This window comes from Enhydra lutris, unplaced genomic scaffold (genome assembly GCF_002288905.1).
Source record: "Enhydra lutris kenyoni isolate GAN:26980312 unplaced genomic scaffold, ASM228890v2 scaffoldscaffold167, whole genome shotgun sequence".
Lineage (NCBI taxonomy): Eukaryota > Metazoa > Chordata > Mammalia > Carnivora > Mustelidae > Enhydra > Enhydra lutris.
Window position 1 is genome coordinate 37,628 of NW_019154251.1, and position 72,089 is coordinate 109,716.

The window sequence follows — 72,089 nt, forward strand, 5'->3', positions numbered from 1 at the left end:
GGAAGGTGTGTGGAAGAGGTGCAGTGCTTCCATGCCCTCTCCAGGCACCCACTCTCCCCAGACCTCCATGTGCTCGCCAAACCAGAAGCTCTCCAAACCCCACCTTTTTGGCTTTTTCTGGCCAGGACACCACAGTGACACAGATTCTTTGGTAAAGGGAAGGCACAGATGAATGGGCTTTGATGTAGGGATCTGTATTTCACTGAGTTCAAATATTCCCTGGTATATATTTTTGTTACTATCAATTTTTAAATATCCCACCAGCCCCTGTCTCCCAAGCTGAATAGGCTTCCCTCTCCCCACCATCCCTGGGTCCTCTCAGCATTTGGTACCAATGACTCTTGAGGATGGGTCAGCATTCCCTGGAGGGACCTTGAAGTTCCTGTAATGGGACAGGAAATCTTCTTGACTGTGTAGCTTCGGTGCTCCGCAAGAACAATATGACAGTACTTAGCATGTTTCTGCTGCAGGAGTGCTCGGTATTTCCTTGTGGAGAACTGAAGAAGGGGAAGGCTCAGGACGCAGGTGGGTACTGGTGCTGGGTGGGATCTGGTGGCCTACTGTTCTCTGGAGAGATGAGTATGCAAACAGATTTTCAGCGTGAAGTTGAATGAGCAGGTCTTGAGGTTTTCTTAGAAATCATGGGAAAGATGTTGATGTAAACTGTCACTTACTTCTCGAATTAGTCCCTTGGACAGTGGTGAGGTAGGTGGGTGTCCCAGCTGGGCAGAGAGCCATTTTACTGAAGGACTGGAGTTCTGGTCTCATTTCATTCAGGAGCTTTTGCTGTTCTGTTGGTCCCTCTGATGGACTGTAAACTGCACTGGGCAGAGCACAGGCATGCTCTGGGGCATCATTTCCTCCCTAGATCTCCCTTACACTCTGCTTCAGGTGGCACTGAGGATGGAAGGTAACTTTCCCCAATTTACATGAGAATTCCAGAAACCCCCACAGTAGCCCACAGTATGCAAGTTGTTTCTGAACACCCTTCTCACTTAGAGCAGTGCTTGGTACATGAATAAACAGATACAAAGTCAAACTTACAGACTGAAAAAGATTGGGCCTAAGACCCCAGCTCACTGAGTTTTGAGACTACACGAAGACCCCCAAATGGAATCTTCAACAATATATGGGGTTTGGTTTGAAAACATCTGATTCTAGTTGATTGTATTTCTCTTCTCTAATTTTTGATGTCATTAATTATGTCACTAAAAGTGTTATTTTTATTTTATTTTATTTTATTTTATTTTATTCTTTTTTTTACTTTGCATGGGGTTAATTCACAGATTGAACCAGATACCCAATTAGGATCTAGTGCTGTTTTTGACTTCTCACTATTCAGAGAACTGTGAAGAATGTCTATGTAGAAATCTTTGCAAACTTGTACAATAATTCCGTAGTATAAATTAAAAACCCTCCAATGCTATGCATTTGTCTGGGTTTTTCAGCTTTTAGATATATTCACCCCCATTTTAAGAATCTAATATTTCTTTGCATAATTTCATTACACTTCATATACATGTTTAATGTAAAAAAAAATACAACAAAAGGAGTGCAAACTCAAATTAAAATTATCTGTAGGGACGCCTGCGTGGCTGATTTGGTGAAGTGACTGCCATTGGCTTGGGTCATGATCCCAGAGGTCCTGGATTGAGCCCCACATCAGACTCCCTGCTCAGCAGGGACTCTGCTTCTTCCGCTGACCCTCCCCCACCTTGTGTGCTCTCTCTCTCTCTCAAATAAATAAATAAATAATATTTTAAAAAAATAAGAAAATTATCTTCAAGTCCTCTCATCTCTCATTCCAGGTTCCAAATGATGATAATTGGCAACCAGTAACTTTTGTAAAGTTCCTGATTTTTTTCGATTTATGTATGTATTTTAAATGATTTATATTTAAGGGGCACCTTGGTGGCTCAGTCCATTAAGTGTCTGCCTTTGGCTCAGGATGGGATCGTAGTATCCTGGGATCAAGCCAGGTGTTGGGCTCCCTGCTGCGGGGGAACCTGTTTCTCCCTCTGCTCTTCATCCTGCTCGTGCTTTCCCTCTCTCACTCTCTCTCACTCTCAAATGAATAAATAAAATCTATAAAAGGGATTTTTATTTAATACAAACGTGTTCACGGAACTGATGTAAAAGCCACACAAATATTCAGCCTTTCTAATGAAGTGCTTGCCTCTCTTTAGTTTTGTATTATGTGTACGTAACACGGGCTATATTCAATAATCCATCATAGCAAGAATATTTGTAGAAATACAAAGACCTGACTACGTGATTCTTCAGCTCCATGTTTTAAAAGACTGTCCAGAGCACCCATCCGCTCCACTGGTGCATTCCCCAGGGCCACACCTGCCTATAGTCTGTAGCCCACTGCCCCCCGCTCTCATCTCTCATGTTTCTCCCAGGTTTCATGGAGGGGCCATATGGAGTTGAGATGGGGAGCACATGCTGGCACTGTGTCTCTCTCAGTTAAGTAAATATAATCTAAAAAGGAAAAAAGAAAAGAAAAGAAAAGAAAAGGTGTGGCAGACCAGAACACATGGAAGTTGCGTGACAAAGCTTCATTCCTTCTGTACTTAATGACAGAAAAATGATGTCGCTCTAATAACTGCCTGTTTCTGTTATACTTTTTTTTTGTTATAAAGATTTTCGGAGCTATGTGAATTAAGCACCTGTTATTTCATCAAGGTTAGCATTTTCTAGTCTGCTCCGTCCACCTGTGAATTATAAGACATTACCTCCTGATCGTACTGGATAATTATACTGTCATCTAGAAAATATTCCATCATCAGTTAGGTCTGGCAAACACTGCCCCAGGCAAAAGGGATGTTCCCCAGACCAAAGTCCAAATCAAACTGATTCTGGTGGCAGATGCTCCCTTTTGAGACATGGAACTGTCTTTTGGTTTTTGTGGTGGGTCTTCAGTCACGTGGGGGTTATATCTCAGTTACACTGATTTGTGAGTGTTTCCTAGATGAGAGAAGGCCGCAAGTGGCTTCCCCTCCCAGGGTAGGAGTAATTGTACATTTGGTGGCTCGATATTTATTCGATTCAAGATTACTGAAGAGCAACGTAACTATTACTTTTACAAAAGCAGGTTTATTTCAAGTGACAAGCTTACCAAATGTTTGAGTGCTTTGTAGGTATAACTCTCAGCATACAGTGTTTCAAAAATACTACTCATCTAGAGCAGGGGTTGACAAACTTTTAAAAATGGCAAACAGGAAATGATTAGGCTTTGCCATAGGACCTGGGCTACATTGTCTCAACTCTGCCACTATAGCCAGAAAGCAGCCCCAGAGAAAAGGGAACGAATGGCAGGAGCACTGTTGTGTTCCAATGAAGCTTTATTTGTGGACACTGAGCTTTGAATGTCATACACTGTTCATGGGTCATAATACCATTTTTTGTCATGAATGTTCTCAGCCCCTTAAAAATATCAGAACCCTTCCTCACATGCAGATGCTAGCGGCACAGGCTGGGGCAGAATTTGGACCATGGGTCACAAGGTGCCGAGCCCCATTCTCTAGAGCAGCACTGAGCCATCCTTCCTTAGAGACTGCCATTCACCAACAGACTGACTGCACTCGCCCTGTGCCAGGAAATAGGACAACTGGCAAAAAGACCAAGGGCCAAGGGAGGCCCAAGGTGTGAGGGAATCAAGTTGTCCCCCAGAACACCCTAAGCTCTGGGCATGCAGGCCCACGCACTCCAGGTTGGGCAATATGGGCCCCTCTGCGCCAGAGAGGAAGGATCCCTGACAAGAATCGGGAAAGTCCGTTGTGACAGCGTGCTGTCGCTGGCTGGCGATGATGGCCTAACTGCCAAGGCCTCCCAAACTCCAACTCCAGAGCTGCTCTGTACATCTACTAACGAAATATAAACATACAGCTAGATGTGAGAGACCTGGGAGAGAGGTGCACATGTGACCTGTAAATTGTGGAAAGAACATTTGTACACAAACCCACAACGACATGACATGCAGACACCACTGAGAGAAAAGGACAGCTGAGCCCAGCCTCCTCGATGCTCCCTGTTCCCAGAGGCATGGGACAGACCATGGGTGGTGGGGTGTGGGGAGGTGCAGTGGGTGGCCTTCCTTTTTTAATAGTTTCAAAGGACTGAGTCCATAAAACAAAAAAATTTCCTGGGGCTGCTTAGAGCAGCAATTGTAGGAATTATAGCCATTACTGTTACGGCTACCACTGCTGGAATGTCCTTGCTTCAGACCGTAAAAACCACACAATTTGTGCAAAAATGGCACAAGAATGCTAGCAACGCTTGGAATCAACAAACAGTCCTAGATCAAAGATTTCATGAAAGAGTCTCTGATTTAGAAGAAGCCATAATATATATAGGAGAGAGGATCTTCCAAACATAAGGCTTCACCTTCTGTGTGATTAGAATGTTTCTTCCTTTTCTGTTACTCCCTACACCTATAATTAATCAGAAATACCATGGAACAAGATTTCACCATATTACTAGTCATTATGGCAGTAATTTAAATGTGGATATTAAACAGCTTCAAGATACTATTCAGGGCATTCCTTGCTATCCTCACAATCAGTTCCAAGGGTGAGTTTCACACAAAGGATTAATGATATTGTGTCTGATGTAAACCCCTTTGCTTGGATCCAAGAAACTGGTCTTGGCATTATAGGTGGAATGATGACACTTTTTATTACTATAATCTTTTTACACTCAGTCCTCAGATGCTCACGAAAATCTTTCCGATGACTAATGATTCAAAAACTTGCAAAAAGGATTTTGCAACTTCTGCATTAACAAAAGTGGGGAAATGTAACCGTCCCTCAGAATGATAGGCTGCTTAAAATATCACTGATGAGAAATTGTACTGGTCATGAAAGCATGCTTGAAGATGACCTTGAGAAAACCTGTACTAGCTGCAGGGCTCCTGTGGAGAGGAGGATACACGTCCTTGAAGCCCAGCAGCTGGGGCTGCCCTGGTCACTCAGGGTGGAACATCGCCTGCTTCCCTTTTCCATTGTTTCTCCTGCCTCATGAAAGCCTGCTGTTAGAATAGTCCCTTTATGTGCACTTGCTCAACTATAAATTCCATGCTTCTGGGCCAGGTACACCCGACTCTGTTTACCTGCAAGACTATGTTCGATGTAGGACTCCCATTCCTTCTGGTTGCCCTACAAGACCCATGACTAACTTATAACCCCTCGTTTGTTGGTTGTTATCTTGTATCTAATAAATACAGGACTGAGGTGTTTTTCGGGGTGATAGTCCTTTCAGCTGTTGTCCTTGCTCACTCCCTCTCACAGGTGAGTTGTTTGAACTTCATTCTTCTCCCCAGTGCCATCAGGAAGCAGCACCCAAATGCCTGGCAGAGGGAAGAGATGTACGGAGGGAGGCCTGGTGCTTGTATGAAATGGGATGTCACTCATCGCTCAGGGAGCTGTCACACCCTCAAGGTAAAGCTGTCCTCCTGTGCCCTGAGCCACAATCTTTGATGCCAGACCCATACTCTAGGCCAGGAGTGTCTGTAGATTGCCCTAGGGCTGTTAAGCAAAAAGATTCTGCGGGGTCCCCAGTGGGAGAGAAGCAGCACTTCCAATAGGGAAGAGAGTGGAGAGAACAGAGTGGATACAGAGCTGCTGAGAGACTTCCAGGCCTATGACCCAAGCCCTGATCTGTTGCTTAAATGCACATTCTTACTTCCCATCTGTAAGAGTGCGCCCAGCTCTTTTCTGGTCCATCTCCCCAAAGCCCACAAGTACAGACATAGAGATTATCACCCTTGAGCCATTTCAGCCAAGAGCCAATCAACAGCTTCTAGAACTTGTTGAGAGGACAAGGAGGGGAGTCATTACTATGACAAGGTCACTTTCTCTAACTCAAGGATAAAGTTTAAGAAGCAGAAATCAAAATGTCCTTTAAGTCAGAAGTCCTGCCAGTTAAATTTTTCAATAATTATGCATTTTAATGGAAATACAGTCAATAGAAACCTTAATTCATAATCCACACACATTTTCTTCCTTCTATGAGGCTTGAAGTGTGTGCTTTTCCTGTCATCACCCGCTCTGCTCCGACTTGTACCCCCCGCCCCCCGCACTCCAGATGGTGATGCCAGATGGGATTTCCAGAGTCCCTCCTGGTTTGTTTTGTTCATATCCACACCCACCTGGAAGGCCCCTTCTCCAGCTCAGGAAAAGGGGCTCAGGGTTCTTTGCCCTTGGGCGGTAGGGTCCTGCACGGGGCATGGGGCTCACTGGCCTACCCTGCTGCCTGGACCCAGTCCAGGAAAGAGTTCAGCTGAAAGGCGATCAGAAGCTGTGGGAGCAAGTACAGGTGAGTTCGGAGCAGGCCGTGAATGGGAGGGATCCTCTGCGGTGTCCGCTCGGCCTCTATAGAGCAGACAAGCCAATCCCGGGAGGGGCTGGGACAGATCCCGGATCCTGAGGAGGCTGGAGAGCAAGTCCTGAGGTGTTTCTTTGCATCCTGCCTGCCTCTATATCGACCTGACGACCTGCCTGTCTTGCTCTCTGTTTACCTGCCTTTCGATCTTTAGGTCTTTCTGTCCATCTACCGCTGCTCAGTTTCTGTTTGTCTCTCTGTCTGCCTTTTTGTCTGCATATTTGTCAATAGGTCATTCTCTCTCTCAGAATTTCTCTGTCTGCCTGCCTGTCTGCCTGCCTTTCTGTCCTTCTGATCATTTCTCTGCCGATCTTTCTATATTGCTGGTTGTCTCTTTGCCAATCTTTCTGTCCGCTTGTCTATTTGTCCATCTCTCTGCCTGTCTGTCTGCCTGTACAATATCCATTTGTCTGTCTTCCCATTGATTTATCTCTGTTGTATATCTACTTGTTTCTCTACCAACCTTCCATCTGTCTGTCTCTCTGTGTTTTTCTGTATCTATATATACATGTGCCTGTCTGTCCTTCTACCTGTCTGTGTGTCCGTCTGTTTAACCACTTACCTTTATAGATATTTTATGTCTATTTGCATGTCTGCCCTCATGTCTGTCTTCCTTCCCATCTCTTCATCAGTACATCTATTTATCTGTATGTCTGTGGATCTGTCTGTTCCTCTGTCTGTATGCCTGCCTACTTATTTCTGTATAGGACTGTCCATTTTCTGTCAGTCTATTTCTTTCTGTCTGTCTACTCACCTGTCTGTAGATGCGTCTTTCTGTCTGTCTCACTCTCTCTCTGCTGATCTTTCTATATGGATTTGTCTGTATGTCCACCTTTCAATCTCTCTCTTTTTGTCTATTTGTCTACATGTTGTCCATCTGTCCCACTCTCAGCCCATCTCTCTACCTGTCTGTTTGTCTCTCTGTCCATCTGTCCATCCATCCATCCTTCTGTCTGCTTATCTATTTTTCACCCTGTCTGTTTTTCAGTCTGTCTCTCTGTCTTTCCATCTGTATTTCTGACTTCATCCTCCTCTGCCCTCCTACCCATCTTCCAGTCTGTGCATCTGACTCTTCCCGTAACTCTAGCCACCGCCGCCTACCTGCCTAGCTCTATGACTCCCAGGCTGTCTTTCCATCTGTCCATCTGTCTCTTTGTCCGCACGTCTACTTGTCTTTCCATCCGTATATCTGTATGTCTGGCTATCTTCCTCCCTCAGTCCACAGAGAGATGACAGACAGAGGATGGATAGACAAACATCTATCTCTTCGAATGGGCCTCTGTCTATTTTCTCTGTCTGTCTGACCCTACGTACATGTCCGTATTTGCATGTCTGCCCACCTATTGTGTGTGTCTGTCTCTACAGTTGTCAGTCCACATGTGCCTCCCTACTCACGTTCCTGACTAGGTACGGTCCATCTGTCTGTCTGCTAACATGTCTGTCTTTCTGATTATATCTCTCCGTCCACCTACCAGGCTATGTCTTAGGTCCATCTGTCACTTTATCTTATTTCATTGTCTGTTTTTCTGTCTCTCTGTCTATATTTTTTTCCTCCATATATCTCTGTGTATACATAAGCCTAAAGTCTGTTTGTCTTTTTGTCTCTAACTGAATATCTCTCTGTCTATCTTACGAATATGTGTGTATCTGTCTCTCTGCCAGTTTCTCTGTGTACTGCTTTAATGCTGTGTCTGTGAGGAGCTGTGTTTTGTGATGTGTTTGCCTGAGACACAATGTTTGCTGGAGTCAGTGTGTGTGTGAGGCACAGCGAGGCAGAGCTGAGCCGCTGCTGTGAGTGTGGCGAGCTGTGCTCAGGGACATGCACGTGGCAATGTGTTCGGCGGTGCAGGGGGAAGACCCTGACAGAGCGAGTTTCTGAGATGCCGTGTGTGAGCACCTCGCCCGGATGCATGGCCTCTGGGGGACGGCACCATGAGAAAACCTTCCTGTAGAAACCTCAAGCCTGTGGAGGTCTCCGAGCTCTTTGATCCAGTGCCCCCCTCTCTAGATGGACCACCGAGGCTGGATGGACCCCTGAGCTGGGGTGATAGAAATCTCTTCTCCCTTCATGCTTACATCCAGGTCCCTTGAGGGTGGGAGGGTGGGGGGACCGTGCGCCCCACGGGATGGCGTGGCAGGAGGAGGGGTGAGACTGAGGACGCCCCAGCCTGCCTCGACAACCTCTGTGTGCAACCCACTGCTCTGCCCAAAACCACCCATTTTACTCCTATGTGCTCCGTGTAGTTATTAGTAATCATGCCTCCTTCCCTTTGTCAAAGGGTTTGGACTTGGACAATAAATTATAGGTCACCCTTGACTTTCAGTCGCTTTCTAAATGTCCTGGGGGACCTTAGGCTGGAGGGGAGCCCCTGATCCTTGACCTCTCTTCCCAGAAGCCCAGGCATCCTGGAGGGTCCTGGTGCTAGCAGAGGTGACTGGGACCCAGTTTGCTCTTGAAGACTCACCTCGGAGGCCCCGCTGTGCACTGGAGGCCCCGGTCATGCTCAGCGCCTCCCTCCCTCCCGGCACATCCTGTGCATCGTCCGTGTCTCTGCCATCTCGTGGTCACTCGGTCCCATCCACACACCAGCAAGTCCCCAGGCTCAACCTCCTGAACTGATCTCTTTCCCAAAATCTGACACGTTGATGTCTCTGTGCGCAAGTGGGGTTGGCAACTGCTTTTTCTTCCCCTTTATTATTTTTTTTAATAAGGTAAAACTGACCTATATTTACTCCTCATTGTGTGGAGTCCTGCGGGTCTTGAGAAATTGCACACATCTGTGGCCATCGTGAAAATCGCAACATACAGCCTTTTGTCACCCCTCAAAATCATCTCCCATCCCACTGGAGCCCTGCCTTCTGGACTCGGTCCCCCACCCCCACGGCCTGGCAAGCACTGATGTTTCTTCCATGCCTGTAGTTGGGGCTCTTCCAGAATGCCAGACACACAGGATCCTTCTGAGTCTGGCTTCTGTCTCTCAGCAGCACGTGCTTGGGAAGCCTCAGGTCACACCAGGGAGCAACAGCTGTTCCTTCTCGTTGTTCGGGATGGTTCCACCACGGGGACAGGCCACGGTGTGGTCACTCACGTGCAAGTGAGAGAGGCATCCGGGTGTCTTCCTGGGCTGGGCAATCACAAATAAAGCTCTTATAATCGTCCACTTACAGGTTTTTATGTGAAAATGAGTCTTCATGTCTCTCGGGCTGCATGTACAAGAGGAATGGCTCGATCTTATACTAAATATAGGTTTAGCTTTATAAGAAAGTGCCAATCTGCCTCCCAAAGTCCCCGTGCCCTTTGTTGGCATCTCAAAATGTCCAGAGATGCCATCCCTCCAGCCCAAGCCTGCCCCTCCCCACCCAGCTGGAGGGTCTCACCAAAATCCACAGGGTCAGCCAATGCCTCAGTGTCCCCACAGGCCCCCTCAGCCCGACTGCCACGCAGCCTCCTAAGCCTGGCCCAAGTCCCCTCCTTGCTCCTCCCAGAGGCCATCACCCTGGCCTCTGTGCCACTTCCTCCTCAGCAGGTGGAGTGACCTTCTGGAGAAGAAGTCATTTCACAGGCCTTCTTGCTCCCACCCTACCTGGACCCCATCAGTGGACCCCACCGCAGCCCATCCTTCCTCCTGGTCAAACTCTGTCCCTGGGGCTAACTGTTCCAGCCACCTTTGCCTTCCTTCTGCTCCTCCAGCCCAAAAGCACAAGCCCCAGGCTTTTGTTCATTCAGCGGATGGGGCTCCTTCCGCGCCTGGCCCAGGCGGTGATAAACACCAAAAGGAGGCTGCAAACCAAGTGTGTGGCAGAGGTGAAGTGCAGCTGACAGCACCCTTTGCCCTTGGAGAGTTGACCTTCACACCAGCCCTGAAAGCGCCCAGAGAGTGTGAACAGGCTCTGAAGTCCAACTCCCGGGGTGTGAACCTGGCTTTACCCCTCCCTCACTCGGTGTCCCCAGACCAGGGAGCACATTTCTCTGTGCCTCAGTTTTCTCCTCTGTAAAATGGGGCTGATAATGACAAAGTTGTATGAGGATGAAATAAGTAAGAACGAGCAGCGCGCAGAGGGGCCGCGTAAGTCTGGGCGCGCTCTGTCACTCTCATCCCCTTTATCTGGCAACGAGCACTCACGGTGGACCATCTGGGAGTTCCAACTCAATCTCGGTGTCAAGCCTCAGCCGGGAGTGAGAATGGCCCAAGGCCTTAGCAGTGATCTCAGCGTTGATCCCGGAAGGCAAAGAAAGAGCTCTCCAGCCCCTGGGCCAGCCCAACTCTCCACGCCATAAGAAAGCATCACTGCTTGAAGTCAGACTGCAGATGGGGCCCAAGGAGCGGCTGCAGCTGGCAGCATCGGGGAGGATAGAACCAGGCGCCAGGTCACCGATCTGCTCCTTTTTGTCCAGCCAAACTCTCCACCTGCTAGAACCCCCTCCCCATGTGCCTCAGGGGACCCATTGGGGTCAGGGAGCCCGGTGGCCCCAACCCAGTGCCAGGTGACTCAAACACCTTGCCCAGGCAAAGAAGAGCAGGAGGGGCCTGGGGGCCAGAGAGAGACCAGCAGTCATCCAAGAAGCAACGATGGAGGCCTGGAGCAGACAGCAGCAGCAGGACGGAGAAACAGATTTGGACTAAACAAGTTGCAGAGATTAAAAAGGTCAGCATGTGATGCTAGAGCAGGGAGTGAGGAGAGAGAAAGGGGCATCAAAAATTTGGCTTGAGCCACAAGACAGGCCGCTGGCCCACTCGTCTGCTCCTTGAACTTCAGTTCCTTATCTGTACCACATTTCTGGGGTACTGTCTCAGTGTTCTTTTGAGCTCCTCATCCTTGACTTCCCCATGTGTGTCTGACATGCGGGTTAATAAACTCCTGTCTGCTTTGCTCTCTGTACTCGTCTCTTGTCCATCTCATCTGCAGAGCAGCAAGTAGAGAACCTATAAACAAAGTGCACATAAAGGGATTATTCTAACAGCAGGCTTTAATGAGGCAGGGGAGACAACGGAAAAGGGAAACAGGCGATGTTCCACCCTGAGCGACCAGGGCATCCCTAGATGCCCAGCTTCAAGGATGAGTATCCTCCTCTCCACCGGAGGCCTGCTGCTAGTACAGGCTTTCTCAAGGTCATATTCAAGCATGCTTGCATGACCAGTACAATTTCTCATTAGTTATATTTTAAGCAGCCTATCATTCTGAGAGATGGTTCCATTTCCACCATTTTGTTTATGCAGAAGCAGCAAAATCCATTTTGCAAGTTCACGATCCATTAGTCATCAGAAAGATTTTTGCATCTGAAGACTAAGCATAAAAAAATTATAGCAATAAAAAGTGTAATCATTCCACCTATAATGCCAAGACCAGTTTCTTGGATCCAAACAAAGGGGTTTACATCAGACACAGTATCATTAATCCTTTGTGTGAAACTCACCCTTGGAACTGATTGTGAGGATAGCAAGGAATGCCCTGAATAGTATCGTGAAGCTGTTTAATATCCACAGTTAAATTACTGCCATAATGACTAGTAATATGGTGAAATCTTGTTCCGCGGTATTTCTGATTCATTATAGGTGTAGGGAGTAACACAGAAGAAAGAAACATTCTAATTACACAGAAGGTGAAGCTTAAGCTTTTTATCTGGAAGATCCTCTCTCCTGTATATATACGGTTTCTTCTAAATCAGAGACTCTTTCATGAAATCTTTGATCTAGGACTGTTTGTCGATTCCAAGCGTTGCTAGCATTCTTGTGCCATTTTTGCACAAATTGTGTGCTTTGTAAGGTCTGGTGCAAGACCATTCCAGCAATGGTAGCTATAGCAGTAATGGCTATAATTCCTAAATAGCTGCTATAAGCAGCCCAAGGAAAATTTTTTTTAATGCACTTAGTCCTTTGAACTCTTAAAAACTCCACACATAGCTGGAGAGTTTTCCCAAATGCGGTGATGTTTCATTGGTAACCAAATGCCTATTCTTCTTCAGGCCATGAGAATAATACAACTGTCTGTGTCAATGTTCTCATTCATGCAGGTGAACATTTTACATTTGGGACAGTTTATTGCTCAAGTGTTATGATCAAAAGTCATTTCTCCAGTAACAAAAACATAGGGATCTTTAACACATGCTCCCACCCGATTTTATCAGGAAAAAGGTGAATGCACAATGATCGGACTGATAATAAGATCCTTTCCAAACTCTAAAGTGATTTAAAGCGGTGGTGACCTTCCATAAATTCTTGTCCCTTTTATGATATTCAACAAAAGGGTATGGTGCCAAAAGTCCTTGCCCATGCCAGATCAGAGGCATATTTCCCCAAGTAGGGGTTTATGGTAGGGTAATATGATTAGAAACTCACCATTTTAAGTTCTGATGAGAGGAGCAGGGTCTCCCAGTGCAATTGGTGACTGCCATCCCCTTAGGGGACAGTCCCATATAATTCCGTAAGAATCATTAATAACTGGGGTGAGAAGCTTGACAATACTCCCACAAGGGGCAGATTCCCTTCTCAGACCACATCTGGTCTGCATTTGGGAATAGAGGATGCTGCTATGCTACAGCTAGGACCCTGATACTCACTGGCTTGGAATTCTTTAGCGGAGAGTAGATGTAATTGATGTTTAGTCAGACTATTATTAATAGGAGAGGCCACCAGCCATCTTTGATCATCAGGGATAAGACAACTGGAATGATTGGTGATATATACTGGTCTATTTTGCTATCCCAAGGTAAGGTTAATGTTTGTGCCCTCCTCTTGGGGCAATAATGGCAATCTAGCATCAAATATTCCAAGTACCCATTTCAAGACATTCAAATAAATTGGTGTATCTTCTCCCCACTCTACTGGGCGGAGCAGGGGAGGATTAGGTACATATGCCCAATAAGTTATCTATTTGTACATAACATCCATGAAAACCTAACAGCTACTGTGATAAGGGCCATCATAGTTACCACCATGTTGTTAGGGCTGAATGGGTGCCAGAACTTCCTTTGCTTTTGTTGCCAACTTCTTTATCTGACCCCATGTTGGAATCTTTGCTCTGTTCCTCCCTGGTGTCTTGATTTTGGTGTTCTGTAGTCTGAGTCCCTCGAAGCAGATGATTGGTGGGGCTGATTCGAATTTGAAGTTTTTCCTCTTGCTCATGACAAACCTTGATGAAACGAGAGGGCACCCATACGGGCTCGATGGCCTTGTCGGACAATACACATGCAAATCCTTTTCCCCAGGTGACTATGTTACCAGACTGGAGGATATATCGGCATTTTTGTTTACCAAAATGTCTTTCTCCTGCTGCAGGGTTTGTCTCATCACAATTCAAAAAGTAAGAGAGAATAAAAGTTGTGCTAGTATTTCTTGAGGAGAACCTCGTATTCCCCCTTTTTGTGTGTAAAGCTATAATTTTAGTTTTTCATTAGCCCACGCTACAAGTCCTTGTCCTGGAAGATTATGTGGGATGCCTGGGGAATAATTAATATTCCAAAAATTAAAGGATTGTAACTTACTTGAAATGTCAGCGAGTGCATTATTGGTTTTTGTAACTTTGGGCATTCCCGTGACTCGAAGGCAGAATGAGATGTCTAAGAACATGTGCAGCCGCTTCTCCCATTTGAGTGTAGCCCATACAAAGTGAGAATGTGTATCTACAGTGACATGAGCAGATGACTGTTTCCCACATGAAGGGATGTGAGTGACATCCATCTGCCATATTTCATTGGCAGTTATGACTAATGGTTTGATGCCTGCTGGCTGTGTGGTCAGATTGGTGGCAGCACAAGAAAGGCAGAAGTGGACAATAGAATTTGCTTGTTCTTTAGTAATAGAGAATTTGTGTCGAAGTCCTTTTTGGTTTGCATGTGTAAGAGAGTGAAAATTGGATGCTTCCTGAAAAGCTGAGAAGATAAGAGAGGCAGCTCGCTATTCCATGACCTTTCGTTAATGGCCCAGGAAGACCAGGGTGACTTCGGACCTGTAGCATAGAAAGGGGCAGAATGTTGATGAATGAGGGATCATAAATGGAAAAATAACTAGTGGAGAGAGACATCCGATGCAGAAATAGCAGTTTCGATATGCTGTAAAACATACACGATTTATAAAGAATCAGATAACAAATTAAATGTGAAGAAACATCTTGAAACAATGTAATAACTCATTAACTGTGATTTTTGTGCTGAGAGACCGGTAGTAGATAGGACTATTGAGGTCGACCATGTAACACGCTTTGCCTTATGCAGAGCCATCAGAAAAGTGAGTAGGGGCGCCTGCGATTGGATTTTTAGAGGTAATTTTAGGAAGCACCAAAGCATTGTGCTTTAGAAATGAAGTAATAGATAAAGAGGGGTCATGAGATAATGTGTTTCCAGGAAGGCCACTGAAGGCAATTCGCCAATTTAAATTATTCTGGAATGCTGTTTTAATTTGTATTTTATTTAAAGGCAGAACAATAATCTTCAGATTCATATCCCTGTATTTGACAAGTTCTTTTTCTCCCCAATTGAAAAATGATACTAATATGTTCTATACGGGTTTGAGTGTTTTAACAGTATTACTTGGAAGAAAAATCCATTCTATGATCAGTTCTTCCTGGATAATTAGTCCAGTGGGTGTATGTGGGGACATGAAAAACACGAAGATCAAAGGGTATTTTAGGTTGGACTCTACCCATCTGCATTGACTGAATCTGGTTTTCAAAAAATTGTAATTCTTCTAAGTCCTCTTTGGAGAGGGTCCTAGGGCTCTTTAAGTTAGGATCTTCCTTCAGAGAGGCAAATAGATGCTGTACAGCTAAGTGAGAATTCCAATTCTAGGTCTTATCCAATTAATGTCTCAATTAAGTACACAATTAATGTCTCCGAATAATTTTTGCAAATCATTGTAATCTTGTATTTATAGATTTGAACTTTTTGGGGTTTGAGGTCATGCCCACAATGAACTTGAAAATGAGAAAGGTGTGGTAGTTTGTATCTTTTCCAGAGCTATAATTACTTTCTATTTTTCAAATTGCAATCGAAGCTTCTTAAAAATGTCCTGCAATTGTACATTATCAGAGGCTGCACATAATATATCATCCATACAATGGGTAAGATAAATTTGTGGAAATTGATCTCTGACCAGCTGTGTAACTTTTGCCACATATTCCTGACAGATAGTAGGGCTACTGAACATTCCCTGTGTTAAAACTTTCCACTGATATCGTTTGGCCTTGTTCTTTTAAATTTACACTGGGGATAGTAAAAGGAAAACAGGGACAATCTTCCTAAGCAAGTGGTATAAAGTATAAAATGTATACTCCTGTAAATCTGTGATAATTACTGGCCATTCAAGTGGAACTGAATTAAGTGAAGGCAATCCAGGTTGGAGAGACCCCATGGATTGGATAACAGAATTAACTGTGGGCAGGTCTGTTAAAATCTCCACTTTCCTGATTTTTCCTTACAAAGACAGGTGAATGCCAAGGACTGGGACAGTCTTCAATATGCCCTTTTCTTACCTGTTCTCAACAAGGGCTCAAAAAGCAAGTGCTTTCTCTTGGGTTAAGGGCCACTGCTCCCCCCAAATACATTTGTCACTGTTCTAATTTAACATGATGGGTTCAGGAGCAGTGGCCCTCAGTGGAATATCTGGGAATCCTGTTTAAGGGAAGGTATAACCAGAGACGCTCCCCACTGACTTAGTAAATCTTGCCTCCAAAGGTAATAGGCAAGTCTACAATATGTGGCTGCAGATAGCCCTTCGACCTTCAGGACCTTCACAGAAAAGATTAGAGCTCTGACACGCATTGCTGGCTGTCCCAATCCTGTGATAATACTGGAAGAAGGAGCATATGGCCATTTTTTTAGGCCAACGTAATGAGCTTATGACTAAGACATCTCCAGTATCAGTTAGACCTGGAAATTCTTTTCTCTTGTATTTTAACAGCAAATCGGTTTATCTAGGTAAACTTTCTCAGTCAAATATATGCCCTGGTTTTCCCAGTTCTTCCAAACCCATTAAAGTTTCTTTTGATGTTTCTAAATTGACCCCAGAAAGAGGATAAAAGTGGCAACTGGGCAATGCAGTCTCCTTTTTGAAAATGTATGGAGCCACAGTAGTTATCATCACTGAAATCTCACTGCTAGAATCCGAATCAATAATACCAGTGTGGACTAATAATCATTTGAGGTGAGGCCAGATTGGTTCCAAAATAATCAAGTGGTTCCCTTTGGTAAAGGGCCAAAAATACTAGTTGGAATTTCAATGGGAAGGTTGGCAGGCATTGAGATGATCTTTGGAAATGGGGAGATCTAATCCAGCACTACCAGGCAAAGCATGTAGTAAATTTAAAATGGTACATTTGTCTGAAAGCTGGGTGCTAAGGGAGAATTGGCCCCCTTATTTTTCAGGGTTGAGGGCTTGCCTCAAAATATGTTTCCCGGAAGGGGGAATCCATCCTTGTGGAATTTGGAATGACACTGATTTGCCAGTGATTTCCTTTTTTTGCATTTAGGACAGAGACTTGGTAGCTTATGTCTTGCATTTTGCAGAGAGAATTTCCCTTCTTGCCTACATTGAGCTTTAGCATGTCCTGTCTGCCCACTGTTGAAACATTGTCCTTGAAATTTTCCTGTGGTCAGAGCAGCCACAAATTTGTTTGCTTGAGTTTACAAATCAGCTTTACAGGTCTCTGCCCCCACTCCTCAGCATAGCTTAATATAGTCTGTTAATGTTCCCTTGCCTTTAAAGTGTGCAATCAATTTTTTTACAATCAGCACCGACATTTTCATATACCCATAGCAGAAGAATAGTATCAGCAGCTTCAAGACTATTTATCTGCCCTTTAATAGCTTCTTGTAATCTCGTGGTAAAATCAGTATAGGGTTCGCTAGGACCCTGTACTGCCTTCAGAAAAGAAGAGCAGTTCCCTCCTTGGGGTTATGTTCTCTCCCAGGCTCTCAGACAACAACGTCGGAGCTGCTCAATAGCTCAGTCACTCATTAGTACCTAATCTGGCACCTGGTCCCATGGCCCAACACCCATGAGCCGCTCCAGGGAAACAGGAGCATTATTAGCTCTCTTATGGGCAGCTGCTGTTTCTGCATGGTCTTGCCACTGTGTTTTAAGTGTAAAAGCTCACTTGAGTATCCTGTTTTTGCTAGCAATAACCCATCAATCGGAATAAGTCAGCTGTCTTCTGTGATGCCTTGAATGACTCCTGTTGTATTTGGGAATTAACTGTGTAGTTCTCTACTGCCTGTTTTAATTCCTTCCATAATTTGAAGGGAAATGTCTCCTGCATGGCCTCATAGATACCACCAGGATGGCTGGGATCTTGTCCTGGAGTGACATGTTCCCGAGGAGTAAATGGGAAATTAAAATGTAAGGCATGAAGTCTCCTGCTCACTATGCTTCAGTGAGGCCTTTCCAAATGGTTGAGAGCACAGATTTTCATCCTTTTCACTAAATGGTGCCTTCTCATAAGATGGAGGAGCCAATGGCAACGGTGCCTCTTGCACCTTTTGTTCTGTTATTGGCACAGGAGGGGGATGAAATGCCTTGTTTACATGTTCCTTTACGGTGAAGTTAGTCACTTCTTTCCCCTCCTGGATGGCATCCTCAGGTTCCTTTTTAGTTTCTCCAGAACACTCATGATCGCTTTCCAAATCAGGGCTTTGTAAAGGCTCTGTTCTGTTCAAGTCGAGCATACAGTAATTGGAATGGGCTTTTCTTTAGCATGCAGAAGTTTTAACTCATGACCTACTTTCTCCTATGTCTGTAGGTCTAAAGCCCCTAATGTAGGGAACCAGGAGCAATGTTCTTTAATTACTTTTAAAAATTCCAAAAGTTGGCCTTTGCTGACTTCTTTTCCTCCCGCCTTTAGGTGCCATCTCAATAAACCTATGTAGGGCGGTATTCGTTTGTGCTCTGGAGATCACTCATACCCTGGGGTAAGCACCCACAATTCACCAGTGGGAAAAGGGCATGGCCGTGCAAAAACTCACAGTGGGGATTCTTCTCCTGTTATGTCTCTTGTCCCTGTTCAGGTACCACTTGTCTCTTCCTGTAGGTGCACAGGAGAGGAAGAAGGAACAAACAAGTCAGCTGTAAGAGAGTGGGAGCAGGAGACAACAGCTCAAAGGACAACAACTGGAAGGACTGTCAAGGACACATACCCTCTTCTCCACCAGCGGCCTGCTGCTAGTACACGTTTTCTCAAGGTCATCTTCAGGCATGCTTGCGTTACCAGTACAATTTTTCATTAGTTATATTTTAAGCAGTTTATTATTCTGAGGAACGGTTACATGGGAAGAAATGGAACCATCTGCAGAGGGAACAAGCTACCGTCCATGAATTGTTACCATCAAAGATGAGATGCTTCCAGGAGGTCGTCTGAAATGGGTGGAGTTTAGAGGTCCCCTCTCCTGTCATCACAGGAGAAAAGCTGAACAGAGGGAAACCAATAGTTCTTCAGTCCATCAGAGAACTGAGGTCATAGGGCAAATGTCCCCACACGAATTGGGGAGATAGCGGGACACAGAGACTCACAGCTTCTGGGAGCCAATGCTTCCACTGGAGCTGGGATCGGGGCAGCCACCCTGGTCAATCTTTGTGGCCCCCATGTACATGGGCTGGAAGGGGTCAACCCCAGTGCCCTCAGGCTTTGGGGACTTCCACCCTTTCCTGAGTGTACTGCCAGTAGCCCCCCAGCATCATCAGGAAGAAGACCAAAGAGAAGTCCTTCCTACTTCCCACAGGGGAAGAAGGACAGCAGCCATTCTGAAACACCCCCAGAGCTCTCTCATTCTCCCTGAGGAAACCTTCCCTCAAGGCTCACTGCTCTCCCACAGTGACCAGCTGAGGTTCTCTCAGAGCAAACGTGGCCCAGGGGAAAGGAAACCACCACATCTGGGCCCCTCCAGCTTCCCACATGCAAGAAGGGCACCAAGCCTAGTTCCCTCTAGCAGTCTCTCAACTAAGGGGAAACAGAAATCTGAGAAGCACTTGTAAAGGCCCAATCCTGGGGACACAGGATCACCTGACCTGCAATTACATACAAGTTCTGAGAGATACACTTCATCCGGCTTTCACAGGCAGCATAGACTACACTACTGAACTGTTGTTGGGAAACTCACTTTTTTCCCTAGTAGTGTGGAACATTCAGGAAGATATTCTGGGCCATAACACAGGATCCATAAGTAATCAATTATAGACATACTACAAATTATGTAGAAATCAAGAATTCTACGATCAAGAGAATCCCAAATTACTTGCCAATTAAATCATATCCTTACTTATGGCACACGGGTTAGAGAGGAACACACAAAAAATAATATCAAAAGCACACTGGTGTTAGGCATAGAACAGGCCAAATTTGGCGGGGAGCTGGAGACCAGCTTGATGCTTTGCATGCTTCTGTTAGAGCAAAGCAAGAGGGTCACCATCGGTTACCTAGGTTTTCCTTTTAAGGAGCAGAAATGTGACCAGCAAATCTGTCCCAGGTAGGTGAAAAGAAGGACCAAGAGCAGAAATCAATTCAATAAGACACAGATAAAACATGGAGAAAATAACAAAGTCATCATTTTGTCTGTGAAAAGATGAATAAAATGCATAAACCCCTACCAGGGCCGATGGGAATAAGACAAAGGTTGGAGTCGTGAACACCATGTGACTGCTGGATGCCCACTCCCCGTGGACAGAAACTTTCCAGATTTGACGGCACTTTATGCTTCCAGAATCCCTCTACAGGAGGCCAAAGCAGCTGAACAAGTGATCTCGAGGAAGAACTCTGTTCACCCTTCGGCTTTCAGGTTCACTTTCCAGAGAAAACTGTGTGGCAGCAACCTCCTCACTGCCCCACTGCCTTTCCCTCCTCCCTCCAGGGCGAGGAGAATCTTGAGGGGAGGCTGAAGTCCTCCAGGCTCTGGTGTGGGCCGCTGAGGGCTGAGCCTCTGAGGGGTCCTGCCCTTGGATCTGTGCTTCCACCCAGGTCTGTGTGCAAAGCGCTCTCCTTGTCCTCCCTGCTCTGCCAGCTTATGCTGAAGGCTTCACCAGCCTCAGGTCATGGAGCGAGCCCTGGAACGGAATGTGGGAGCCTGTTCCCTTCAGCAAGGAGAGTGCAGAAGCTTCCCACTCCTGGAGTAGAGCAGGCTGCATCCTACAGTGTAGCTTTCCAGAAACAAAATGGGTATCTTGATCGCACTCTGATTTCTGTCCCTAGTTTTCACTGGGTTGGATGCCAAAGTGGAGTAAGGGTGAGCACAGACCACACTGAGCCCCACGCAGGTCATCTGCAGGGACTTTGCCCTGGGACTCAGGACTCTAATCCGTCTGTTTTCAACACCTGGACTTGGAAGTTTAAATCAAGCCCAATGATGCAGTCCCTGCTGAAATGAAATACCTCTTTTTCTTATTTTTAAGATTTATTTTTTCTCAGATGGAGAGAGAAAGAAGACACATGCAGGGGTGGGGGGAGGGTTAGAGGGAGGGAAACTCAAGGCAATTCCAGGCTGAGGGCGGAGTCTAGCACGTAGCTCAAACTCAGAACCCTGAGGTCATGACCTGACCCCAAAGCAACAGTCAGAAGTTCAACTGACTGAGCCCCGCAGGTGCCCCTGAAATGAACTAGCTTTCACATGTAAGTTAGCAAATGGACTGCCGCAGAACTTCATATACACAAAATAGTAGGAAATCTGGTGCATAAATACACGGAGTCCATGGAGATACAGTGAATCTAGTCCACGGAGGTACAGTAAATATACAAACCTTAGTGAGAGAGAGGTAGAAAGTATCTGTGTCTGTACGGGGAGAAAAACAGAAGTTGAGGCATAGAAATGATGGCCTAGAAAGGGAAGAGGGACCAGCATTAATAGTCTAGTTTTGTCTCCGGTCGCTGTACTTATTTTATTTTATTTTTCTTTAAAGATTTTGTTCATTTATGACAGAGAGAGATAGCAAGAGAGGGAACACAACTCCAGGGGAGCTGGGGAAAGAAAAGCAGGCTGCCTGCTGAGCAGAGAGCCCAGTGTGGAACTCCGTCCCAGAACACTGAGATCATAGCCTGAGCCGAAGGCAGACGCTTAATGACTGAGCCACGCAAGCAGCCCTCCAGTCACTTCATAGTCCCAATGTTAAGTCCTGCCCTTGAGATCCTCGTGATATGCAATAACATGTTCCCATACTTATCTTACCCAGTTCAATGGAGGTCTCTTACAGTCACCAAATCACCACTCTTCAAGAAGCAGAACCTCCAACGCTGAATTCCACAAATTAAACACTGTCATCCCCACAGGTTCAAGGAAAAAAGCCACTCAGCTTGGCAGAAGACCCTATAAGATTCTTTTCTCCTGCTTCAAAAGTCACTTGATTCCTTCTCATCAGCCCACCCTGCAGTCTCGACCCCCTCTGTCCAAGTCCTCTGAGGTCACCATGCACGTGCTTACCAAGTGAGGGAAACAAGCCAGTCTCCCCTGAGACCACAGACCCAGACTGTGCTGTCCCCTCACCTCCACCTCCACACAGCTCCCTCTAACAATCTAGCTAGGAATTTTAGGGAATGAGACCTTTCTCTAACAGACAGCATCCCAGACATTACCAAACACCAAATAAAATAAAAGATGGATCAAAAAGCAATTCAAATGAGTGTGGGCCTCTCTGGAAGAAGTTGATTATGATTTGGCTCTCCTTGCTAGAACAGGAGTACTGCTGTTTCTCATCTTGATTTTCACCAAAGCTCTTCATTCCTGGGAGTGGAAAGGAGTGAAGGATGGGGAGCCTTTAACTTCCCTTATGCATTAGACGGTGCCACTGACCCTTGCCTCCTTTGAAGCCTGATGTCTGTATATGAACCTAGATGGTGTGTGGTGAATCTAGAATCACTCCATTTCCTTAACACAAGCAAACCAATGATCCCACAGGGAAACATGTACACTGCCCCATTTCCACACATGTGGGTGCTTACAGACATAGGACCCAGTTCTACGTCTGGGAGACGGTCAGTCCCAGAGTCCCCAGATGACCTGAGTGTCAGGCGGGATAGGAGGGATCCTGTGTGCTGAAAGCGGGTAGTGAGGACACGTCAACACCACAAAGGAGGGTTGGCTCCTATGGACCCTGGCTCCACCCGCAGTGGGAAGCAGGGGGCAGAGGTCTCACAGTTGGGGACTCTGAGCTTGGGCTCCGTGAGAGTCAAAATGTAAAGGCAGGACCAGGGCCGTGGCATGCAGTGGGGGTGCCTCTGCAGCCAACACCCATGATGAGGCCATAGGGAGGCTTTCCAATGGAGCTGGTGATCTTTGGATGCTTGTCATTCAAAGTAAAGGACATGGCTAAAGTGGAGGCTCATGGAACCTGAGAAAGGGAGAAGGCCCCAGGAGACAGAGTGGGAAGACAAGGGGTGCCATGCATCAAGGAACTAGATGCCATGGTGGGAGTCTGAGTGGGTGCTCCATCAGGAAGAATCCAGCAGGCATCTCACTGTCTGAGGCACCTCCTTTCTGCTAAGGCTGCAGGTATGTGCGTGGGTGGGAATGGATTTCAAGTCTATGTGCACCCTGCTAATGTAAATCAGTCATCAAATGACCAATACATACTTCTAGAAGAGTCCCAACCACCTGGGCCCTTATACTGGCCTGCCGAGACTTCTGGGTAGTGTTGCCCTTGGACTCATCTGTCACGTGTCCATTAAGCCATCTATAAGGTGTATTCACACTCTCAGGCCAGCCATGATACCCAAATGGAAGCTGCTCGCCTCTCCACAGAGGCTCATGGAACTTGAACAAGACATCACACATGGTCATCCACTCCCATCATTCCATTGCCTGCACAGATCACAGCCGCTATGTGAGTGACACATGACCCGTGTCACATGTCCTCTGCCTTCCTCTGCTTGTGTGGGATGGGAATCACTTGTGCCATATGGAAACTGGATATTTCTCAGAAATGCTGGGAGCTCTTCCTAATTTCATCTCACTCAGGGACATCCTCCGAAGGGTTTTATCTCAGGAATGAACTGGGCTGGTGCCCATCCTTCTCATCACGCTGGTGCATAATTCTCTTCATTCAAATGAAGAATTCTCTTCATTCAAAACCGACTTTTCCCCAAAATGAAATCTATATAAAGTTGTTCAGATGGAGGCCAGATGAACTCCCTTCACCTCTGGTACAAGCTTCCCAAGTGTCCAGAATTGAGGGGTCTGCTGTTGCGTAGGAGACATCACTGTCGGTGAGCAGCCAAGGGCAGGCTCCATGGTGAGTCATGAGAACATTCAGATATCAGTGGGTCATACCCTTGTATTCTCATCCCTGCCATGTTTCCTGGGGGTGGAGTGAAAGGAAGTTTCCCAAGGAATTTCTCTACATTTAAACTAGACTCAAAGGATCCTGGGGGGGTCAATCTAAGATTGCCTTTGCCCTCAGCAAAGTGTCCACACGGAGGCCTCTGATCTCCCAGATGAAGGTCACTACACTTGTTTCAAGGACTTGCCGGTAGGCTGTCGGCAGTAAGGAACTTTAATTTATTTCTTTTGTCATTGTTCCCCAGCTCACTGGCACCAACACATCTCAGACTCCCCTCAAGCCCACCCAGCGCCCACCCAGCACCACCTGGGAAGAGTAGGGCCTCCAGCTTTCAGAAGCACCTAGAGTCAGTATGTCCTGCAGCCTCTGGTTTCCGTAAGGACTGGGGGCCCAGCTGCCTCTGTTTCTGGGGAAGGAAAGATGGGGTGGTGGAGGAGCTCCAGGACTTCCAGCTTCTCCCCTCCAGGGAGGCCCAGTCAGGCAGTATAAGGCAAGCTCCTTCAATGACCCCTTGAGTTTGTCTCCAGAAAAATCCTGCACCTGGATTATGTGAGCCAGAGGGGTCCTGTGTGGGTCTAATTTGTGGTGGACTGTGCGGCAGCCACAGCAGGTGGTGCGTCCGTGGCCTGAGCACCTGCCTCCCAGACACCTCTCCAGTGGGAGAGGGTTGGGTCCTTGGTCCTTCAGCCTGGGGTGCTTGGGGACGGGAAGGAGGGGACCGATCCACTCTCAGAGGCCAGGTCTCCCCAGGGACATCCAGGGAGACTTGCCTGAGGCCTGAGGTCTGCGAGTGTGCTGCACTGACAGGAGCACAGAGGGAAGGGAGGAAGCCGCGGGCCACAACCCTCATCTCACACAGCTCCTGCCGGACAGCCTGCTGAGCCCAGGCCCAGCTCAGAGCCTCTCCGTGGGTTTTGTCCTCCTTGGGCCTGTCCATGTCCTCAGCCTGGACATTTCCCACCTGGCTTCAGAAAGGGTCAAACCCCAGGGCACTGAGCAATGCCATTCTCCAAGGAAAAGACCGCTGACTCTGAGGGAGGCTGTCAGAGGCTGGGCCTTGTTTGAAGCAAACACTCTGCATTGGTAGCCCTTGCAGCTTGCTGGAGACCCTGAGGAATTGACATCAAGCCTGCCATGGGGGCCAAGGGAAGGCCACATGCTGCGCCTCCCCACCCCCCACCACCCAAGGACTGTCCCTTGCCTCTGGGAACAGGGAGCAGATGAGGAGGTTGGGCTCCACTGTCCTTTCCTCTCAGTGGAGTCTGGGAAGTGCTTGCCCACATGTCATGTCATTGTGGGTTTGGTACAAATGTCCTTTCCAAAAAGGTACAGGTCATATGCGCACCTCTGTCCCGGGTCCCTCACATCTAGCTGTATGTTTATATTTTGTTAGTAGATGCACAGAGCAGCTTTACATGGAGTTTGGGAGGCCTTGGCAGTTAGGTCATCATCGCCAGCCAGCAACAGCACACTGTCACAACGGACTTTGCCGATTCTTGTCAGGGATCCTTCCTCTCTGGCACAGAGGGGCCCATATTGCCCAACCTGGGAGTGTGTGGGCCTGCGTGCCCAGAGCTGGGGACGGTCTGGGGGACAACCTGATTCCCTCACACCTTGGGCCTCCCTTGGCCCTTGGTTTTTTTGCCAGTTGTCCTATTTCCTGGCACAGGGCGAGTGCAGTCAGTCTGTTGGTGAATGGCAGTCTCTAAGGAAGGATGGCTCAGTGCTGCTCTAGAGAATGGGGCTCAGCACCCTGTGACCCGTGGGCCAAATTCTGCCCCAGCCTGTGATGCTAGCATCTGCGTGTGAGGAAGGGTTCTGATATTTTTAAGGGGCTGAGAACATTCATGACAAAAAATGGTATTATGACCCATGAACAGTGTATGACATTCAAAGCTCAGTGTCCACAAATAAAGCTTCATTGGAACACAACAGTGCTCCTGCCATTCGTTCCCTTTTCTCTGGGGCTGCTTTCTGGCTATAGTGGCAGAGTTGAGACAATGTAGCCCAGGTCCTATGGCAAAGCGTAATCATTTCCTGTTTGCCATTTTTAAAAGTTTGTCAACCCCTGCTCTAGATGAGTAGTATTTTTGAAACACTGTATGCTGAGAGTTATACCTACAAAGCACTCAAACATTTGGTAAGCTTGTCACTTGAAATAAACCTGCTTTTGTAAAAGTAATAGTTACGTTGCTCTTCAGTAATCTTGAATCGAATAAATGTCGAGCCACCAAATGTACAATTACTCCTACCCTCGGAGGGGAAGCCACTTGCTGCCTTCTCTCATCTAAAAAACACTCACAAATCAGTGTAACTGAGATATAACCCCCACATGACTGAGGACCAATCACAAAAACTGCCAGAGAGTTCCACCTCTCAAAAGGGGGCATCTGCCACCAGAATCAGTTTGATTATAACTTTGGTCTGGGGAACATCCGTTTTGCCTGGGGCAGTGTTTGCCAGGCCTAACTGATCATGGAACAATTTCTACATGGCAGTATAATTACCCAGTACTATCAGGAGGTAATGTCTTATAATTCACACGTGGATTGAGCAGACTAAAAAATGCTAACCTTGATGAAATAACAGATGCTTAATTCACATAGCTCCGAAAATCTTTATAACAAAAAAAAGTATAACAGGAACAGGCAGTTATTAGAGCAACATCATTTTTCTGTCATTAAGTACAGAAGGAATGAAGCTTTGTCAAGCAACCTCCAAGTGTTCTGGGGTCTGCCACACCGTTTTGTTTTGTTTTGTTTTGTTTTTAGATTATATTTACTTAACTAACAGAGAGAGACACAGAGAGAGTCTCAGTAGTTGCTGAGTTTCTTCTCTTGGTCAGGATAAAGTTGGGGGTGTTAACAGCTCCCCCCCACCCCGTGAACAAACCTTTCACTGTAGGGGCTGTGTGGCAGGACTGCAGGCTAAGGGCTCGGTGACAGCGTGTGCGCCCCATCTCAACCCTATATGGCCCCTCCATGAGAGCTGGGGAGAAGCATGAGAGATCAGAGCAGGGGGCAGTATGCTACAGACTATGGGCAGGTGGGGCCCTGGGGAATGCACCAGCAGAGGGGAGAGGTGCTCTGGACAGTCTTTTAAAACATGTAGTTGGGTCTTAGTATTCCTACACATATTCTTGGTATGATGGATTATTGAATATAGCCCGGGTGTTACTTACACGGAATACAAATCTAAAGAGAGGCAAGCACGTCATTAGAAAGGCCAAATATTTGTGTGGATTGTACTTTGGTTCCATGAAAACATTAGTATTAAATAAAAATCCTTATTTATAGATCATTTGAGAGAGAGAGAGAAAGCACGAGCAGGATGAAGAGCAGAGGGAGAAACAGGCACCCCCCACCAAGCTGGGAGCCCAACACTTGGCCTGATACCAGGACACTGGGATCACATCCTGAGCCAAAGGCAGACACTTAATGGACTGAGCCACCAAGGTGCCCCTTATATATAAATCATTTAAGATATATATATAAATGGAAAAAATTCAAGAACTTTACAAGAGTTACTGGTTGCCAATGATCATCATTTGAAACCTGGAATGAGAGATGAGAGGACTTGGAGATAATATTTTTATTTTTTTAATATTATTTATTTATTTATTTGAGAAAGAGAGAGCACAAGGTCTGGGGGAGTATCCATGGAAGAAGCAGAGTCTCTGCTGAGAGGAGAGCCTGATGTGGGACTCAATCCAGGACCTCTGGGATCATGACCTGAGCTGATGGCAAGTCACTTAACCAACTGAGCCATCCAGGTGTCCCTAGAGATAATTTTAATTTGACTTTACACTCTTTTTGTTGTATTTTTCTTTTTACATTAAATGTGTATATGAAGTATAATGAAATATAATGAAAATTATGCAAAGAAATATTAGATTCTTAAAATGGGGTGAATATATCTAAAAGCTAAGAAGACCCAGACAAATGCATAGCATTGGAGAGGTTTTTTTTAAGATTTTTTTAAAGATTTTATTTATTTATTTGACAGAGATCACAAGTAGGCAGAGAGGCAGGCAGAGAGAGAGGGGGAAGCAGACTCCCCACCGAACAGAGAGCCTGATGTGGGGCTCAATCCCAGGACCCTGGGACCATGACCTGAGCCTAAGGTAGAGGCTTTAACCCACTCAGCCACCCAGGCACCCCAGCACTGGAGAGTTTTTAATTTATACTAAGGAATTATTGTACAAGTTCGCAAATATTCTACATAGACCTTCTTCACAGTTTTGTGAATAGTAAGAAGTCAGAAACAGCATGAGTTGTTTTTTTTTTTTTTTTTTTTTTTGGCAGAAAACTGCATTCTTGATTTTATTTCAATGAGATCTTAATTGGGTATTGGGTTCAACCAGTGAATTAACCCCATGCAAAGTAAAAAAAAAAAAAATAGTGATATGATTAATGACATCAAAAATTAGAGAGAAGAGAAATACAATTAACTAGAATCAGATGTTTTCAAACTGAACCCCATATATTGTTGAAGATTCCATTTGGAGGCCTTAGTGTAGTCTCAAAACTCAGTGGGCTGGGGCCTCAGGCCCGCTCTTTTTCAGTCTGTAAGTTTGACTTTGTGTCTGTTTATTCGTGTATGAAGCACTGCTCTAAGTTAGAAGGGTGTTCAGTAACAGCTCGCATACTGTGGGCTACTGTGGGGGTTTCTGGACTTCTCGTGTAAGTTGAGGAAATTACCTTCCATCCTCAGTGCCACCTGGAGCAGACTTTAAGGGATATCTAGGGAGGAAATGAAGCCCTGGAGGGTGCCTGTACCCTGCCCAGCGCAGCTTGCTGTCCATCAGGGGGGCCAACAGAACACCAGGGGCTCTTGCGTGAAATGAGACCAGAACTCCAGTCCTTCAGTAAAATGGCTCTGTGCCCAGCTGGGATACCCACCTACCTACTGTCCAAAGGACTAATCCAAGAAATAAGTGACAGTTTACATCAACATCTTTCCCATGATTTCCAAGAAAACCTCAAGACCTGCTCATTCAACTTCATACTGAAAATCTGTTTGCATACTCATCTCTCCAGAGAACAGTAAGCCACCTGATCTCACCCAACACCAGTATCTATCTGTGTCCCAAACCTTCCCCTTCTTGAGTTCTCCACAAGCAAATACCGAGCACTCCTGCAGCAGAAACATGCTAAGTACTGTCATATTGTTCTTGCGGAGTACCGAAGCTACACAGTCAAGATTTCCTGTCCCCATTGCAGGAACTTCAAGGTCCCTCCAGGGAATGCTGACCCATCCTCAAGAGTCACTGGTACCAAATGCTGAGAGGACCCAGGGAGGGAGGGAAGAGGGAAGCCTATTCAGCTTGGGAGGCAGGGCCTGGTGGGCAGACAGGGAGGGTGCTGGGACAGCTGCAGCTGGAGGCCAGTGGCCCAGACAGGACCTTCATCAGACTTTAAGAATAGTTCCCCGTTTTCCTGAACCTATTTCCTGAACCCCAGCCCCAACTTCTGCCCCATCTGTCTTACAGAATCTTGATTGATATTCACGGATTTCAACGAAAAGAAAGATTGAAAGTGGTGGGTGGGGATGCCGGCCAGTTGGGAACCTGGTTTTCTGGGGGAGAGTCAGCAACTCAGCAAATTGTGAACAAAGTGCAGGAATGGGTTTGTGGGGAAAAGAGTTCATCCCAGGACACCCACTGGGCTCCCTCAAGAGAGGCTCGTGTGAATCCCTTTCTGCACATTTAGCCAGTTACGTGGGGAGGTGATCAAGACCTCCACATGACCTCACTCCAGGGGAAGCTGGCAGAGATGTTTACATAGAATGCGATGGCAACAGTGACCGGAATTTGTGCAGCCAGTCCTGGGGAGGAGGCAACAGGAGTGATCTGCACAGTCTATTCTTCCCGACATCAGAGAGAGGGCGTGGCCTTTTGTGAATGTGGATTCTGCGGTACCATGTTTTTGTAGTTTTATGTCCTCCAGCAGTGTCTCTGGTCTTGCAAAGTTTCCTTGGTGCTTGTGACTGGGGGCACACTTTGGAGCGAGTTGGCTGAGATGGGCATGGGAACAAGCAGGTTTTCTAGTAGCTTCCCAGATCCTAAACAGCATGGATTTTTCCACTTATATGTGGGTTTTGCTTCATTAAATACAATAAATCACTATAAATGCATTTTCTCTTCCTTGGGATTTTTTTTAAGATTTTTTTTATTCAGCAGAGAGAACACAGTGAGGGAGGGAACATAAGCAGGGGGAGTGGAAAAGGGAGAAGCAGGCTTCCCGCTGAGCAGGGAGCCCAATGTGGGACTCGATCCCAGGACCCCTGGATCATGACCTGAGCCGAAGGCAGATGCTTAAAGACTGAGCCATCCAGGAGCCCCCTCTTCCTCAAGATTTTTTAAAAAAACATCTTCTCTCGTTTACTTTATTTAAAAAAAAAAGTATGTAATACATATAAGTGTATTTTAAGTGTTAATTGACTATGGTTTTGGTAAGGTTTCCAGTCAAAAGTAAGCTATTAGTAACTGTTTTGGGGGAGTCAAAGTTCTGTATAGATTTTTGACTGTGTGTGGGATCAGTATCCTAATCACTGTGTTGTTCAAGGGTTAGCTATACATCTATAGTCAAATCATCTGCTCCCTTCATTTTAGTTTCCTCACTATAGTCTTAATTATCAGGCCCCATTTTATTTTTCTGATTGTGATTAGTACAGAGGAATCAATACTTGACATAGAAAAACATTCATATATATTGACACCTTTCCCATTGATTGTTAATTCTTTCAAGATAATTCCAATCATGGAGGCATACTGGAGAGAATACTGTAAATAGCTAAGTGGAAATTTACCATTGTTTTGTACTTGTTAAATTAAGGAGCTCATTGACATAGGTATTTTTGTCTTACTAGGGATTTGTCCATGTGTGTCCTTCAGGGAAGCAACTTTGTTCTGAGTCCTGGAGAAGGCAGAGCCAGGGGCAGGGCAAGACCAGGTTGTGGGGGAGACAGCAAAGCTGTTCACTTCCCCAGGGCTGGAGCTTATTTTTCTGGGAGTCCCTTTAACACTGAAACTATGTTGTCACCATGGGTCTGTGTTTCTCTAAACTCCCCCTCAAATCCACAAGTTGATCTAAATCAGATCTCAATACTATTATTACTAAGTAGAATACATTTTTGTTTCTACTGCAAATTTTTTTCTCTTTCTTTTTTTTAAATTTTTTAGAGAGAGAGAAGGAGAGTGCAGTGGTGAGTGGCAGTGGGTGGAGGAAGGGCAGGGGGAGAGGGAGAGAGAATCCCAAGCATGCTCCATGCCCAGCGAAGAACCCAGCATGGGGCTCAATTCCATGACCCTGAGATCATGACCTGAGCTGAAATCAAGAGTCCGACGTTCAACCAACTGAGCCACCCAGGCATCCCAACCTTTTATTCTTTCATCTTGTCTCCATTGATGGTAGCAAATGTAAGAAACAAGAGTTGTGGCCAAGTGAGAGTTTCTCTTGTTCTGTATATTCCTCTTCTTGGAATCTATACAGACAGTACTTTATTTTTCTACTATGGTGATTACTTTACAAATATCATCACCAATGAATAGTCATCCTTTTTTAAAGATTTTATTTATTTGTGAGAGAGAACGCATGAGTGGGGTAGCAGAGAGTAAGTGTAGAAAGAGAAGCAAATCCCAACGAGCTGGGAGCCTGATGCAGGGCTTGATCCCAGGACCCTGAGATCATGACCTGAACCAAAGGCAGAATTGTAACTGACTGAGCCCTGAATGTTCATCTTTTATGAGTCCTGAATGAGGAATGGACTTCCTGTGGCAAAACAGAAGGATAAGAATAGGAATGTTTTCATCACAAAAGCAGTATATGTAAATAAAATCAGGCTTGTGGGGAGTAATTTTAAGAATATTTTCTATCCTCCTTTTTGAAAATTTTTGTGTTCTGAGTCCTCCCTCGATTTCTCTGATCAGACATTTCTCACTTAACTTCAGGCCACCTTCATACAAATTTTCTTGAGACAAAGAATCCTTATTCCTGTTTCTTCCCAAGTCAATTCTTGCGAAATCTCCTACCCACTTGCTGGTCACTTGTGTTCTGGACTTTGTGTTATCGTTTTGTCATTTTTGCCCCATCTTCTCCCTCAGCTGGTAATTCTGGAGCACAGATTTCATCCAGTTTAAATCACCACAAATACATATTTTTATTTTCACCTACAAATGTTAAAATATTTTATTATTTCCTCATTTAAGGTGAAAAATTTTATATTCATCTCTAGAGGGCATTTTGCTTGTTTTGTATATTTGTCCTGGAGAAATCAGACTGTGTGCTGAAAGAATGGCGTTTGTGACTGTTGAAGGACCAAGGACATATCAGAGATGCAGCAGGTGGGAGACAGTGGATCAGTCCCCGGGGTCAGGAGAGCATAGGTACGTGGAGCAAGCAGCATGGGGACAGCTCCTAAACTACCTTATAATTAGGGAGAATGAGATATTTAAAAATTGATAGTAACAAAAATATATACCAGGGAATATTTGAAGGCAGTGAAATAGAGATCCCTACGTCAAAGCCCATTTATCTGTGCCTTCCATTTTGGACCAAAGATTCTGTGTCACTATGGTGTCCTGGCCCAGAAAAGCCAAAAAGGTGAAGTTTGGAGAGCTTCTGGTTTGACGAGCACACAAAGGTCTGGGGAGAGTGGGGTGCCTAGAGAGGGCATGGAATGCTGCACCTGTTCCACACACCTTCCCTGTGCATTTCTTCCATCCGGCTATTCCTGAGTTAGAGCCTTTTATAATGAATCCGTAATCTAGTCTGGAAATTGTCTCTGAGTTTTGTGACCCACTCTAGCAAATTAATCAAAACCAAAGAGCAGGTTGTGGGAATCTCTAATCTTTAGCTGGTCGCTGGGAGGCACAGGTGACAACCCAGATGTGTGATTGTTAGCTGAAGTGTAGTGTATAACATGTGTGTGGTGGGACAGAGGTTGAGGGGACAGTCTTGTGGGACTGAGTCCCTGCTATCTCCAGGTATCTATGTCCACATAGATAGTGTCAGATTTGAGTTACATTATAGGACACCTAGCTGGTGTCAGAGAATTGTTGGTGAGGGGAAGACCCCTTCCCACACCCGTGGTGGAATTGGGCACAGAACCCTTATGATTCCAAATATGAGAATGTACAAAAACAAAACAAAATTCTCATACTTTTTACTAGTTTGGCTAAAACAGAATGTCTAAAATCAAAGTCTGGTTTACAAGTGCATGGTGTTATGAGAAATGTTGTTTTATGAAGGTTTCATTTCACAGGCATGATTGATTACATTATTGACTATTGGCCATTGATCTTCATATCCAGCTGTCTACTCTCCCCAGAGGTCTGGCTGGTGGGGCTCAAAGGTCCATGCCTCTAATCATGAGTCAACCCTACTGCCAGCCAGCCCCAGTTCCTCTGTGAGGTCCAAAAGCCACCACATTGGGCGCCTGAGTGGCTCAGTTGGTTGGGTGGCTGCCTTCAGTTCAGGTCATGATCCTGGACTTCCAGGATCGAGTCCCGCATCGGGCTCCCAGCTCTTTGGGGAGTCTGCTTCTCCCTCTCACATTCTCCTCTCTCATGCTCTCTCTCACTCATTCTCTCTCAAATAAATAAATAAAATCTTAAAAAAAAAAAGCCACCACATTAACATAATGAAAGAAACCTTTATTGCTATCCTCATTGGGATTTACAGAGGTTTTTAGTTCTGTGCCTGAAATGGAGACACAGAACAAATAGTTCTGTTATATTCTGTTATATTTCTATTTCACAGAAATAGAAAGCAAAGGAATAACCTAAATAATGCAAAAAAAAAAAAACCCTAGATCAGTGAATAATTTGATGATGTCTTTTAAATATAAGTTTCAATAACTTTGTTTTTGTAGCATGCCTAAAACATATTGTATATGTAAATATAATCTTATTTGGTTATCAGTAATATTTAAAGCACAGGGATATGCAGACAATATTAGCTTAAATATTGTCTTAACTTACCAGATTGAGTCCATGAACATACATTTTTAATTATATATGTTGCTTTGGAAATTTAACAACTGAACTAAGAAAAAAAAACTATGAGTTCTTTCAAAAAAGTGAATATTTTGTTGGAAAAAAAGACTAGAAAAGTTGTATAGTATTGTATATCTAAATCTTATCTCATACCTACCAATTTAAAAATTCTTTAATATTTAAAAGATACCTTTGATACTCTTATTTGTAGCTTCTTTTTAGGAAAAATTAATTAAAAGTTACAGGGAGGGTTTTTTTTTCACATGTGGTTTTAAAATGACAGAGACCCCAGAAAATAATTATCTGAGATCTTCTATTCGAAGATGTTTAGATTTCAAACTTCCTGAGAACAAAATAGAGAAGAAAGCAAGATCCTTATATTTCTGAAAAAATCTTTGAATCTTCTTATTCTCTTAATAAAAACATAAGTAGACTGAGTCCGTTTCAAATGGGAAAACATAGGAAGATGGCAGAACTTTTCTCAAATATTCAGAATTAACCAGAAATGTCAAGACTGCTCAGCAACAAACATTGAAATGAGCCAGTTTAAAAGATCTAATTGGTTTTATCAAATGATTCATGAATCAGGCAACATCCTGTATAACACTAGAAAGGCGTTCCAGAGTCTACAGAAAGGGAAAGGTTTTTAAAGACGAGTTAAGGAAGTCATAATTTTTTATTTTAATTGCTTCGGGTGAAGTCACCTTCCTTTTGAGGGTAAAGGGGTATATTAGGGGAATTACTTCATCTTCTTTTGGAGGATGGAAAGGACCCACGTGGCAGATTACATCATTGGTGCTGACCAGAAAATTCCACACTGACCAGTTAAGACTACATTTCTGAGGAAGGTTGAAACAATGATTAGGTTAAGATATTAAGAATGGTGGGCCTAGCACAAATGACTCCATTTTGGGCCTGCTATTTCTTTTTGTTAAACAAAACCTTTATGTGTGCATTCCCAAAGCATGTAGTAAAAAGTATACAATGCTAAATTTTCTCCAGGGCAAACTGTTTCTTTTTACAGATAAAAGGCCTTTGAAAATCAAGAATTGAAAACCAAACATGAAACAGCTAGAGTGACCTCTACTACATTTTTAGGCAAATGATTAAGCCCTATCTTTGTTACCGTAACTGTATCTGTGATAGTAAATAAACACAAAAATCCCATTGGTTGAACAAAAGAGATGTTAGTCTTTTACATCCCTAGCCAAGGATGCTGCCTTCTAATCTCAACAGAAATTTTCCCGATCCTCCCTCCTTCCCCTCTAGGTCTCTCTTCTCCTCCTCCTCCTCCTTCCTCTACTTCTTCCTCTCCTTCCACTGCTCCTCTTCTTCCTCTTCTTTCTCCGCCTCCTCCTTCTCCTTCCTCTTCTTATTCTTCTTCTCCTTCAGATTTATTTGTTTATTTGATTGTTTGTTTATTTATTTATTTATTTATTTTGTGGGGGGCAGAGGGAGAGAGAATCTCAAGCAGACCTCCCGTTGAGTGGAGCCCAACTTGGGTCTCCATCCCAGGACCCTGAGATCATGACCTGAGCCCAAATTAAGAGTGGAACACTTAACCAACTAAGCCACCCAGGTGTCCCTCTAGGTCCATCTTTTGGAGGAAGAGAGAAAGAGGAAATCTCAGAGAGCTGGCTTCAGTAAGATACCAACAGTGACAATAATAATGCAAATACCAACAAGAGGACACTGAACTGCCATCTTGCCATTTTAAGCACTTCATGTATATTAATTCACCCCTTCCTTATGTCTACCCAGGAGGTAGGTACTATTATTATCAGCATTTTTCAGTTATAGAAACTGGGGCACTTAAATTGGGTAGCTCGCTAAGGTCACATAGGAAATGACAGGGCCAAGATTTGAATCCTGGTGGCCTGGATCCACAGTCCATTCTCCTAGTTACTATGCAAATGGTGCCACTCGAGGGGAACAGATGGCCTGGGTCAGGCGTCATCCTCAGGGGCCTCTGGGTCTCTGGGGCAGTGAGGTGGGAGGAGGCTCAGGTTATGTCTAATATATTCCCACCCTTTATTGTCATTTTTTTTCTGCCTGTGCACTTATTAATCTACCCTACACCATTTGACATGTTATTGAAATATCTCCGCATTCCTCTACTGAGGCTTTTTCATAAGCTCTTTTAGTATTTTAATTTACTGAGAGATGATAGCTGCTATTATTGTAGTGAGGACACTGGAGTCTGCATTTACAAGTGAGGGAGAAGGAGGTAGGCTTTGTCTACGATGCTGTGTCCTGCAGGATTCGTGATCCAGGCTACATGGCTTCAGTCAAAGAAATTGGGTCTGAGACGTATCACATAGCACAGTATGGCCTGGGACTTGAGTATAAGTAGAAGTACTTGACTGGGACATTTAGATAAGAGGAATGTGGCAAATCTCTGCTTTCAATGATATTTCTATATCCATCATTTTCATATTTTCTGTACTCAATTTTAATTAATGTCTAAATCTGCACTCTCATTTTATAGATCTTTTCTTTTTCTTCCTTGAGATTTCTTTAGATTGAGATCCTCTGTTTCTTGGTCAAATAAATCATTTGAATTTTTTGTTTAATCATCAGTTAAAAGGGATTTTAGCTCTCCCCAGTGCAGGTTTCCTGTCTTTGTAAGAAAAATTTTTAAATACCCATCTGCCATATTAAATTGCTGATTTTATCTGAATTGCAACCCAGATTTCCTAATTGAAATGAGAATTGGTTGAACAAGCATTTTTTTTCATTTTTTCATTTCATTTTTCATTTCATTTTTCATCCAATTTTTCATTTCATTTCATTTTTCATTTGCAAATGGTCTGCTTTTTTCGTTCATCCATTTGCTGTTCTGCTCTATTTCTCCTGTAGCTGACATAGGATGTGGCCTCTTATCATTCCATCTGGGAAATAATAAGGGCTTCTCATGACCCGGGGAGAACATGGCAAGCGACCCAAAGCCTCCCTATGACAGAGTTCTGACAATGCAGATCTACAATCTGGACCACAGAGTGGTCTGTCTATTCACTGGGGAGGGAACTGTGGATCTGTGTGGTCTAAAGCTGCTTAAGTCAGAAAGGGCATCTAACCAGGATCCTCATTTCCCAAAGAAGGGAAGGAGTTGAATCAATGGAACTAAGTCAGGACAAGGAATTGAATGTGTATTAGTCAGCATTCTCCAGAGAAACAACTGACCATCGATACCTACATCTCTATGTAATCTCTTTCCAGAGAGAGATTTATTAGAAACTGGCTCACGCGGTTATGACCCAGGCAGGAGAAGACCAATGTCCCAGCTCAGAGACAGTGGGTTAGAAAGAGGGATATCTCCCTTACTCAGTGTTTTTGTTCTAGCTCAACCAGTTGGATCAGGCCCAGCAGCATTGGGGTGGCAATCTGTTTTACTGAGTAACCGATTCAAATGTTAGTCTTATCCAGAAATACTCTCATAGGCTCAGAGCAACGTTTCACCCAATTGTGTACCTTTGGTGCCCAGTGGTCCAGTGAAGCCAACACAAAAAATGAACCATCACAACATATTTCACAAGAGTGAATGAATGAAGCTTCTGGGTCATGGGGAATTGATACCAAATGAGGTCACGGAAGAAGAAAAGAGATATTCCCATCTAGAAGCCTGTGCAAGTGCATTTGAGGACTTTTAAAGTGTTTTGAAATTTCATGGAGTTTTATCCACATTTTCCTTGTTTTAATCCTTGTGGCATTGTTGATAATATCTTCAAATCTGGCTTCTAGTTAATTAATTCCTCTGTATCTGCTTAGCCCTCTAGCTGAGTTTATAATTTTAGTTATGAAATAACTAACAATTCTAGAAGTTTCACCTGTGTTCCTTTCAAGTGTCTGGACATTTTTGGTAATCTTTCATCTTGATGTCAATACATTCTTTTGAAAATATACAGATTTTGTCATTTGCAGTATGTGGTCTTTGCAAGCTTTTCTTCTCCTTCTCCCTCCCCTCCCCTCTCACTCCTCTCCATGTCCCCTGCCCTTTCCCCCACCTTTTTCTTTGGTTCACATTCTTCACGTGTTGTATGGGTTTTGATTATTTCCTCAAAAGTTTATCAATATGAATATATTAATGCCTGGCTTTAACACACATTCCTGTAGAATAAATTTTATAGGTATTCCTCTAGGTACCTCCAATTCAAGTAGATGTAAACTCACATTTTGGCTTAGATTTCTCAGTCCACACAGGCAATGTGAATTTCAGGCTATGAAAATTAATAAAGGGAATTTGTAAATAAAACAAATGGAAATTAATATTATAAAGGCCTAATTGTTCATGTTAAAAATAACCAGGCTTTGGGAGAGGAGTGGTTTCCCAGTGCATTTAAGGTGATGACCTTAAGCATCCCATCTTGCAACCTGGAGATCTTGTCTACTGGAAAAGAGCTCCAGAAAAAATCTCTTCAAGCTCTTTGGAAAGGCCTGTATCAGGTCTTGCTCACCAACCTTGTGCTGCCAAACTCCAGGGAATAGGCTCTAGGATTCACATGACACATTTGAGGAAATCTCCAGATTCTGTGGGACCTGCACAGCATGCAGTGACCTAAAAGTACAGATTTCCCAGCACTGAAGTGGATGGCATCTCAAGAGACAGCTTTGCCACAATGCCTGGACAAGACCCATGTACCTTTTGTCACCCTTGCTTCCTGTCTCCTTCGTGGAAAGACAGTGCTCCATCCCACACTTACCAAACCCTTGCAGAGGGGAGAAATGTTTCTTTTATTATGATCTTTCAGAAACAGCCTCCTCCTATTCCCATGACAAATTGATCTTTTCCCTTCTTTTTGTTGGAGGGTAGAAGTTTCTGAATCCACAAAAGTCTTTCTTTCATCGGAACCACTAACAGACTCTGGATTCTTAGCCACATTCACGGTCTCCACATTTGCACACTTACAGGCTGTATTATTGGATAATGTTGGTTATTAAACAGTTCTTTGAGATAACACAATTCTAAAGCAGCTTTGACATCTTGCTGTTCTGCAAATAGTTGTCCACCTGTTGTGCATGTCTATACCTGCACTGCATCTTCATGAGGGCACTCGGTTAATTCTCTGACTAGGTATTTGTGGGGCCCACTATTCTGTTTTCATGGCTGTTTGAAGCAGGAAATCCAGGAGGCACACATGGCTCTCGGTCGGCCACTACAGGGAGAAATGTTCTCTCCTAAGTCACAATAAGTGCCAATAACTATTTTCAGTTGGCTACTTTCTGACCTAGGGTCCTGATTTGGAACCACAATACAATTTGGAATTTTCATGGGACTTTTTATTTTTCTTGCAGATTTTACTAATGTATTTATTTAAAAGAGAGAGAGAGAGAGCACAAGCAGGGGGAGTGGCAGGCAGAGGGAGAGGGAGAAGCAGACTCTTCTGCTAAGCAGGCAACCCAATGTGGGGCTCTATCTGATCCCAGGACCCCAGGATCATGACCTGAGCCAAAAACACATGCTTAACTTACTGAGCCACCCAGGGGTCCTGATTTTATTTATTTGAGAGAGACTGCATGTGTGGGCTCTTGTGTGAGCAAAGGGAGGTGCAGAGCGGGGGAAGAGGGAGAGAGAATCTTGAGATAATAAAAGATGACCCACGACAGAACAGGAACTACTTACTGACAGCAGGAGAGTGAGTCGGGGAGCACCTCCACCCCCTGCATTTGGCAGAGACTCAAGTCAAAGGCAGGCAGAGGATCGGGGAAGCTTTTGGGTGGTGAAAGGGGAAGGTCAAATGACAGGTTGTTGGGGTAGGGGAGCAGTACGAGAGATGGCAGAGAAGGACTGTTCTACATCATAGACCATATCTGAGGAGCATATCTGTTCCCCCTCTTGGTTTCAAGTTCGGGGGGAGGTGCTAAGTTGGGAGCAAGAATAAGAAAAGCTATCTGGGGCCGATCACTACAGAGATGTGGCTTGGATTTCCAGGAGGGCTGCTGCAGAGGTTGTGGGTCCGGCCTTCCCTGGGTTCGTGGCAGATTTAGAAAGTTCCATAGCCTGGAATCCTTCTCCTTAGCTGTCTTCAGACAACTGGACACCTTCTATGGATAGAAAAACTGTATTCCATAACAATTATGATTAGTACTGTACATAATAATTACAATAATGATCAATAACATCAACAATAATTATAATCATCTACATATTATTTGATGTATAAGTATTAATATGTATAAAAGTATATAATCTATATATCATGTTTATAGCATGTATGTAATTATACATATTTATAATAATTATGATAACAGAAGTGATAAACTAAACTAATAACATAATAAAGGAATACATTTTAAAAGTATTAAATAAGGGGCGCCTGGATGGCTCAGTTGGTTAAGTGACTGCCTTCAGCTCAGATCATGATCCCAGAGTCCTAGGATTGAGTCCCACATCAGGCTCCCTGCTCCTTGGAGAGTCTGCTTCTCCCTCTGACTTTCTCCCCTCTCATGCTCTCTCTCACTGTCTCCCTCTCAAATAAATAAATAAAATCTTTTTTTAAAAAGTACTAAATAATAAAAATTTTATGATATGGCAGCCATAGGAGCTCCTTTTCCTCCCTTATTCTGAGCTGGTCCCAGTGCGTTAGGCTGCCAGGTGTCTGATCTCCAGATAACTGAGTGTTTCTGTACATGGATTATAAGTGTTCTAGAGCACTTTATGCAAGGGACCACCACCTGCATGACCAGACTATGATCTGCTTTCTGTGGGCCTCATGAACTATGGCAAGACCCTTCTGTTGTCAAAGGTCTTCAGTGAAAGCCCTGAGAATTTGATCTCAACTTGAAAAATGGTGTGATGAAAAAGAAATGCACAGAGGCATGAGGGACAGTGTTGGGTTGACCACAGATTTTATTATTTAAAAGCACTGGTATTCTAGAATGCCATCTTGAGGGGCACCTGACTGCCTCAGTGGGTAAAGCATGTGCCTCTTGATCTGGGGGTCATGAGTTCAAGCCCCGCACTGGGCATAGAGATTACTTCAACAAATGCCATATTGAATGTAAAAGAACTTGAAGAGGCTGATAATATCTGGAAATACTACCAAGGATCTCAAGGGATCTGGAAATGCTAGAAAAGGACTGCAACTCAGCTCTTCACCACCCACGGTTAAGTGCTGTATCCTTTTTACTATTTGCACATCATCGAGACAAGCCATCTGCTCACTTAGTACAAGAGACTAAAACCTACTTTGAATCTGAACCACTTGCATGTAGAAAATGCTAGATCCTCATCCTTACTTGCTGGATGACATGCATGTCCTGCAAGACAGCTTCTCTCAGGTGATGAATTCGTTAGAAGGAAAAGACAGGTGTGAGGCTGTGAGAAGATGAAATCTGATGAACACAATGGCTTCCCAAAGGCCTTGAACCTATCGTGTTCTTTTCTCATTGTTATTTTATTTTGGCATCAAGTCTATAATAGCTCCAATATTCCTCTAGTTATCTCAGACTCTCCTTTCTAGCAAGTGAATATTCTGTAAATCAGAAGAATTATCATTGGCATTCACATCACGCACACACAACTGAGAGGGAATGGATTCTCTGTTTACCACTGGATTCTCTGTTTATCTTCAAAGCCTGCCTCCTCCTTCTGTTCTAACTGTCTCCTCTATATTCCATGTGAAAGTGGATGGAATTCATGGCTCATGGAAATCAATCCCTTATGAAGAATTCAGCCTGGGTCTTTGGGTGGATTGCTGTGTGACGGGTGCTTTCCCTACGATCTCTATCAGTTCCAAGATCTTGGGATTTTATTTTATTGTGTGTTGGGGGAGGGGTGTGTTTGTCTGTTTGTTTGTTGTATACTGGCCTTATATATTGTGGAAAAAATAAGTACCAGAAACTTCAGTTAATCACTTTATCAGAAAGGAGTAACCTGCCATAGTAAAATTAACCTTAAAAACTTAAAAACAACATGTAGGTTTCTTTGATGACATCTGAAGCCTCATTCCACTCTTAAGAATGAAGACATTGTTTTAGTTTTTGAGAGGAATTAGATGAAATTAGGCACAGTGCAGGCATTACTAATTACTATTGTATCATTTTCAAATATTTTTAATGGAAGATTATTGTATAAAATCAAGAGACAACATAACATAGGTATATTTTCCTAAAAGTCTTAAGTATTTGAAAAAAAGAAAAGCAATTTTTAGATAATAGATACAAAATGTTAAAAACAGCCAAAAAAAAGTATAGTTTGTACCAGCTAAATGCAAGCTGACATGGATTTCACAAGATAACAAAGCCAGAATCCTCTGTATATTCATCTATTAACTGCTTGTGTGTTTTGATGAGCTCGCCAGCCTGCACTAGCCATAAAGATACAACCCCAACCATAGACAGAGCCTTGGAAATTTTGTCCACAGGACTCTGAGCCAGGGACATCTGTCAGGTGAAGGATGGGCTCTCCCAGGCACATCCAGGCCCAGGCTGGGCTGGTTCTGGGCTCCAGAGTGGAGTTGAAAATTTCACCAGGGGCTCCCTGCCTGGGCTCCTCTCAGCCAATGTGAGGTCTCACGAGTACAATTCAGAAATTTCCGTGGACAAAAACCCATCCTTCCTTTGTGGTCCTCAGTCCACTGGACACCCTTTGTGGACAAAGAAACTATTCAAAAAATATAACAGTGGAGTACCTGGGTGGCCCGGTCTGTTAAGCATCTGCTCAGGTTATGATCCCAGTGTGCTGGGATTGAGCCCCGAGTTGGACTCCCTGCTCAGCAGAAAGTCTGCTTCTCCCTCCCACAACTCATGTTCTCTCTCTTGAATACATAAATTAAAAAATTTTTAAAAATAATAAATAGGTCAACTCATCTTCAACAAAGCAGGAAAGATTATTCAAAGGAAAGAAAGATAGTCTCTTCAACAAATGGTGTTGGGAAAACTGGACAGCCACATGCAGAAGAATGAAACTGGACCATTTCCTTTCACCAGACACAAAAATAGACTCAAAATGGATGAAAAACCTAAATGGGAGACAGGAATCCATCCAAATCCTGGAGCAGAACTCAGACAGCAACCTCGGAGACCTCGGCTGCAGCAACTTCTTGCTAGACACTTCTCCAAAGGCAGGGAATGGAAGGCAAACCTGAACTATTGGGACTTCACCCAGATAAAAAGCTTTTGCACAACAAAGGAAACAACTGACAAAGCCAAAAGACAATTGGACAGAATGGGAGAAGATATTTGCAAATGAAAAATCAGATAAAGGGCTAGTATCCAAAATTTATAAAGAGCATATCAAACTCAACACCCAAAGAACAAATAATCCAATCAAAAAATGGGCAGAAGATGAAAACATTTCTCCAAATACGAAATCTAGATGGCCAACAGACATATGAGAAAAATGCTCCACATCACTCAGCATCAGGGAAATCCAAATCAAAACCACAATGAGATGACCACCTCACACCAGTAAGAAGGGCTACAATTAACCAGTCAGGAAACGACAGATGTTGGAGAGGATGGGGAGAAAGGGGAATCCTCCTCCACTGTTGGTGGGAATGCAAGCTGGAGTAGCCACTCTGGAAAACCATATGGAGGTTCCTCAAAAAGTTGAAAATAGAGCTACCCTACCACCCAGCCATTGCACTACTGGGTATTTACCCCATAGATACAAGTGATCCGAAGAGGCACCTGAATCCCAATGTTTATAATGTTTATAGTAGCAATGTCCACAATAGCAAAACTATGGAAAGAGCCCAGATACCCAATGACAGTTGGATGGATAAAGATGACACACACACACACACACACACACACACACAATGGACTATTGCTCAAATATTTAAAAAAAATGAAATCTTGCCATTTGTAATGATATGGATGGAACTAGAGGGTATTATGCTGAGTGAAATAAGTCAATCAGAGAAAGACAATTATCATATGATCTCTCTGATATGTGCAATTTAAGAAACAAAACAGAGGAGCATAAGGGAATAGAAGGAAAAATAAAACAAGATGAAATCAGAGGGAGACAAGCCTTAAGAGACTTAACTGTAGGAACCAAACTGAGGGTTGCTGGAGGGGAGGGGGATAGGATGAGGTCTAACTGGGTGATGGGCATTAAGGAGGGCATGTGATGTTATGAACACTGGGTATTATATAAGATGGATGAGAGGTACCTGGGTGGCTCAGTGGGTTAAAGCCTCTGCCTTCGGCTCAGGTCATGATCCCAGGGTCCTGGGATCGAGCCCCAGATCGGGCTCTCTGCTCAGCAGGGAGCCTGCTTCCTCCTCTGTCTGACTGCCTCTCTGCCTACTTGTGATCTCTGTCTGTCAAATAAATAAAATCTTTAAAAAAAAAGATTCATTGCTGTGAATCTCAGGACACCTATTCCTATTCCATCTGACAAACACCACAGATTAACCTGTTCATTTGGGGTTCCAGTCTGTCCACCTGGTCTACCTTCGTGACACAAAAGTGTTCCAGCCCTCATTTTGGCCCAGGGACCAATCCGTTTATTCCCATGGCATCTAGTGTTGGTTTTTAAGTCCGATTTTCCAATCAAGGGTGGGAGGGCTCTCATATCTGAAACCTCAAATTGATGCTGAAGCAATCCTGAGGTCCTGCTGGTCAACCTGGACCCCGGAAGGCATCAAGACCTCTACCAACCTGCTCCTTCTTCACATGCGCCGTGTGCAACAGTTGGCCCACCGCCCCCTTGTCCGCGCCTCCCTGGGAAGTCGCTGCATCCTATCGCCTTTCTCCGTCGTTCCCACTGCTCCGCAAACCTGTCCCTGCCCCAGCTCAGACCTGGTGAGGTAGGGAAGGAAGCGGGAGTCGATGGCAACAATACGCAGGGAACCACGGGAGAACCCATGGCGCCCTTTCTGCACTGCCGGGTTCCCATCTCTGGGTCCAGGACGCCCTCTCCCGTAACCCCGTGGCCTCCAGTTGGTTCCTGTGGGCAGACGGGCATCGGGGTGTGCTAGTCAACCTATCTGGGCGGCCCCACAACCCGCCAGGGAAATGCGAGTTTCACCTCTTCCCTAGCAAACCTACTGGTACAATCCTCAGCGGATCCGAGACCTGCGGACGCTGTGGCCCCGCGAGGAGATCTGCTAGCGCTGCCGGCCTCCTGGAACTCTGCTTCGCAGACTGCAGCCAAATCCCATCCCTTACTCCGGAGGAACTCTATGACCGTGACGCTAGGTGGCGCCAGACAACAGGTGCAAAAGTATTCACGCTGGTCCAGCATCGTAGGCGCCCGGCGGGGGCCGCAAGTTGAATGTCGTCGGGTTGGGTTGGGTTCCCGCTTCTCAGCTCCAGGTGGGCAGAGGGCGCCCGGAGTGGACTGGGGTAGCCTCGCCCAGAGTTCCCGGATAGAGGCATCAGCAGTCCCTGGCACCGCCAACTATAACCACAGAAGGAGGGCTTTTGACTTTTTTATCCAAGTGGTCTCCTGAAACCGCCTTTCCCTGCCCGGGACATCCAAGGAGAAGCGGGCAGACTCTAGGCGACTCCTGCGCCAGCGGGAAATGTCAAAGCTTCCTGGAGAGGCCAGCAGACCGGGTACCCTACCCCAGCTTCCCAGAGGGACAGGAGTGCTCCTCGATCTCCAGGGTGGACAGAGAAGATTCCACAGGGTTCCGTGAGCCTGCCCTGTGAAACTGAAACCATAAAAGTACTCAAAGAAAACGTAGATGGATCAATTTTAGTGTATGACGTTGGAGTGGACAAGGTCTTAGGAAGCATAAAAGTAAGTCCAGAATGCTACTGTCCCTCAGAACAATGTATTACTTAAACTATAACCCCTGGAGCATTTTACTAGTTACCAAGCACATGTAGGTATGGCCTTAAGAAAAACATATACTGACAACAGGTCTTTGGGGAGAATACGATATATGACCGTGAAGCCGAGCAGCTGCAGATGCCCTTCCCGCTTAGGGCTGAACTCCTCCTGCTTCTGGGAAGCCGAGCAGCTGGGAACGACTGGCCTGCTCGGGGCAGAACGAAACACCGCCTGCTTCCCTTTTCCATTGTCGCTCCTTTCTCTTCCCAGAAGCTCCCGTTGTTAGTTAGATGAGTCCTTTGAATGTGCTTGGTTAACTATAAACTTTACCCTCCTTCTTGTTTGTCCACAGACATGTGACTAATGTTTGACCTTCAGCAGTTCCTCTGTTGGCTATTGTTTCTAATAAAAGTGAGACTCTGGAGTTGCTTGGTGCAGCAGTCTTTTCGACTGTTGTCCCCTGCTCCCAATCTCTTGCAGCTGACTTGTGCCTAATTCTTCTCCTGTTCGCCGACTGGAAGCGGCACCAGAATCCATAAAGGAAAAATGATTGATCAATTTCACCACATAATGATTAAGTACAGTTTACCTTTGCATAAACCACAAGGAAAGTCAGTAGACAATAAATGGGTGTGGAGAGCATTGGGCCATATATAGATGTACTAAGAATATTAATTTCAGCATTCCTTGTTACAGGAACAAAAAGTTGGGGAAAAAAGAACAGCCATTCAGAGGAGCCAGATGAATCTTTGGTGTATCTATACAACGCAATACTATCCGTTTGTGTTTATGAGCAGTCCAACTCAGTCAGCTGTGAAAAGTGGCTAGAGACTGGGTGACTTTAAAACAACAGAAATTAATTTCTCCCATTTCTGGAGGCTAGAAGTCCAAGGTCAGGGCGCTGGCATGGTTGGGTGAGGGCCCTCTTCTGAGTCAAAGACTTTTCTTATAATCTCATATGGTGAAAAGATCAAGGGAGCTTTATGTGGTATCATTTATTTTTATTTTTTATAATTTATTTTAATTCCAGTATAGTTAAGTTTCAGGTATAAAATATGTGATTCAATAATTCCACACATCATCCAGTGCTCATCAGGACACGTGTCCTTCTTGCTCCCCATCACCTATTTAAACTATCCCCCCCTACGTACCCCTGCTCTGGTCACCATTAGTTTGTTCTCTATAGCTAAGACTTTGCTTCTTGGTTTGTCTCTCTTTTTTTTCCCCCTTTACTCATTTGTTTTGTTTCTTAGATTCTACATGAGTAAATCATATGGTGTTTGTCTTTCTCTTATTTCACTTAGCATTGTATTCTATAGTTGTAGCCATGTCATTGTGAATGGCAAGATTTCATTTTTGTGGCTGAATAGTATTCCATTGTATATATACGCCCCATCTTCTTCTCCATTCCTCTCTCGATGGACGCTTGGGCTGCATTCATCATTTGGCACTGTAAATTTTAAAGAATACTGCAGTAATCACAGGGGTGCGTGTGTCATTCTGAATTAGTGTTTTTGTATTGTTTGGATAAATACCCAAGTAGTGCGATTCCTAGATCAGAGGGTAGCTCTAGTTTTGTAAATTTTTGAGGAAACTGCATATTGTTTTCCAGAGTAACTGCACCAATTTGCATTCCCCCCAACCGTGCAGGAGGGCTCCCTTTTTTCCCCATCCTCGCCAACACTTGTTTCTTGTGTTGCTTATTTCAGCCATTCTGACCCATGTGAGGTGGTATCTCGTTGTTTTTTTGTTTGTTTGTTTGTTTTGGTTTGGTTTTTTAAAGATTTTATTTATGTATCCGACAGACAGAGATCACAAGCAGGCAGAGAGGCAGGCAGAGAGAGAGGAAGGGAAGCAGGCTCCCCGCCGAGCAGAGAGACCAACTCAGGGCTCGATCCAGGACCCACAGGACCACAACCCGAGCCAAAGGCAGAGGCTCCAACTGACTGAGCCACCCAGGCGCCCCTCTCTCATTGTTGTGATTTGCATTTCCCTGATGATGAGTGATGATGAGCATCTTTTCGTGTGTCTGCTGTCCATCTGGATGTCTTCTCTGGAGAAATGTCTGCTCATGTCTTCTGCCCATTTTTTAATTGGATTATTTGGTTTTTTGGGTGTTGACTTGTACCAGTTCTTTATAGTGTTTGAATGCTATCCCTTTATCAGATTTGTCATTTAGAAATATCTTCTCCCATTCAGTAGGTTGCCTTTTAGTTTTGTTGATTCCTTCCCCATGCAGAAGCTTTTCATTTCAATGATGTCCCAATACTCTACTTTTGTTTTCGTTTCTCTTACTTCAGGAGACATATCGAGAAAGAAGTTCCTATGGCCGATGTCAAAGAGGTTACTGCCTGTGCTCCCTTACAGGATTTTTATGGTTTCAGGTCTCACATTTTGGTCTTTAATCCATTTTGAGTTTACTTTTGTGTATGGTGTATGGAAATGGTCCAGTTTAATTCTTTTCCCAAGACCATTTGTTGGAGAGATTGTCTTTTTCCTCTTGGACATTCTTTTCTCCTCTGTCAAAGATTAACAGAACATGTAGTTGTAGGTGTATTTCTGGGTTTTCTATTCTGTTCTATTGGTCTATGTGTCTGTTTTTGTGCCAGGACCAGACTGTTTTGGTTACTACAGCTTTCTAATACAACTTCAAGTCTAGATTCGGGGTCTTTTTTTAAAAAACACTCATCCTACCCACAACTTGCACAAACATGAACTCCAAATAGATCACATGCTTAAAGGTAAAAGGTAAAACTGTACAACTTTAAAGGAAAAATTCTAATAAAAATATGTGGGCTCTGAGGCTAAGCAAAGAGATTTTAGTCTTGACACTCAATGTGTGATTCATATAAAGGAACAGATCAGCTGGAATTCACCAAACTTAAAAACCCAGGCTCTGTGAAAGGGACTCCTGAGAGCCAGAAACCAAGACTGAGAAAATAATTGCAAACCACATATCTGACCAAGCATTGGTAACCAGAATGTGTAAAGAACTCTCAAAACATAGCAGCAAAACACAAACAAACCAATGACAAAACAGGCAAAAGTAATGAATAGGTTATTTCACTGAAGAGGGTATGCAAACGGCAAACAAACTCATCTGTGAGAACACAAAGTAAGATCTGAGAGAGCTATAATGACACCTCTGTCAGAAAGTCTCAGACAAAATGTACCACAGTAGCAAATGCTAGTGAATATGAAGAGAAACGAGGTTACTCACACATGGATGATAGTCATATAAAATGGTCCAACCACTCTGGGCAAGAGTGTGGCAGTTTAAAACAATAGCAACAAAACCTCCAAGAACCAAAAACCATGCAAGTGCTCCAAAACTCTGCAACTCAACCCAGATAGATGAGAACAGTTTGTGCTGTAGAAGGTTGACTGACCAGGTCTGGGGAATGTTGAGAATCAAACGTGCACATTCCCAAGAAAGGTCTGACCTTGCCTGTGTCCTTGCTTATGTCCTTGACTGTCTAAAGCCTTGAAATGTCCTGGGATACCAGGGTGGCTTAGTTGGTTAAGTGTCTGCCTTCAGCTCAGGTAACAATCCTGGGGTCCTGGGATGGAGTCCTGCATTGGGCTCCTTATTCAGTGGGGAGTCTGCTTCTCTCTCTGCCCATTTCCCTCCCCTCCCCCTCTGCTCATGCTCTCTCTCTCTCTCTCACTCTCTCTCAAATACATATAAAATAAAATAAAAAATAAACCCTTGGAATGTTGTGCCCAGTAAAGAGCATTTTGGCTTACCTGGGGCATTAGGTCATTTAGAGCAACAATGTGATTTATGGTGGGGGGCCTTGGACCACAAGGTATCAGTTTGACCTCCATGAAGTCAACTTTCTAGAATCAACTTTCTAGACTCACAGAATCCTGTGAGTCCTTCTATGGAGTGAGATATTCAACCTGAGGGTGCTCTGCAGGACTGCCAGCCCTATGCATGATAATACTTGCATTCACACAAAATTCTGGACAGGAATGTACTTAGCAGAACTGGAAACAACATGGATGTCCTTCAAGGGGTGAATGGTTCAACAAATGGTGGGGAGGTGGGGGTAGGGTATGGGGCAAAAGTAGAACGACGTGTTTGGAGAATCATATCAGAGGAAGAATGGCCTGGAGTGGGCAATGGATTGTCTATATCATGGGGAGAGACAGGATGAGGAAAGTCTTCTGGAAGTTGGAAAAGGGTCACTAGGACAGCAGTGGTACAATCCATTCAGAGGTAAATCTGGAGAATGGCCAACGTGAGAAAGACCAAAATTTTAGTGTATTTTTTTTAGTATATAGTGTCCAGGAGGCATTGCACTCAGAAAACCAGCTAGGCATTTTGTCTATGATTTAGGGGGAGAGATAAATGCGGGGTTTATAAGCACTGAGGTAATAATGCCTTAGAAATGGATTAGAACACCCAGAGATTATTTAAAACCGTGAAGGGATAGAGATAGAAGAATAGGGCTGAGAGTTGTGCTATGATGCATTTCAAATTTTAAAATCGAGGAAGAGGATCCTATGCAGGCAAACAGTGCTGTGGAGGAGCCTCAAGAAATAGGAATGAATGCAGTGGATCCTAGTGTCAGGAGCCAGAAATGAGAGTATCCTTGGACACAAGATAAGCCACACCCCCTGCCTCTCTAGCCCCGCCCACCACTCAACCCAGACAGGAAGTGGTGTCCCAGCTTTTTGACCTCTCTGCTCCATTCATACAAGGGGTCAACTGGGATGGGCCAGTCCCCAATCCCCTACATCCTCAACTGCTTCCCACATACTTTGAGCCCCTGGAAATTCAGTTAGCAGCCCCAACCGTCCAAGCCCCAAGGCCGGTGTCCCTCCACCTCCCCTCCAAGCCAGCACAGCCCCTCCAGGAGACTCAGGCCAACGTCCGGGGGAAGGGATGCCCTTCCCATAGTAGAGATGAGCGAAGGGGATTGTGTGTCTTTGCTCCTGGACCCCATCTTACAAATACTGTGTCCCCTCCATGTTGGAGAAACAAGATAAGCAAGGCCTCATGCCCGGCTGGCCAGCCCATAGCCCTCACAGCACAGCCTGAGCTCTCAGCAGGTCCAAGCTCTCCCAGCAGGCAGGGGCAGACACACACACACACACACACACACACACACACCCCAGTGGCCAAGTGTTCCTCCTCCTGGGCCCAGCAGTGGTCGTAGCAGAAAATGTAGCAGGAGACCATCACTGCCACTTCTTGGTCCCCTGAACTGACAAGCCCAAGTGATTCTCACTCTAGCTGGATTGTCAGTGGATGTTGCCACTCACTGTGGGAGCGAGAGCCTGAGGCTTCCTAGTCTGTCATTCTCCTGAGTGGTACCCTCCATTTTATTCTGTGTCCTACATTCCTTCTCCTCCATGAACAGTCATGATCAAGAAAACAATCCTTGGCATATACCACATTTGGTTCTCAAGCATGAACCAAGGTGAAAAATAACACAGATGGAGACCTTGGTTATGAACGGTTTTGTAAAGGAATTTTTTTTTTTAAGAGCTATCAACATGTTCAAGTACCGTCTACAAAAGAACTTCAATATAAATGATTGCTCATCCCTCCCTCTGGTCTAAACTTTCTTTCCCACCTCAAGTTTGCATAATCTCCAGCCAGCTTCTCTGACCTGGACTCAAGTCATATGGACTCACCTGATGAAACTTCTGCTTCCCTGCTGGTCTAGAAACTTTTGTTCTCACTTGCCTCCATTGCCTGTGTTCACCACATACCTAAGTCCACTACCGTAACATAGTAAGTGAGGAATTCTATCTCTACGGAGACCGTGGGCAGGTTAAAAAGAAAATGGCTCTCATCTCTTCTGTGAAGACACAGCCTCAAGGAAGGCCAGAGCATGAGTGAGGGTGTGGAGAAGGAGTGTATTTCCACTTCAATCCCTGACCTGCCTACCAGGGTGATGATCAGAAAGGTCTCCATCCTCATCATCTTCAGGTTGAGTATGTGGTAGAGGTGGAAGAGGTCGGGGAGCTGGACAGAGAGGCAGGAGAAGGAGGCATCCTTAGTGTAACTTTGTGGAAATATGACATAATTTGTGTTTGACAGTTTTGCCTTTTTATTACTCAAACAATGTTTCTATATGGTTCCAATCCTTTTTCCATCATTGCTTTAGTTCCAGAGCCCATATCATAGAAGGATCTATGTCATAAAAGAAGTCAAAAGCAGTCTTGAATAATCAAAAGCCTTCTGCCAAATTGTCTAATGCTGATTTGTCATCTGGCTTTGCTTCTTCTACATCTTCTTCCTCATCATCTGACACTGTTTGGAGGCCTTGTCCCCATCAAGGTGTCTTCTGTTAATTCCTCTGGTGTGGTGTCTGTTAGCTCTTGAATTTCTCTAAGATCCATATATTCAAATCCTTCAGCCCCCACCTGTTTGCCATATTCACGATTCCTGTCATGATTTTCTTGATTGCCTCTGTCATAGATCCTGTGAAGTCATACGCAGCACCTGGACACAGTTGTCTCCAGCAGGAATTATTATTTTGGGCTGAATGACTTTCATGGATTTTTCTATAATGATGACTTCTTGAGAAGCGTATTGTTCTCTCTCCCCATGTTCTCTTCCACAGCTGTGACAAGCCTTTCTGTAGACTATCATTATAAGGAATTTTAATGGTATAATGAATCTCATGACCCTGAAGCTGAATTTGAGACGTTGGGTTTCAAGGCAAGTAGACACTTCAACACCTTTGGTGTTGAACATATGGGTTTCTGGGTGGCCAGTGTCATTGTCCAATATCAAGAGAATTAAAAAAAAAAAAAGGCTGTCCCTTACTAACAAAGTAATTCCTGACTTCAAAGACAGAGCATGGATGGAAGCAATCGAGAAAAAAAGCATTCTCATTGTTCTGGACTTCTTCTTGTACAACCAAAAGACTGGAAGCTGGTGTTTCTCTTTTCCCTTCCAGGCATGGGCATCAGTAGCTTTATAGACAAGGGCAGGACTCATCACACATCTGACTGCATTTGCACAAAGCAACAGAGTCAGCTTCTCCCTAATTGCCTTAAATCCTGGTATTCACTTATTTTCCTTCCTAATAAATGTCCTTTATGGCATTTCCCCCCACCTCCTGAATAGAGCACTTTCATCTGCATTAAAACGTGTCCAAGTAGATCTCCTTTCTCCTCAATAATTTCCTTCATGGTGTCTGGGAATTTACTGGCTGCCTCTTGGTTGGCAGAAACTTCTTCTTCTGTTATCCTGACATGTTTAAAGCCAAACCTCCTTCTGAAGTTATCAACCAGCCTTTGCTGGCATTGAATTCTCCAACTGGAGATCCTTCACCTTTCTTTCACTTTAAGTTGTGATATAAAGACTTGGCTTTTTCTCAAATAATCTCAGAGTGTATAGGTATGACTTTCTTAGAGCAGTCCTGCTTTCACATAAAAGCTGCACTTTTCATATGAAATTAAAAGGTATTTCACAAAAAGGGTAACGTGATTGTGCCTGCTGGGAGAGCTGCTGCAACAGCTTCATGAATTCCCTTTTCTTTTGTTGTAATGGTGCTTATGCTGGGTTCATTCAGCTTGAAATTATGGGCAGCTGCAGTGGCAGACCTCAGTCTATGGTTCATTCCAAGCAATTCCTCATTGTCTTTTGATGCTATGACTTCTCTCTGCTTGAGAGCACACCCAGAACCACGTGGTGCTTTGTATGGGTCCCAGGGTGTTATTCAAGGGTTACAATATTGCTCTAAATGCAGTGACTCCTGAGAGAAATTGACTGCGATAAACGCCTTACTGGAGAGATGAACGGCCTCTGTGCAGATGATTACTGTACCATGCTGTTTTAAGGAGATACTCCCCAAAGCTGAGTTCTCAGTAATAGCAACAGGAGCTGGCTATAAAATTATGATGGTAGGAAGGTATGTACTACAGTAATTTTTATGAACTTATGATTTGATACTACATGTTTATATTTGCTTACATTTGTCTTGACTGTGAATGGTGCCAGGCATGGCCTGTGTTTGTGTCAATAAAGTTTGATGAATCTTAACTTTTTATAGCTTTGTGTGAATCGTGTGATAGTAAATTAGAAAACAGATTAGGCTTTATGTATATTTTATGTATACGACACATACTTAACTTTTCTTAAGTTTTTGGGTATTTCTAGGTCATGCAGTTTATCAGTGTTTTTTTCAAATTATCACAATTACCCAAAACATTTTCCAGTATATTTATTGACCAACATTCATGTATAAGTGGGGCTGTGCACTTCAAAACTGTGTCATTCATGTGTCAACATGACTTACAAATTATTAAAAGATGAATATTAGATACATTTCAACAGAAATCAGAAAATAAAAATCCAATCGAATATGTGAGAAACACATTTGCAACAGGTATGAACCCATGAATTTGTCTGGGCTTATAAATGAGCAGGACTCATCAGGGGAACTGTCGTTGCAACATAGTGAGTGGCTCGGTGTCCATCCTTTGTAATTTCACTATTTCAAATTCACTAGAGTCCCCAAAGTTAGATGGCCAAAGGCCTTGGTCCTCATCTATTTCCCACATCTCACCTTTGTCATCCTTTATTGAGGGAGGAGGATGGCCCAGCAGCCTTCAATCCTGAGAACCACCCACACTGTCCACTCACTCCCTGTCCACATCAGGCCAAAATCCCCTAGAAGGTCCTTGGCAGTATCACAATGCACACAGAACCTTCTCCCTCACCACTGCTGTCCCCAGGGCTTCTTAAATTCACCTTTGTCAGGGGAAGATGCTCAGAGTCATGGAACAGATCAAAAAAGACGTAATGGGAAGGGGGATTAGAGGCCTTTAATCAACTCACACAACTAGTTTCATTGGAACCACAGGGGCAGAAGACAGACCACAGCATACGATGACAGACTTCCTACATCTGGCTCTCTGCTTGGCGGGGAGTCTGCTTCTCCCTCTGACCTCTCCCTTCTCATGTTCACTCTCTCATTCCCTCTCTCTCAAATAAATAAATAAAATATTTAAAAAACAGAAATACTATCCTTTTGATTTTTTTCCCTCATTTATGAATGGCTAACCATGCTTAGCTAGTAGGTTGTAGTAGAACAGGGGGTGGGCTGGATTTGGCTCGTGAGTTGTAGTTTGCTGACCCTTGTTCTAGAATTCAGGCTTCCTGCATTCACCTAGAACCGAAGACTTAACCACTGATTAGACTATGTAAGTTCTGGTGAAGCAAAATAAGATTCCTCCTGGTAATAATAGTTCCTTACAAGTCTTACAACCCAGTTGTTTCCTGGGTTGATTCCTTACAATCAGTTATTTCAACAGTTCAACAATCAGTTATCCAACCCAGTTGATTCCTTACAATCAGTTATTTCCTGAGGACCAGAGTCTTGCATGAACCTGGCAATGCCTCATAAACTAAGAGGAATTTCCCTCCTTAATATAGATAAAGATAGACTTAAGAAGGGCAAATTACTCATTAGTAGAGTTAGGAGGGAACTGGGCTTTTAGAGAAATGAGACACAACAGTGTTACAGGGTGTCTTTTTGCTGTTCCACACGGGGCGCACAGGGTGGCGGAATCAGTAACTGCCACTTTCAAAGATCCGCACGCCCACAGCTTAGCTGATTTGGGACAGAAACACATGTCAGAGATTGATGCTACATTCCAAATTATTATTGTCACTGAACAAATTGTCAGCATTGCAGAATAACATATGGTCCTCCGGTCAACAGTGCATTCAGGGCTCTGAAAGAAAATCTCCCCGACAAGACAAATCATAATCGGAAAAACTGGTGACGTGGAACATGGTTGGGGGAGCTTGGGTAATCTTTATGGTTGAGGCACGAAGCAGCCCCTTCCGGCTGCTAAAGGCAGAGACGCTTGGGTCCCGGCTATCCTGGACAAAGTGTGGGAGATGGCAGAGATGTCTTTGTCCATTTTCACCTCCGAGGTCAGGAGCCCTTAATGGACTGGGGTGGGGGGAGGGGTGCGCGCGGGTACACCAGGCCCCTCAGGGAGCTTGTGACCACCCTGAAGTTGCCTGTCAAGTTTATTTGTATCATGGTTTTTGTTCAGATAGGATTTACAGGCCCTGCGTCCCAGCCCCCTCAGAGTTTACCATCATGTTCCGATGTTCCTCTGCATTGTAGCGACGCTTAAGGACACTTTATGTTTGCCTTTGTAATTTACAGAAGGATGAAACCTTGAGCGTCAGACTTGAACACAGGGCAATAAAGTTGGTTGGATCTTCTCCCAAATCCCCAGGTCTCTGCTGAGTTGAAGTTGAGCTTCTTTCCATCATTAATAGGCTTCGTCTGGCTGAGAGCCTAAGCAGCATGGGGCTTGCTGGTCCCCTAAAGCATTCTAGAAGTGCACGGCGTGGTTGGTGGAGGCAGTTTTATCGAGGCAATGTTGGTGGGGTTGGGATGGGGCTAGAGCATCTCCCGGTGACAGACCCCCCAAGATGGTTGCGATGGGTGCTGCCTATGCAGCCCATCAGAGGAGTCCTGACCTCCACACCCTTGAGGTAGAAGGCTTTGCCTTTGGCTTTTTGTGACATGGTAAATCCGTTTCAAAATGAACGTATCTTATCATAGTAAGTACTCAGGCATTGAGGGGTTATCTACTCTTTAATTTGCAATTTTATAGTTTGATTTTATGAAGTTTTATGTATGGCCTCCCAAAAATAATTTCAAACTGTAGATACCAGACAGGATCATCTTATTTTTCAATCTCAACTTAAATTGCTTGATCATAATTCCTTGCCAGACTTGTCGGTACCTCTAAGACAACCTGTGGATGTTCCTAATTATTATCCCACCCTATCCTTTAGGGCTCATTATATGAATTTAGTTTTCATTTTTAAAACACAGACCATTATAGTCCCTGTGGTAACTTAACATATTTTCCATAAGATCACACTGCCTTTACACATAACATGGTGATTTGGGAACCCTTTTTATAACAAGAAAATACTGCTCTCTAGGTTCTGACTGGGTTCCCCTATCGACTTTTCCCGAAGTTGCACATATAAATCCTGGCGTGCCTCCACCTTAATACAAGACACTACTGTTCTGGTGCTGAATTGCCCTTAACAGTGGCTGTTAAGAGTTTCTGTTCCTAAGATTAGAAAAACAGTGGCTGTTAAGAGTTTCTGTTCCTAAGATTAGAAAAAGCAGAGGAAAGATAAATCAAGGCAGACTTTGAGAGCCCATTTGTGGAACTTTAGGTAACTTTAAACTTTTAGTCTCATCCACTCTCCTCACTCCCCTGAAAAAACCAAGTTGCCATTTTAGTAAAAAGTCAAATCCTGTGTGAGGGAACCCCACGTGTTTCTTCTTTAAGTGAATATAGTTTGTCAATGTGAATTTTTCTTAATGTACTCTGGCAGGATCAGAAAAACAATTAGTGACACCAGCTTCATTTAAATTTTACTCTTGTTCATTTGTATTTGAATTAATGTTATATGCATAATTTGGCTTACACCCAAAAGCTCTGACTATGTACGTCTTGGTTTCTGTGGTATCTTAACATATTCTAATCTTGTCTGGAAATCCTCAAAACTTTGAGACAAAGAACTTCATCATGACAGGTTTCCATAAAGAAAGTGGGAAAGAGAAGATTAGGCAAAAAATTGTCAGGTATCTAGTGCCGCTAACTGTGTTATTACAATCAGTGGTGAAGACCAGTATGAAAACACTCAGCACATTAATGGGAAGAGCACAGTTATTACAAATCAGTTGACGACATTAGGCTTTTGAAGTAGCTGCAGTTTCGTGCAATCTCCTCTCTCTCCCCAGAACCTAGGCATCTTCTAACGGGACTGAGTGAGAGAGGACAGCTCTGGTCCAACTGAGATGTCAGGAGAAAAGCAAAGTGAGCCAGTAAACGTGCACTAGAACCTGACCTCTTCCCCACTCATTCCCATCCCAGACATTCACAGTGAAGAATGAGCTGAGGCGAGACATGGTAGTGACCTGGCTATTAAAACCTCAGATCCTTTTTGCCCCAAACAATTCCTCTTGTTCTTACATGATTTTCTCACTTTTTGGTGATGTCTGTAAATTAGTGAATGTTCTTTCAAAGATTGGGTAGAATTTTGATTTTGTTTAATTATGTCTTTTTAAATTAATTTTGTGGCAAATAGTCTCTTTCCCTGTCATACCCAACACACCCTGTAACTCAGTTCACAAATAACCAAGAGGAAACTGAAATTGAAATTCAGTATTGTGCACATTGCAGTGTTCATGCATTTTATTTTTTTTAATATTTTGTTTGTTTATTTGACAGACAGATATCACAAGTAGGCAGAGAGGCAGGCAGAGAGGAGGAAGCAGCCTCCCTGCTGACCAGTTAGCCTGATTCGGGGCTCAATCCCAGGACCCTGAGAACATGACCTGAGCCGAAGGCAGAGGCTTTAACCCACTGAGCCACCCAGGTGCCCCTGTTCATGCATTTTAATTTTAAGTTATAAAATATACTTGCTTTAAAAAGAAAATAAAACAATATAACAAGATAAAATAAAATACACTTGCTTTAGGCCCAGCAAAGGCAGTAGACAGGCCCTCCTTGCATGCTGGGGATCCTGAGAGGTTCGTCCCCAGACCTGAAGGCAATTCCCACTTCCCTGTCCCCGGTAGCACTGGATCCTGATTTGCAGCTGACAAGGCCCTTGTGGCCCTGGGAAGTTTCTACTCAACAGAAAAGCACTTCTACGAAGGTTTTAGTTTAGTTTTGTCTTGTTTTGTAATCAACATGAGTTTTTCTGTGGTCATGTCAGAGCTCACACATCAAAAGGGTTGGTTTGGGCACCTGGATGGCTCAGTGGTTAAGCGTCAGACTCGGGGTTTACGCTTAGGTCAGGATCTCAGGGTCGTGAGATCAAGTTCCACCTTGAGCACAGAGCCTGCTGGAGATTCTTTCCCCTTCCCTGTCTCCCCCACCCCCTGCTCCTTGCGGCTTGCTCTCTCCCTCAAACAAACAAACAAATAAAAAATTAAGTCTTTAAAAAAAAAAAAGCGTGGCCAGCTTGAGGTCCTCTGAAGTGGAGACGATCTTCACTCCAGACTGAGCTGGTTAACTCACACCTCTCCCAGAAATAGCTCCCGGTTGCAGGTGAAGTTATTCCAGGCAAAATTAAAAGTAATATAATCATTTCAGGGGGAAAAATCTAGTTCCAAAGATTCTCTCCAGCCTGTTAAAATGCAAGTTATGATTTTGCAATGTCTATTTCAGAAGCAGACTTTGTTTCTTTTATGCAAACATCTAAACTGGGAGCGGGAAGCACTGTGCATCGGAGAGATTGACTCCTCTTCTTCCACTCCACTGGTTTGCTGTAGAAACATTTTATCATTATGTGGATCGTGATCATTTCTTTCCCGTGAATGCCCCGCTCCCTCTGGTTTGTAGGTGCACCAGTAGCATTTCTGCCTTGCCCCTGTTCATGGAGGCAGATGAAAGTGAAACTCCTCCAGGGCACTTGGGAGGCATAATTGAAAAACCTCTGCTCTGTATCATGGAGAAACTGAGCGCAGGGAATGTCCTTCCGCGATGTGTCCTTGCTCCGAAATCCTCCATGTGAGGCAGCAGAACTGATGTAGCTTCATATAAATTGTCTACACTTGTTTCAAGAGCCCATTTAAAAGGTTCTCTGACTCTGTATCATTAAAACCCTGGCTGATCTTTCTAACAATGCCTCAGGCTCCCTAATTTAAAGTCTTAGTGCAACTCATTGGAGTGAGTTAATTTTCATCCCACAAACCTTGAGCCTTTTGCGGGGGGTGGGGGGGGATGGCTTGCACTGAGGTCTGAGTGGGTGACATCTCTGAGGACAGTAGCTAGAAGGAGGCCGGACTGCAGCTTCACTCCGCAGCCAACAGCCCCTCTGCTCCTCTGCTCCTCACACAACGCGCCCTGCAAACCGGCCCCCTCTGCCCCCGCCCCTAGTATCTCACCCATCAGGACAGGATTCTAGGTGGATGGAAGCTATTTAGATGCTGAGTCATGGTTTTCAGAGAGGATCCGAACAGATCGCTCTAGCTTGTAAATGCTAAATTGATGAGAATGGCCGGATTGCTATTTCAGCAGTGGGTCCTCGCTGAACGGGAAAATGGCGCCTGGTCCTCATAGAGCACACCTCCCACCTGCTGGGTCACCTGCACCTGGGGCCAAACAAGCAGCTTCTGAAGGTACCTTAAGTGACTTCTGTGGCAGAGGACCCTGTGACCCACTCCTGTGCCTCCTAGCTGGGGTGGGGTCTTTGGTGTGGCACGGTGCTCTGTGACACCCTATGCTGTCACTAGCTAAACACCAAGACCTGGCCTTTACTGCCCAACTGCTTGAACTCACTAACCTTTGTCTTACCTTTTGCCCTAAGCTCTTCTCTTGGACTTTCCCCTCAACTCGACAAATGAAACCTGAAAGCACCCCCCAGGTGATGGCAAGTGCTGGAACAAGACCTCCTACCCACCCTGGCCAAATAGACCGCCAAGACCCGTGGAGCTAAACCTGGAGGGCACCTCCACAGGTGGACCATGGAGTGACCTCCAGAATGACCTATAATTACCTTTACCCCCTGTCATACTAAACTCTCCACCCAAGAAGGAGCCGCCGCCTCATTTACATAACATACAATGTACACATAGGCGTGTTCCCTTAAGGTGCATGTGTGGTCTTCAGCCAGCCTCTACCTAGGATGACAGGCTCCCTATCTAAATGTTCATCCTAACTTTAAACAAAGGGAACCCATTTACCTTTCTCGGAGAGTCTTGATTTTGGAAGCCATTGCCTGTGATCTCCCTATTGGCTGCAGACAGAAGTTTTCTTTGTGGGACAACTCAGCCTGATGCAGTTTCTGACTCACCAAGGAGTGAACTCGTGTTGGTTTGGTTACAATGTCAGCAGACCCGAGGCTCCGTGAGCACTGCTGCCTGCGACGCTGCAGGCAGGAAAGCAGACTCAGACCCAGAATAAGAGTCTCTCCCTGTGCAAATGGCCAGCTTGCCACCAAGTGACCGACCAGCCGGTGTCTCATGGAATAAGGTCTTGCAGGTGGCTCAGCTTTGGTGTCTTGCTGGCAAGCATGGTGGCTAAGTCAGCCTCGATAAGCCACAGTCCATGCTGGCCATAAAGTCTCATCATCAGTTAAATCATTTCAGGCTCATGACACCGGATGATACTTAAGTGTGGGGGAGGAGGGCTTTCCATCCTCTCATGTTGTGTGATCTAAGGAGATGTGTGCTGTTGATACAGATACACAGGAAGGGCAGATCTGGGGGAAATATTAAACAAACTGGACACTTAAACACTCATGGGACAAAGACATTTTGGAATTGGAGCCCCTGGGTCAAACGCTGCTGATGGATGGAGTCCACTGTTCTCAGAAGGATCCACAAATCACCTGAAGACATCACAAAATGAGTGAACTCACTGGCGTTTGAGGTATTTCCCCCACAGGTCTGACCAAATTAATCTTTGCTTCTCCTGTAATTTAGAGATGTCACCTGAGCAGTGATTCTCAATGGGGGTCTATCGGCCCCACCCCACCCCCATCATGGGACACATGGCAATGTCTGGAGACATCTTTGGTTGTCACAACTGATGAAATGATAGTTGGTAGAGCACAAGGGTGCAGCTCAACCTCCTATGACTCACAGGAAAGCCCCCAAACCAAAGAATTACCTGGCCGAAAATGTCCTTAGTGCCCAGATGGAGAGACCTTGCCTTAGAGCATGAGGGAAGAGCTTAAACTTCACTCAATATAAATTTTGCACTTTTTTTTTTTTAAAGATTTTATTTATTTATTTGACAGAGAGAGATCACAAGCAGGCAGAGAGGCAGGCAGAGAGAGAGGAGGAAGCAGGCTCCCCGCCGAGCAGAGAGCCCGATGCGGGGCTCGATCCCAGGACCCTGAGATCATGACCCGAGCCGAAGGCAGCGGCTTAACCCACTGAGCCACCCAGGCGCCCCAATTTTGCACTTTTTAAAAAAGATTTTATTTATTTATTTGACAGACAGAGATCACAAGTAGGCAGAGAAGCAGGCAGAGAGAGAGGAAGGGAAGCAGGCTCCCTGCTGAGCAGAGAGCCCGATGCGGGGCTCACTCCCAGTAACCTGAGATCATGACCTGAGCCGAAGGCAGAGGCTTTAACCCACTGAGCCACCCAGACTCCCCTAAATTTTGCACTTTTGGGGCAGAATATTTGACTAATACTTTTAGGCAGAATCTCCAGATAGAAAAAAATTCTATTCAAGGAAGGGACTGGGGAGACCATAGAAGGTCCTGCAGGAAAGGCCAGAGAAGAAACACCTTAGGTAGGTTTGCTCTTCATCACTCCCCACTCCAAACAGGGCATGTGGGGCCAGCGAAGTGGTTTGCATGAACTACGCTTGCTAAGATTGTGTGGGTCATGTTGGTCTTGAGAACATACTTCATGCTTAACCTGAGTGATTTGACTGTGGTGTTGTCTTCACTGTAATTTTCCAACTGGATCTTCTCTGTCTACTTCACATTTCACATTGGTGTCAAATCTTCCTTTCAGGCAGAGGAAATGTCCAGTGGGGGACAGCTGACCACTTCCCACCGTGGGAAGGTCTGACTTCCAGGTGTAATGTCATTACATTAGTTTATTTGTATTGATTTATTATAACATATTAGTACATGCTGGTATTAATAAATTAGTAGTATTTATTCATCTCTAATATGAGAGCTTGCAGACAATTTTGATAGGCTGATTTAGTTTGTGACATCCCTGGCAAAAAGACCAGTGAAAACAGAAGATATCAGAAAAACCCAGAACATTCAAGGTCTTTGAGGGAATTCCATGCTAGTGAAGTAACTGAAACAAATTCATGGAGGACACCTGACTAAAGCTGCTCACATGGTTCCTCTTGACCCCCTTTAATTGGCTAAGAGTGACTGAGGGTGCCTGAAAGTTCTGAGTGTCCCTTGGAGGACAGAGAGGAGTTTCCTTGAATATAGTCAGCCCTTCTGTTGTCAACCAGTGAGGGTGTTGGTTTTGAAATGCTAGCACTGAGCACTTGGTGGACTGGCCCAATTCCTCCACATGCAGAAACATAGTTTATAGACCATCAGCATTCTCTGGTAGGTACAGCCTCCAATTGAAAACAACCCCAAATCCTGAGTCCCTCCCAGTGGAGGGCCTGCCACTCCTTCCCTAGCCCCTCACTTTATCCCCCCAAGTCCTCCCCCCCGGTTCACCCACTAAAATCGTAAGCTCATGGGATGCAAGATTGGACCATTTTAGCCACTTGTCCCCCACTACACACTCCCACACATAGACAAGTCAAGCCACTTGTGCTGGGTCAAGTAGCTCTATCACCTGGATCTCAACACCCAACATGGGGCTCAAACTTACATCCCTGAGATCAAGAGTCATGTGCTCCACTGAGTGGGCCAGCCAGGCCAGCCTCAATCTGATGTCAGAAGGTGATGATTTTGAGGAAGACAGGCACACTGAGCAGAAGAGCACGAAGAGAACTTTATTCTGTGGTGCAGGGCTCCTTACAGGCTGTGTGATGATGGGAAAATCACCTGGCCCTTCTGGGCATCAGGATCCTCATGTGTAGAGTTAAACAGGTCAATGCAATGTCAGAAATCCCTCCTCTCCCAAACCCTGGCTCTCCTCCCTTCCCCTGGGGCAGACCTCCCTACATACCTTTCCTGGGGCACAAACCTGGGGTCAGTGTGTCAGAAGAGCCTAAGAACCCTGATTTCTTCTTAGCAATAAGAATCAGGAGTCTAGATTGCAACTCTAGAACATGGGCTAAAGAAAGATATGAGAAGAGAGATGAGGAACAGGCCACCAGATGGGGTTGATGAATGGGATTTGGGGAGAAAATGAGGTGGAGCTTCTTGAGGGCAGTCACGCATGGAGCACACAGTGCCCCATGTCCCAGGTACGTACCACTCCTCAACTCATCTGTAGTTCTGCACATGTCCTTGAAATATCTTGTGATATATAGGTAAGCAAGGATTTTCTCTTTCTCCTTAATTGACAAGCCTGCCTCCAGTGGATGGGAAGGTGTCTCCACATGAACTGAGCCTTCTAAGCGCATCCAGGAGGCATGTAAGGCTCTGAACTCAGCCCTGTCATCCCGCATCTCCATAAAGGTTGTGGGGGTCAGTGAATAATGTGGAAATAATCTCCACCCCAATACTTAAACTGCTGTGTTCCAAATTCCACAAAGACTGTGTTTGTGAACAGGGAAGCAATGGGACTGTATTTCCCACATCATCCATGGCCTCAATGGGGAAGGAATTCACTCACTGACCGCAGAGGGAGCAGGCAAATGATGGTCACAGGTGGGAGAGATGCCTAAGAGCTGGCACTCATGGTCTCTTTGGGGACACAGGAGTGTCAGCAGGGAGGTTCAGTCAGTCAGCCTGACAGGTGCGGGCATGAGTGCTATGCGGGATCTGGGGAGGAGCAGGAGATAGAGGAGAAGCATTTCTATGGGACTGGACCCAAAAGGCAGGTACATAGATTTGCTTTCCCCTTTTTTCCATCTTATTTGTTTTCTCGGGATAAAATTGAACATTTTGGAAACTTCAAACATGTAACCAAACACTGCTTTTTCATCCCTGGTCCTTATTACCCCTGTCCCCTTTATGACTCACCTTGGCTCAGAATCTGGCAGCAGTCTAGAAAAAGCATTGTTTCCTGAATTAAGCAGCATTTGGAGGATAAGTCTAGTAGGTAGAGTCAAACTGAGAAACTGGTAGCGATTTCTGAAGGACTGGAGGGACTGAAGCCCTTGAGAGGGTTCCATTGCTCTGCGAGTGGGGAGAGAGGATGAAGCTGGAAGACAGAGCAGGTAACTGGGGATGGGAGGTTGCAGAGAAAGTAGGAGGCAATATGAGACCTCATTGGAGGGGAAGGCTCCAGCCAGGGCTGTCCTGCTGCATAGCCGACCCAGGAGCCCGGGTTGTGCAGCAGCACCTGTCTTTCCTCACACCTGGGGACAACATCTGGTCTGTCTAGACGAGACAGGTAGCACCACCCAGCCCCGGTTCTGTGGAGAGCCCACTCCTTCACGCAGAGCGCTGACGTTGCCCCAAGCGTCTCTGACATCCTTGTGAAGGACACACCTGGGGCATGAGTGTGATGTTCGTTTATTTCTATATAAGAAGCACCTTCCAGGGCGCCTGTGTAGCTCACTGGGTTAAAGCCTCTGCCTTCGCTTCAGGTCATGATCCCGGGGTCCTGGGATTAAGCCCCACATCAGGCTCTCTGCTCAGCAGGGAGCCTGCTTCCCTTCCTCTCTCTGTCTGCCTATCTGCCTACTTGTGATCTCTGTCAGTCGAATAAATAAATAAAATCTTTAAAAAATTAAGAAGCACCTTCCCCATGATCTCCCCAAATCACTCCACATCCTCAAGAGCTTATGCAGCCACTTTGCACTTGAAAGTGGGGTTTGCAAGGGGTGATGCTTTGCCATGGTCACTGCTGATGTGTGGCAGACCCTGGGTTTTACTGGCCTTGTGGGTAGCTCATAGGTAGAATTAAACCTGGAGGGAGAGCAGAGTTCAATTATGAGGTCCTAAGCCAAAAAACAAGTCTCATTGCTCTCATGGAAGTCAGAATTAACTCTCCATTGCGCCATGTCCAAGTGCTTGGACCCCACCCATCAGGGGATATTCCTTCATAACAAGCCCGTTGCATGTTCAGAGTGTGAATGCATTCGTGATGCGTGTGAAAGGCATAGGCCTGGCCAGTCCCAAGGCACGTGTGACTATCCCTCCAGCTCCATCTGAGCTTCAGTGCACACAACTGCCTCCCCGGGGCCGTCAGCCTCCACCATCACCTCCGCACATTGCCGGGGAGGGGACAAGCTGACCCAGAGAGCCCACCAGCCTTTGAGGCCTCAGTGCCTTCAGGAGGTGGCTGAGGACCTCACCCAAGAAGACTGGGTCCTGCCAGACACATCCCAGAGAAGGCTGCGCAGAGCTGTGTTGCTTGACGTCGTCAGCCCGATGTGTCCACTGGGCCCAGCAATGCTGATCTGCTGGATAAGGATCCGACCAGCTGGCACTCTGCCCTCCACCCTGACTCGCACACACTCATGGAGCATTCTCAGCTACCTTAAGAGGACACATGTCTTCACTGACTTCTCTCTACTTTGTCATCCATGAGGACAGAGCCCTCCGGGGCACAGTTTGCATTCTATGTTGCTGCTCTGTACCGAACAGTGGAGCACTGCGGACAGGGGTACATTACACGCATGAAGACGTGTGCCCCACAGCTTCTGAGCAGCTTCTTGTGCATCTGCAGGGGACTAGGCACCACGGTCAAAGCCGAGGAGACACTGGCCTTTGGAAATAGAGTTTCAGGTTCTGCTTGAGCAGCCGCAAGCAGCTCCCAAATGTGTCTGAGCCCAAGAGCAGTGTTCTTCCGCCATTGAGGAAGGACGAGGAGTACTCCCAGTGGTCAAGGTGCTCTTCTCGGTGCTTTACTGTGTGCCTCTTTCCTTCTCCCTCCCTGAAGTGGAAGATCACACGCGGGTCTCAGCGCACAACTCAAACCCACGTGCACCGTTTTCCCCAAACAGCTTATCAGCTCTCCGGATCAGACGTGACCCCCATGTGAGGCCTGGAGGAGGCAAGTGCAAGGACGGAAAAGGATTTCTGGGAGTCTCGAGTCCAGGCGGGCTCCTGGCTCAAGTCAGGGTGGAGAGGAGTCCAGCCAGGGAGAGAAGAGGACCGGAGTAATGTCCCCTGCAGACGTCCTTGAGGGCCTGGTTTTTCTGAACTCTTGTAGAGATCCACAGGGAAATACCACCCCTCCCACAGTGACATAATCCTCTGAGCGCTGCAGTCTCCTCTTCTAACCCCATCTGCTCTTGGGCCTCAGGGAGAGCTAGGAAAAGGAGGCACGGAATGGGAAGAGCTATGTGAATGCCTCAGTCCATCATGAACAGAAAGAACCTTTTCTCTGGGGAAGGAAACCACATGAATGTTGCCCAACATACACATGAAAGCCTGCAGTCCAATGTGCTAGCCTTGGATGACTCGAGAGGACGGACCCTGCAGACACCCTCTAAATGGGAGAAAGGTCAGGAAGATTTCTGCTGGAGACTTCACCTTGCATACAACGAGCCCTCCCACTAGAGAGGAATCTTACATACATAAGAAACATACATAAGAGACACTTGAGCCACAGAGCTTTCTGATTCCTAACTAAGAGGTCCCCGAGAGAGAAGCGCTATGTCTGGAATCACCATGGAAGGGCTCTGAGTGAGCACCGTCCCGTCACCACACAGGCACATCGACACAGGAGAGAAATGACAAGAGTGTCACAGATGTGGCCAAGTAGTCATTCAAAGCCCTGACCACAGAGGGCGTGGGAGTGTTCATGCTGGTGAGAGAGCCCGACAATGCAGTGAACATGGAAGAGCCTGTAGGGACAGCTCTCGTGTGCATGTGCGCGGAGAACTCACGTGGGGGAAACCTGTGTCTGAAATCCGCATGGCACAGTCACTCACCGGAGCTCTCACCATTATGATCACCAGAGAACTTACCCAGAGTAGAAACTCTGCATCTGTCATCAATGGAATAGAGCTGTCAGCCACAAATTATCCCTTGCAAGCCACCAGGGAACTCACATGGACAAAACACCCAGCCCTACTGAAATCCTGGTGGCAGAACCTTCCTGTGGAGCTCCAGCCTTAGCCTGCATGAAATGCAATAAGAGGCCATCATCCCTTGTGACAGGAAGGAAGGCAAAAAGGACTTAACCAGGAGTAGGGCCCTCTTGGGGTCCAGCAGATACTCACCCCTGTGGAGGAAACATGCTGACGGAAACCCTGTTATCCCATCACCCATGGGTATGCTTGCAGGACAGGAGAGGATTCACTGTGAATAAAATGCTCCTGCTGATATGAATGAAAGGAACTCTTCAGTGACCCCTTGTTCCTCAGTGCACACAACAGTCCTCAAGCATCAGAAACAGATGCCGATTTTAAAGTCCAAGTGGAAAATCCTCCACCTAGCATTCTCATCAGAAAACTCATAGTGAGAAAACCCTCCCCAAAGACTTTTTTGGTATGCAAATGGGTCAAGAATTCCATCCTTTGGCAATTGTCTTTTTAGGAGATGCATACAGCATAAAGATGTAGGATGATGAGGAGCTTTGAGAAATGTTGACTGTGGGGCACCTGGGTGGCCCAGTTGGTTGGGTGACTGCCTTCGGCTCGGGTCATGATCCTGGAGTCCCACATTGGGCTCCCAGCTCCAAGGGGAATCTGCTTCTCCCTCTGAGCTTCTCCCCTCTCGTGCTATCTCTCACTCTCTCTCTCTAAAATAAATAAATAAAATCTCTAAAAAAAAAAAAAAAAGGAAAAAAAAGGAAAGAAATGTTGAATGTGGTCTTTGGTCCCAAGTCACAAGGTACGAAGCAAACTTGCTCCAGTAGGCCATACTTGAACATCTGTAGGCCTGAGTCATTGCTGAAACTCTCCTGAATGGCCATGTGTCTGTTAAAACCATGAAACACAGTACTTGGTGAGATTGGGCCTCTTTCCTTTAATTACCTGTCCCTGGGCATCACTTACTCACTCCCTATTCTTTGAGGTTGTAAACGTAATGAGAAAGGCTTGGATCAAACAGGAAATAACTTTGAATGTGGACCAAGAGACCTGGAATACAATAGGCTGTGTGTAAACTTCATATGAATGTTTGACTAGGCATGTGCATTGTTGGGATAAATGGGCCCATGCTTTGTAATTCCACTCTGAGATTCCATTCACGCTGTTCCTTTAAAATATTCATTTACTATTTCCCTCACAACTGAAAAAGTAAGTTTAAACCACTCGAACGCTAACAAGTGCTAGGCCTAGAGTATCGTGGGTACCTGGGCAGGAATCTCCATAGAAATGAGCCAGAAAGTGGTTCGTCCCCTACATGACAGTTTCATAACCAAGGATGCTCTCTTTGTTGCTGCTTTCACTATCACAAAGAGGTTCATCTCTCTGGGACTGAATGGTGGAAGGTCATGGAGGACATGGGAAGAGCCCCATCGGAGAATGTGATAGGACAGCAGGAATCACGTACACTAGCTCATGCAAACTCAAAGCACTGCCCCTGAGAGATCCATGAGGAAATCCACGCTCCTATACTCCATTCTGTGTTCTGGGTGAATAGTTCTGAAAAAGGAAGAGCTGGGAGAAAGATCAGCCTAGAAAGAATGTGTCCTCTGTACAGAAAACCTGCAAGAAGGCACTTAGGGAGAGGGGAGGAGCTGCATGATGAGATCAATAACTCTTTTCTCACTTGGCCAATCATTCATTCTATCCCTGGGGTCCACTGAGGTCCAGTGGGTTGAAGGCTTGTATTCTAGGGTTTACAACGCACATGAACTTGGCTGGAACATTTGTGTGTGTACCGCTCCTTTGTGCATGGACTCACTCACACACACACACACACACACACACACACACACACACACACATGCACACACCCGGGAGAGGGTATATAGCATCTGTTTGATCTTAAAGGGAAAATGTGCCTCAAGAATCAATGACATGAATGTGTCATGCTGTGGACTGATCATCCAAATCACCTTATGCACTCTTTTATCAAATTATCTATTATTAACAACTATTTATTGAGAACTTTGAAGACTTCAGTGCTGGGATTGTCATGAGGACTAAATGAAAAATAAAGCCAGCAGAGTAGTGCAGCGGAAGTATGCCGGGCCCATAAATGAGAAATAATACAGTGTCCTTATCTTCACAGGACCCACAAATACTACAGGCAATAAAAATCCACCAGGAGATAACATACCTGACATTAAAAAGCAAACATAGACAAGTTTATACATTGTATCCTTAAAAATCGTTTGACACGAGTCTGCCAGAAAAAGTTGGCATTCCATAAGATGACATTGAGATTGGAAACATCGCAAACTGTGATGCTTTGAAAGTTTACATTTTCAGAAAGAGTTTTAAAAATATTTCACAGAATTCTGAATGTTGGAAGAGCTATTCTGCTCTGGGAACATTTGCGGAGAGCAAAGCGAGATTTCGTGAGAGCCAGGTGTCCTGCTCACGATGTTACAAAACAAGTACTTTGAAAATGAAGTGTTTGAATTCCAAAAGATATTTTTGAAAACCAATACGGTTTAAATAAGAATAGAAGATGGGCTGTACATGCCTCTTTTCCTTCCATTTCTTACCGTCTATTCGACGCCACATTCTAGAGATTACCATTTTGATAGACACTACGCAAGTGGGTGTCTATTTTGAGTGTTCTCTTGGGCCCTTTGTTTCATTCTAATTTACTTTTATATAAGGCAAACAACCCCAAAGCACACATTACGTCCATTTCAACCAGCATTTCTAAACTGTCATAGGCTATAGATGCTCTTGATTATTTTGAATATGAAATGCGAAAGAAAAGCACAAAATGTATTTCTCTGTGTCATGATGCAGCAAATAGTTTTAAGAAAGAAATGGCGTGGGGTGCCTGAGTGACTCAGTCTTTACACGTCTGCCATTGGGGTCTTGAGACAGAGCCCCACATCCTCCCCCTGCTTGTGCTCTCTCTCTCACTGTGTCTCTCTCTGTCAGTTAAGTAAATAAAATCTAAAAAGGAAAAAAAAAAAAAAGAACCAATGTGGCAGACCGCAGAACACCTGGAAGTTGTTTGACAAAGCTTCATTCCTTCCATATTTAATGACAGAAAAACGATGTCATTCTAATAACTGCTTGTTTCTGTTCTATTTTTTTTGTTATAAAGATTTTCTAAGCTATGTGAATTAAGCATCTGTTATTTCATCAAGGTGAGCATTTTCTAGTCTGCTCAATCCACATGTGAATTATAAGACATTACCTCCTGATAGTACTGGATGAATATACTGTCGTCTAGAAAATGTTCCATGACCAGTTAGGCCTGGCAATAACTGCCCCAGGTAGTGGGTGTTCCCCAGATGGATGATTCCCAGACCAAAGTCCTAATCAAACTGATTCTGATAGCAGATGCTCCCTTTTGAGAGGTGGAACATTCTGGTGGTTTTTGTGATTGGCCCTCAGTCACGTGGGGGTTATATCTCAGTTACACTGATTTGTGAGTGTTTTCTAGATGAGAGAAGGCAAGAGGGGGCTTCCCCTCCTCAGGGCAGGAATAATTGTACATTTGGTGGCTCGATGTTTCTTTGAATCAAGATTACTGAAGAGTAATAAGCTATTACTTTTACAAAAGCGAGTTTATTTCAAGTGACAAGCTTACTAAAAGTTTGCCTGCTTTGTAAGGATAACTCTCAGCATAGAGTGTTTCAAAAATACTAGTCATTTAGAGCAGGGGTGGACACATTTTTAAAATGGCAAAGAGGAAATGTTTTGTCTTTGCCATAGGATCTAGGCTGCATTGACTCAATTCTACCACTGTAGCCAGAAAGCAGCCCCAGAGAAAAGGGAACGAACGGCAGGAGCACTGCTGTGTTCCAGTGAAGCTTTATTTGTGGACACTGAGCTTTGAACATCATACACTGTTCATGGGTCACAAAACCATTCTTTGTCGTGAATGTTCTCAGCCCCTTAAAAATATCAGAACACTTCTTCATGTGCAAATGCTAGCAGCGCAGGCTGGGGCAGAATTTGGCTCATGGGGCACAGGGCGCCGAGCCCCATTTTCTACAGCAGCACTGAGCTGTCCTTCCTTAGAGACTGCCGTTCACCAAGAGATGGATTGCACTCGCCCCGTGCCAGGAAATAGGACAACTGGCAAAAAGACCAAGGGCCAAGGGAGGCCTAAGGTGTGAGGGAATCAGGTTGTCCCCCAGACCGTCCCCAGCTCTGGGCACGCAGGCCCACACACTCCCAGGTTGGGCAATATGGGCCCCTCTGTGCCAGAGAGGAAGGATCCCTGACAAGAATCGGGAAAGTCCGTTGTGACAGTGTGCTGTTGCTGGCTGGCGATGATGGCCTAACTGCCAAGGCCTCCCAAACTCCATGTAAAGCTGCTCTGTGCATCTACTAACAAAATATAAACATACAGCTAGATGTGAGGGACCCAGGACAGAGGTGCGCACGTGACCTGTACCTTTTTGGAAAGGACATTTGTACACAAACCCACAATGTCATGACATGACATGTGGGCAAGCACTTCCCAGACTCCACTGAGAGGAAAGGACAGTGGAACCCAGCCTCCTCATCTGCTCCCTGTTCCCAGAGGCACAGGACAGACTCTGTGTGGCAGGGGGTGGGGAGGCATAGCAGATGGCATTCCCTTGGCCCCATAGCAGGTTTGATGTCAATTCCTCAGGGTCTCCAGCAGGCTGCAAGGGCTACCAATGCAGAGTGTTTGCTTCAAACAAGGTTCAGCCTCTGACAGCCTCCCTCAGAGTCAGCGGTCTTTTCCTTGGAGAATGGCACTGCTCAGTGCCCTGGGGTTTGACCCTTTCTGAAGCCAGGTGGGAAATGTCCAGGCTGAGGACATGGACAGGCCCAAGGAGGACAAAACCCACGGAGAGGCTCTGAGCTGGGCCTGGGCTCAGCAGGCTGTCCGGCAGGAGCTGTGTGAGATGAGGGTTGTGGCCCGCGGCTTCCTCCCTTCCCTCTGTGCTCCTGTCAGTGCAGCACACTCGCAGACCTCAGGCCTCAGGCAAGTCTCCCTGGATGTCCCTGGGGAGACCTGGCCTCTGAGAGTGGATCGGTCCCCTCCTTCCCGTCCCCAAGGACCCAACCCTCTCCCACTGGAGAGGTGTCTGGGAGGCAGGCGCTCAGGCCACAGACGCTCCACCCTCTGGGGCCACCG

At 45.2% G+C, this 72,089-nt stretch overlaps 1 pseudogene; it reads left to right on the forward strand.

The window, feature by feature from the left end:
• Positions 1-3,694: 3,694 nt before the first annotated feature.
• On the forward strand, positions 3,695-40,959 carry LOC111140106 (annotated as a pseudogene).
• The last annotated feature ends 31,130 nt before the right edge of the window (positions 40,960-72,089 follow it).